General features: G+C 59.5%; 1 protein-coding gene across 1 annotated transcript; it reads left to right on the top strand.

The window, feature by feature from the left end:
• The first annotated feature begins 31,373 nt into the window (after nt 1-31,373).
• On the top strand, nt 31,374-69,658 carry TMPRSS4 (transmembrane serine protease 4). Its single transcript, XM_059710935.1, has 13 exons — nt 31,374-31,556; nt 47,737-47,887; nt 52,613-52,726; nt 55,614-55,766; nt 56,910-57,039; nt 60,209-60,310; nt 61,373-61,413; nt 63,686-63,845; nt 65,196-65,362; nt 66,555-66,653; nt 66,811-66,953; nt 68,697-68,846; nt 69,153-69,658. Exons 1-13 carry the CDS (start codon nt 31,554-31,556, stop codon nt 69,162-69,164), a joined length of 1,425 nt encoding a protein of 474 aa, XP_059566918.1. The 5' UTR covers nt 31,374-31,553; the 3' UTR covers nt 69,165-69,658.
• The last annotated feature ends 757 nt before the right edge of the window (nt 69,659-70,415 follow it).

The following is a 70,415-nucleotide window of genomic DNA, read 5'->3' as shown; positions in this document are numbered from 1 at the left end:
GGGAGAACTGGGGCGGAGGTCCTGTCACGTCAGCTTCGCCCCTGACCGCTGGGGTTGCTGGGACCCCCCCACCAGCGCCTCCGTTTTGACGAAGGTTTGCTGGGCTGTCTGCGTCTTGGGGAGCATGGGGAGCAGGACCCAGCCCGAGTGCCTCAGGGGGCCTGTCCGTGGTCCCCTAGGAGGTGTCCTCAGGCCCAGATGGGACCTGGCCAGGACCTCCACCCTCCTGTGCAGGCGCCCAGAGGGACGACGGGAGGTTTGGTTTGGTGGTACCCGGACCTTCACATGTTCCTTTAACAGCGAGGCACTTACTTCCACGTGTTTAAAAAAAATAGATGCTCAAATCTGACTTTTGTGAACTTTACTGCTCAGGACAAGGTTAAAGGAGGATTTATTTGTGAAAGTGCGTCCCGTTGAAGGAGAATACTAAGTCCTCAGCAATGCAGGGGGCGGGGATGAGGCGAAGGTCGTAAAGCGGTTGGGAAGACAGAGTTCTGGATCAAACACGTGAGTTGCACGGGCCACCCCAGCAGAGACGAAGATGCCTCCTGGGAAGAAACGCCCTAAAGGAACAAAGTGCCACAGTGCTCTTCACGGATGGAAGATGAGCCTGCCGTTCAGAGTGGCCCACCCGCTGTCAATAATCATAACACACTACTTTTGTAATAAAAAAAATTTTAACTTAAAAAGTACTATTTCGGCCGAAACCGGTTTGGCTCAGTGGATAGAGCGTCGGCCTGCAGACCGAAGGGTCCCAGGTTCGATTCCGGTCAAGGGCATGTACCTGGGTTGCGGGCACATCCCCAGTGGGAGATGTGCAGGAGGCAGCTGATCGATGTTTCTCTCTCATCGATGTTTCTAACTCTCTATCTCTCTCCCTTCCTCTCTGTAAAAAAATCAATAAAATATATTTTAAAAAAAATAAAAATAAATAAAAAAATAAAAAGTACTATTTCGCTGAACTTCCCATGGGAGGTCACAAGCCTGAGCTGTAGCAGCCGCAGGGGACAGCATCCCGGACCCCAGGCCCGGCGGGCAGGAGGCCAGCGAGCCCAGGAAGGGGAATGGCTCTGCACAGGGGCCGCCAGGAAAGCTGGTCACAACCGCCAGCCCGGGGCCACCGAGAGTAACTCGGAGGGAAGCCATGATTCTTGCATGCTTGTTCCACCATCTTGATTTTTTTTTTTTTAAATAGCAGGTCCTACCTGCCTTTATTTATTTTTATTTTTTTAAATATATTTTTATTGATTTCAGAGAGGAAGGGAGAGGGAGAGATAGAAACATCAATGATGAGAATCACTGATCAGCTGCCTCCTGCATGCCTTCTTCTGGGATCGAGCGCGCAACTCAGGCATGTGCCCTGACCGGGAATTGAACCTGGGACCCTTCAGTCCAAAGGCAGACGCTCTATCCACTGAGCCAAACCAGCTAAGGCCCTTCTTGATTTTAATCTCTATTTTTTTCTGTGTGCTTTATAATGGTCATATACACCACAGTGCAAGTACAACTATGATTTACAAATGCACTAGAGGCCTGGTGCACAGAATTCATGCACCGGTAGGGTCCCTAGGCCTTCCTTTCCCTGGCTGTTGGCTGCTGGCTGCTAGCGGGGACCTTCCTTCATTTTGTGCTGCCCCCTGGTGGTCAGTGCACATCATAGTGAGTGGTCAAACTCCTGGTCAGTCTTACTCCTGAAGGGACAATTTGCATATTAGCCTTTGATTATATAGGATAAGCACGAGAGAGCACATCCAAATTGTTCACACAGGGGCAGCGGGAGCCAGACGTTCAGCAACTGAGTGTACATCCTCGCTACATGAGCCCTGACTGGAGGCTGAGGGGGCCACGGAGCACAAACCACCCGCACTGGGTGTCCTGGCGAAAGGTGGGCCCAGGCTCCCTGGAAGGAGGCTTTGTAAAGTCTATAGAGTCCTGGGAGGAGGCGGGCGGCCTGCAGAGGGGCCTGCCCTGAGCACCGGCCCTGCCACATGCCAGCAGGGCAGCCTCTGGTGTCTGGTGGGCCGCTCTGAACTTCAGGCTCATCTTCCTGAAGAGCTAATGAGGGACACACCTAGTGGTCTTGCTGTGAGGCTCAGGTGCAGTATGAGGGAAAGGGGATCATAGAGCATCTCCCTCCCCCTGGGCCATGTCCCAGGCACAGATGGCCCCAGAGGCTGGGAGCTCTGACGCCTGCAAGGAGGGGGTGCCACGTGCCAGCCAGGGACCCTGCCCAGGTGAGGCAGGAGCCATGCCACCCAGCCACCTGCCCCCAACCCTCAGTTGTCTCCCAGCTCCTGCCACTGCTGGGGAAGGAGGAAGGGAGGGAGGGAGGGAGAGAAGGAGGGAGGGAGGCACAGAGGGAGGGAAGGAGGGAGGGAGGGAGGGAGGGAGGGAAGGAGGGAGGGAGGGAGGGAAGGAGGGAGGGAGGGAGGGAGGGAGGGAGGGAGGGAGGGGAGGGAGGGAGGGAGGCACAGAGGGAGGGAAGGAGGGAGGGAGGGAGGGAGGGAAGGAGGGAGGGAGGGAGGGAGGGAGGGAAGGAGGGAGGGAGGCACAGAGGGAGGGAAGGAGGGAGGGAGGGAGGGAGGGAGGGAGGGAGGGAGGGAGGGAAGGAGGGAGGGAGGGAGGGAGGGAGGGAGGGAAGGAGGGAAGGAGGGAGGGAGGGAGGGAAGGAGGGAAGGAGGGAGGGAGGGAGGGAGGGAAGGAGGGAGGGAGGGAGGGAAGGAGGGAGGGAGGGAGGGAGGGAGGGAGGAGGCACAGAGGGAGGGAAGGAGGCTTTGCTCTTCTTGGGATCTCTCCTCGGGGGTCTGCCAGGCCTTGGGGTGCAGAGGAGGGAGGAGGCAGCTGGCATGCCCAGGGCTCCTCCTGCCTCACAGCCTCTTGTCCCCAGGATTCCTCCAGACCCCGCCTCGTGCCTCCCGGACACGCACAGGCTGAGCCCCGGCTCATTCCCGCCCACCTACTTCCCCCAAGAGCTTCTCTGGAAGCAGAGCTGGGCTTTGCCTCAGACCACGCTACCATTTCTGATCCCTGCGTTTGGGGAAGCAGGAGAGAAGGGCTCTTCCATGCACCTTAGCGGGGGGTGAGGGGGCAGCAGCTGGCCTACCTCTGCCTGTGCAGGGGCCAGGAGAGGGTCAGGGGAGGTCAAAGCATCGCCTCTCCCGCCGGCTGGTGGCACAGAGGAGGGAAAGCACCTTCCCCTGATGTGCAGACTGCAGTGACACTGCTGCTGTCCGCGGCGGCCTGAGGCGGTGAGCATCTCACAGGAGGCCTGTGGCTGCCCGCCCATCGCCCTGCATCCCGGCCGCGCTGGGCTGTAGACACGCAGTGAGTGAGCTGTGAGGATGAGGCCACGCTGACTCAGCTGGTCCTTCTGGGGTTAACACCGCATCTGACGCAGCGGGTGCCCAGCACTGCTTCTGGGATTAAAGCTGCTGGCGTGAGCGGCCACCTCTCCCCCGCCCTCCCCGGATCAAACACGGGCTTTGGACCACCCATTGGGCTTGCCAGTCAGAGCTGAGTCTCAGAGATGCCCCGCACAGATGGAGTCTCACCCGGTGTGAGGGCTCCCAGCAGCCCTGGAGGGGAAGGTGCGAGCTCCCCCACCACAGTGCAGGCTGTGACACGCCCGGGGCTGCAGACACCACCGCCAGCAAACACCACCAACAGGAGGAAGCGCCCCAGGCCCGGGTTAACCAGCCCTCCCTCCTGGCCCACCACACTCAGGACAAATGCTCCGTGTGGAAACCGCAGTTCTGAGGGTCTGCCTCCATTTCTTTTCCTTTTTTAAAAATATTTTTTATTGATTCAGATAGAGAGAGGGATAGGGAGAGAGAGAAACATCAATGATGAGAGAGAACCATTGATCAGCTGCCTCCTGCACGCCCCTACCAGGGATCAAGCTCGAAAGCCAGGTATGTGCCCTGACCGGGAATCGAACCCTGATCTCCTGGCCCGCCTCCCTGTTCAGGCTGCGGCCCCTGCAGGCCTGAGGTGGGCGCATCTGATTCTGTATCCCAGCCTTCCCGCTCAGAGCTGGTCCCTCCCAGGGCCTGGGCAAACGTTTCTTGAACAATGGAATCCATGAATGTCCCTAGTGCTGGGGACAATGCCAGAGTGATTTTGAAAGGTCAGAGTTCAGTCCTGGAGACTCACCTGCAGTCACACCCCGGCCACCCATCCTGGACACCTTCTCCTCCAGGAAGCAGACCCTGAGAAACGGTACCTGGAGCCTGTGCGCCCCCTCGTGGCTGAACTGGCCACCTGCAGCTTCCCCTGAAAACTGGAGGCAGGGCTCCACCCCAGCAGCCTACTGTCCTGCAGAGCAAGGTGCTTAGGACCTTACCACAGGGAGGCTCGCGTCCTACAGTTTCTGCAATCCCCTGGCCTGGAAGCAGCTATGAGGACTCCTGTCTCCATGCTCACGAAGACCCCACCCAGACCCAGCTCCCCCGATGGCGGGGCGTCCCACAGAAGGAAGGGGAAGTGGGTACAATCCCCAGGGGAAGAACATAAGCAACAGAAAGAGAGGACACAGCGCGGGGGGAGGACACAGCGCGGGGGGAGGGGGAAAGGGGGATGACACGGAGCGGGGGGAGGACACAGAGCGGGGGGGAGGACACAGCGCGGGGGGAGGACACGGAGCGGGGGGAGGACACGGAGCGGGGGGAGGACACGGAGCGGGGGGAGGACACAGCGCGGGGGGAGGACACGGAGCGGGGGGAGGACACAGCGCGGGGGGAGGACACGGAGCGGGGGGAGGACACAGCGCGGGGGGAGGACACAGAGCGGGGGGAGGACACAGAGCGGGGGGAGGACACAGCGCGGGGGGGAGGACACGGAGCGGGGGGAGGACACAGAGCGGGGGGGGACACAGAGCCGGGGGGGGGACACAGAACGGGGGGAGGACGCGGAGCGGGGGGAGGACACGGAGCGGGGGGAGGACACAGCGCGGGGGGAGGACACGGAGCGGGGGGAGGACACAGCGCGGGGGGAGGACACGGAGCGGGGGGAGGACACAGCGCGGGGGGAGGACACAGAGCGGGGGGAGGACACAGAGCGGGGGGAGGACACAGCGCGGGGGGGAGGACACGGAGCGGGGGGAGGACACAGAGCGGGGGGGAGGACACAGCGCGGGGGGGAGGACACGGAGCGGGGGGAGGACACAGAGCGGGGGGGGACACAGAGCCGGGGGGGGACACAGAACGGGGGGAGGACGCGGAGCGGGGGGAGGACACGGAGCGGGGGGAGGACACAGCGCGGGGGGGGGGGGACACAGAGCGGGGGGAGGACACAGCGCGGGGGGGAGGACACGGAGCGGGGGGAGGACACAGCGCGGGGGGAGGACACGGAGCGGGGGGAGGACACAGCGCGGGGGGAGGACACGGAGCGGGGGGAGGACACAGAGCGGGGGGGGACACAGAGCGGGGGGAGGACACAGAGCGGGGGGAGGACACAGAGCGGGGGGAGGACACGGAGTGGGGGGAGGACACAGCGCGGGGGGGAGGACACAGAGCGGGGGGGAGGACACGGAGCGGGGGGAGGACACAGCGCGGGGGGAGGACACAGCGCGGGGGGGAGAACACGGAGCGGGGGGAGGACACGGAGCGGGGGGGGGACACAGAGCGGGGGGAGGACACGGAGCGGGGGGAGGACATAGAGCGGGGGGAGGACACGGAGCGGGGGGAGGACACGGAGCGGGGGGAGGACACAGAGCGGGGGGAGGACACGGAGGGGGGGAGGACACGGAGCGAGGGGGGGAACACAGAGCGGGGGGAGGACACGGAGTGGGGGGGAGGACACGGAGGGGGGGAGGACAGGGAGCGAGGGGGGGGACACAGAGCGGGGGGAGGACACGGAGCGGGGGGAGGACACGGAGCGGGGGGAGGACACAGCGCGGGGGGAGGACACGGAGCGGGGGGAGGACACAGCGCGGGGGGAGGACACAGAGTGGGGGGAGGACACGGAGGGGGGGAGGACACGGAGCGAGGGGGTGAACACAGAGCGGGGGGAGGACACGGAGTGGGGGAGGACACGGAGCGAGGGGGGGGACACAGAGCGGGGGGAGGACACGGAGCGGGGGGAGGACACAGCGCGGGGGGAGGACACAGAGCGGGGGGAGGACACGGAGGGGGGGGAGGACGCGGAGCGGGGGGGGTGGACACAGAGCGGGGGGAGGACACAGAGCAGGGGGCAGGACACGGAGCGGGGGGAGGACACGGAGCGGGGGAGGACACGGAGCGGGGGGGGGACACGGAGCGGGGGGGGGTGGACACGGAGCGGGGGGAGGACACGGAGCGGGGGGAGGACACGGAGCGGGGGAGGACACGGAGCGGGGGGGGGACACGGAGCGGGGGGAGGACACGGAGTGGGGGGGAGGACACGGAGGGGGGGAGGACAGGGAGCGAGGGGGGGGACACAGAGCGGGGGGAGGACACGGAGCGGGGGGAGGACACGGAGCGGGGGGAGGACACGGAGGGGGGGAGGACATGGAGGGGGGGAGGACAGGGAGCGAGGGGGGGGACACAGAGCGGGGGGAGGACACGGAGCGGGGGGAGGACACGGAGCGGGGGGAGGACACGGAGCGGGGGGAGGACACAGCGCGGGGGGAGGACACGGAGCGGGGGGAGGACACAGCGCGGGGGGAGGACACAGAGTGGGGGGAGGACACGGAGGGGGGGAGGACACGGAGCGAGGGGGTGAACACAGAGCGGGGGGAGGACACGGAGTGGGGGAGGACACGGAGCGACGGGGGGGACACAGAGCGGGGGGAGGACACGGAGCGGGGGGAGGACACGGAGCGGGGGGAGGACACAGCGCGGGGGGAGGACACAGAGCGGAGGGAGGACACGGAGGGGGGGGGAGGACGCGGAGCGGGGGGGGTGGACACAGAGCGGGGGGAGGACACAGAGCAGGGGGCAGGACACGGAGCGGGGGGAGGACACGGAGCGGGGGAGGACACAGCGCGGGGGGAGGACACGGAGCGGGGTAGGACACGGAGCGGGGGGAGGACACAGAGCAGGGGGCAGGACACGGAGCGGGGGGAGGACACGGAGCGGGGGAGGACATGGAGCGGGGGGAGGACACGGAGCGGGGGAGGACACGGAGCGGGGGGGGGACACGGAGCGGGGGGGGTGGACACGGAGCGGGGGGAGGACACGGAGCGGGGGGAGGACACGGAGCGGGGGGAGGACACGGAGCGGGGGAGGACACGGAGCGGGGGGGGGACACGGAGCGGGGGGGGTGGACACGGAGCGGGGGGAGGACACGGAGCGGGGGGAGGACAAGGAGCGGGGGAGGACACGGAGCGGGGGGGGGACACGGAGCGGGGGGGGGTGGACACGGAGCGGGGGGAGGACACGGAGCGGGGGGAGGACACAGAGCGGGGGGAGGACACGGAGCGGGGGGAGGACACGGAGCAGGGGGAGGACACGGAGCGGAGGAGGACGCGGAGCGGGGGGAGGACACAGCGCGGGGGGAGGACACAGCGCGGGGGGAGGACACGGAGCGGGGTAGGACACGGAGCGGGGGGAGGACACAGAGCAGGGGGCAGGACACGGAGCGGGGGGAGGACACGGAGCAGGGGAGGACACAGAGCGGGGGGGGGGACACGGAGCGGGGGGAGGACACGGAGCGGGGGGAAGACACAGAGCGGGGGGAGGACACAGAGCGGGGGAGGACACAGAGCGGGGGAGGACACGGAGCGGGGAGAGGACACAGCGCCGGGGGAGGACACAGCGCGGGGGGAGGACACGGAACCGGGGGAGGACACAGAGCAGGGGGCAGGACACGGAGCCGGCCCTGAGAACGTGGACACAGGCAGAGGAGACAGGAGAGACCAGGCAGAGGAGGGGAGCAGGCCAAGGTCGCTGGAAGACAACTCATGGCACACCACTGGCACTTCCCACACGCAGGCCACAGGGACCTGGGCAGAGGTGGCCCCCGCGGCCACAGGTCAGGCCAGAACACGGGGTGGGAGAGTGGATCTCGACGAAGAGGAGGTGGAGAAAGGAGCAGCACAGAAAGGCCACTATTTCCCAGAGCAGCGGGGTGCCGGGCGGACCAGGCTTGCGAGGCTGAGCCGTGGAGGGAAGGAGCGCCACCCACAGCCCAGCCAGAGCAGCAGGAGGGGGATCCAGGGAGACCTGGAGAGGCGGGCGGGGTGGTGCAGGAGGAGCTGCTGACTGACTTCCTTAAGGAGAAGGTAGAATGGGGTTCAGAAGGATTCGAGGGGACAGAGAACAAACCTTCCATTAAAACGGAAGGGGTGGAGAACCGAGATGGCGGCGTGGGTAAACGCGGGCACTCACATCCCCCCACAATGGCAAAAAATTGCACCTAAAATCCAGAACAGGCATCACCCAGAACCACCTGAAAGCTGGCTGAGTGGAAGTCCTACCACTCGAGGAGGAAGGAAGAAAGCGCTCTGAGACTGGTAGGAGGGTGGAGGTGCGGAAGGGCTGCACCGCCTCCCATGTGTGGCATTTTTTAATCAGGAGGGACACTGTGGCTGCAGAGGCTGCCCATGAGGAGCTAGTGGTCCCAGCCCCACACCAGCCCCCTGGCCCAGGGGTCCGGAGCTGGGAAGAGACGCTTCTTGTCAGCTCAACACCATCCAGGCCTTCACCGCCGCACTGTCTGTGTCCACAGGTAGTGCGTGTATGCATGTCAGTTTTTCAGATAATCTCCTCCCACCCCCCTCCCATCCCCCTTCCCTCTGAGATTCCTCAGTCTGTTCCATGTTTCCATGCCTCGGATCCTATTTTATCCATCAGTTTATTTTGTTCATTAGATTCCTGATTTATTTATTTTGATTTTCAGATTTAATTTAGATATGTATTTGTTGCCGTTTTATTGTTCATATTCCCTTCTCCTTCTTCTTCTCTTCTTCCTCCCCTTCTTCCTCCTCTTCTTCCTAACTGCTTTTCTCTTGCTGCTTGGTGTGGGCCTCTTTGGGTTCCTCTTGTTTAGGACTCTCTGCACTCCCTGGACATATGTCTATTTTTTCACCAGGAAGGGGAATTTTTCTGTCATTATTTCTTCAAATGGGTTTTCAATATCTTGCTCTCTTCTCCTTCTGGCTCCACCATAATGTGAATGTTGGTACGCTTGAAGTTGTCCTAGAGGCTCCTTACACTATCTTCATATTTTTGGATTCTTTTTGCTCTTCTGGTTGAGTGTTTTTTACTTCCTCATATTCCAAATCATTGAATTGAGGTCTCAGAATCCTCTACTCTACTGTTGAATCCCTGTAAATTATTTTTTGTTTCCATTAGTGTATGTTTAATTTCTCACTAGTTCTTTTTCATGTCTTTGATGTTCTCACTAAGATCCTTGAAAGTCTCACTAAGCCCCTTACACTCTCATTAAAATTCTTGAGCATCCTTATAACCATTGTTTTGAACTTTGTAGCTTGCTTGTTTCCATTTCTTTAATTTGTGACATGTTTCTTTGTCTCTGCATATTGGCTGCTCCCCTGTGTTTGTTTCTATGTATTAGGTAGAGCTGTTATGTCTCCTGGAATTGGTAGAGTGGCCTTGTGTAATAGGTGTCCTGTAGGCCCAGTGGCTCAGCCTCCCTAGTCACCTGAGCTGGGCACTCTAGGTGCACCCTGTGTGGGCTGTGTGCACAGGCTCATTGTAGTTGAGCCTTGATTGCTGTTGGTGTCACTGGGAGGCACTGACCTCCAGGCCAATCGGCTGTGAGGACCAGCTGTGACTATAGTGGATGAGCTGCTGTGCAGGAGACAACCCTAGGGAGCAGGACTTGCTTCAGTGGGGCTTTGCTGCTCACTGAGTCTGCTCCTTGAGTGTGTCGCTTGTGGATGTGTAGAGTTGTAATCTGCTAGGGTTTGAAGCTGTCCACCAGTTGCACTGGTGCTGGGGCCTTTCAGGAGGTGCAAAGTCAGCCACTGCCTGGGGCCACCTGGCAGGGGCTGCAGGGCGATCTGCAGATGGCTCCTGCTTGGAAGTGCCCAGGTGAGGCCAAGTTGTCTTGGGCCTCTTATTGATAGGTATGGGGCATGCTAATGTCAGCTGCTGCTTGTTTGAGAGATTTTAGCAAAGTCTGCAGCCTGAGCCAGGACAGGGCATTCATATGGAAAAGCTGCTGCAAACAGCTTGGGTGGGGCTGCAAATTGGATGGGGCAGGGTCTCAGGGAATTACCAGGGTAGAGGGAACAGTGTGAGCCAGGCAGATAGAAACTCAGATATGGCTGCCAGTCAGCTCTGTATTGGGGAGATCTCTGCATAGGAACAATGATGCCTGTATGGGAGAAAGCTGCCCCTGAGTTCCTGCTTTGATGCCAGGCAATCGAATTCCTCTCTCTATGTCCCTGGACATGCCCCACCCCCAAGCCTCTGGACGAGGCTCTCCCTGCATTTCTTTGCTGCATCCCCTGGAAAAGCAGCTGACTCCCTGACAGGTGACTCCCTGACACTCTACCTCAACCTGGGCCCACATAACACCTCCTAGAATTGGGCACAGGGAGGGTCTCAGCCTTGCCAGGTAAATCCCTGCAGAGCCAGAGGTACCCCCAGGGCAGCAGAGCCCAGCAAATGCCAGTGACCTCCCCACCCTCTGTAGTAGGAAACGTGAAGTGAGGCACTTGCTGTGTGGAATTTGATTCATGTTCTATCTCCTCACCATGGGCTCTGGGCCTGTTGGAAGGAGGAGGCACCCTGGGCTCTGGGCCTGTTGGAAGGAGGAGGCTGCCCTGCCTGGCAGACCAGCCTGAAGACCCACCTGTGAGGGACCAGGAGGGGCTGGGGCACCACGGGCAGCAGGGCCCTGGGCAATTCCCAGGCTCAGGGACTCTCTAACCACACCCACTCTCTCGCCTCTCCCCCAGGTGGGGGGGTGGTTGCCTGAAGTCCCCACCCAGAGCCCAGACAATTCTTATCTGCCAGCAACCCTGGAGAGTGAGGAGGAGGAGGGACGCTGAGGTCTTCCCCCATCCAGTGAGTGCTCCCCTCCACACTCTGAGGGGGACCCCTCCCACAGCCTCATGCTGACGAAGAGCTGGGACTGAGTAAGACCTGTTGGCTGGGGAAGGCATGAGTCAGGGCTTCCCTACAGCGGCGTGTTGCTGCAGCCAATGCTGCACCTACTGGCTCTCCTGCTGGGGCACTGGGGGCGCCCGAGGGAGCAGCAGGGTGGCTGCCCAGCTCCCAGAGAGATGGCCTGCAGCCTCCTTCCCTCCCAGGTTCAGCACCCAGCCTCCTAGTCATGGTGGGGAGCGCAGCGGCCACCAGCTGGCTGCTGTCCTCCTCTGGGCGGAGCTGGATCTTACACGGTCCCTCTCCTTCTGCCCTCTTTCCCTCTGGCTCCCTGCCAGCTCCAGGTGCCCAGGGATGCCAGCTCCACATTTCCCTTCAGCATCCCTGAGGATAGCACAGGCCCTCCCATTGCCACCCTCCCACTGAGGTGCCCTCACCCTTTGGATTCTGGGCAGATACTCGCGCTGCCCAGCTTCCCCCATGGACCTGAGAGGAGGGGACAGAGAAAGCAGCTCCCGCTGCCCAGCCCTGTCCCACCACAGTGGTCCTGGGTGCAGGTTGGGTCTCCAGTGGGGAGGCCCAGCCGGCAGAGGCCTCCCTTCTGTGGCCTCACTGCCTCCGGCACCTGGTCCAAGCCCTGCCTGCCCAGAGCTGGGAGACCTCGCACCACCTCTCAGGACGGACTCCTAGCCACCCTCAGGGTGGCCGGCAGCTGCAGGTGGGCCTGGGTTCTGGCCATCACTGAGCCTCATCCCCCCTCCCCCCCACCAATATGGGAGGGGGTAGGAGACCAGAATGTGCCCTGGGAGCGGCTGCCAAACCCACACCTGGGCCCCTCCTGTCCGTGAGGCGGGGGCCTGATGCCCACCCCTCGAGGGCACGGGCAGCCGGGCTGGCACGCCCATTCACGCAGCCTCCACAGAGCCCGAGCAGCCTGCTTACTAAGTGGCCTTTCTGTTGCTATCGTGCCCACGGGCTGGTTTTTATACTGAACTATTCCCGGGACTGGTGTGGCGAGTCCCACCCTGGGTTGCCTTCCTGGCATTTCCCAGGAAGGCGTATCAGCGGCTAGGCAGCCGGTGAGCAGTCAGATCAGGGAGTGTGGGTGGGGTGGGGAGTTTCGGGCTCTGCAAGGCCCACACTCGGCCTCCACACTGTGCCCCCCGCCCAGCACAGGCTCCTGTGGAGCCCATTTCCTCCCTCCAGGCCGGATCCCCAGTTCGAGGACTCTGATGTGACAGTGCCACTGACTAAGCCACACCCAGAGCTCTGGGCCGGGGCCTCCCAGCAGGCGCCGCCCCTCCCACTATGACTGACTTCCCGAAACCAGCCCAGGGCTCAGGGCTTCCCGCTGCCGCCTGACTGTGGGTGTGCAAGTAGCAATGCCTGTCATGGCGCCCCAGCGACAGGCCCACGCGCTTCCCCCAGGCTGCCGCCGTCCAGGGTGGTGACCACTCAGCTCCCCTCTGACCTGGGAGGTCCTTGACCACCAGCCACACAACCCACTATCGGGTCCTTCACCAAGAACAGCGGGTCAGACCACACCCAAGCCCAATGCCCAAGCCCCGGTCCAGGTCAGCAGCTTCTCTCCAGATCCTGCATTGAGCGTCTGCCCCTGGTGGTCAGTGTGTGTCATAGTGACCAGTCATTCCCAGTCTTTCTGGGTCAGTTTTTATATTACCCTTTTACTGTATAGAATAGAGGCCTGGTGCACGGGTGGGGGCCAGCTGGTTTGCCCTGAAGGGTGTTCCGGATCAGGGTGGGGGTCCCGCTTGGGTGCCTGGTCAGCCTGGGTGAGGGGCTGAGGGCCATTTTCAGGCTGGCCACACCCCCTTCAGGGTGGGGGTCCCCACTGGGGTGCCTGGCCAGTCTGGGTGAGGGGCTGAGGGCCGTTTTCAGGCTGGTCACATCCCATTTAGGGTGGGGGTCCCCACTGGGGTGCCTGGCCAGTCTGGGTGAGGGGCTGAGGGCCGTTTTCAGGTTGGCCAGCGACTGAAGCTCCCAGACTCTCCTTTTTTTCTTTTTTTAAAAATATATTTTATTGATTTTTTTACAGAGAGGAAGGCAGAGGGATAGAGAGTTAGAAACATCGATGAGAGAGAAACATCAATCAGCTGCCTCCTGCACACTCCCTACTGGGGATGTGCCTGCAACCAAGGTACATGCCCTTGACTGGAATTGAACCTGGGACCCTTCAGTCCGCAGGCCGACGCTCTATCCACTGAGCCAAACCGGTCAGGGCTCTTTTTTTTTATTCTGAGATTTATTTACCTTCTATAATTGAAACATTGTTGCCGTCACTGGTGCTCCCAGCTCTGAGGCTGCAGCTGGCTGAAAGCAGGTATCTGGGGTTTGTTTAGCTTCTATAATTGAAACATTGTTGCTTTGGGGCTCAGAGCCGGGCCATGGCAGGTGGGGAACCTTGGCTTCCTCCATCGCCGGAGCGAGCAAGCCTCCTGCTCGCTTCAGCTGCTTGGCTGCCGGCTGCCAACTTGGTTGGCAGTTAATTTGCATATCGCCCTGATTAGCCAATGGGAAGCATAGCAGAGGTACGGTTAATTACCATGTTTGTCTTTTATTAGATAGGATGTCAAGATCTCTTGATGACTGAATGTTTCTGGCAGCTCCCATCAGTTATGATAGCCTCCGATGTAAGAGCTTTTAGCTTGGGCGGAGGACAATGAAGAGCCCATTCTGAGTTCAAAAGACACAGAAGCAGACGCTGTCATGCTTCCTGCCTTGCACAGGCTTGCTGGGTTCGAGGACCAGTCTGGGAGCTTCTGGTCTGCAGGAGGCCTGCACCCAGGCTCCTGGCTTTGTGCGAGGCTCTCCCAGAGCAGGCGCCGGCACTGCTCACCACTGGAGCCCGCGGGACCTTCCCCCCAGCCCAGCCAGGCCGGCCCGCAGAGGCCCCAGTAAATCTTGGTGGAATCCATAGCCGGTTCCCGACACAGACGGCCTCCTGTCTGCCTGTGGAGGCTCTTCCCCTCTTGGTCCCCACTTTCCACCTACCCCGTCCTGTTCATCCTCACAAGCTCAGTGCATATGCTGCCTCCACTGGGGAGCTGCCCAATCTCCCGCCCTGCAGGCTCTTTCCCCAGCATTGCCAGTGTGTCAGTGCATGTCAGGGCCATGTCAGGGCCATGTCAGTGCATGTCAGTGCATGTCAGGGCCATGTCAGGGCCATGTCAGTGCATGTCAGGGCCATGTCGGGGCCATGTCAGGGCCATGTTAGTGCATGTCAGGGCCATGTCGGGGCCATGTCGGGGCCATGTCAGGGCCATGTCTGGGCCATGTCTGGGCCATGTCTGGGCCATGTCTGGGCCATGTCAGTGCATGTCAGGATGCCAGGGCCATGTCTGGGCCAGGTCATGCTCCACCTTATTAGAGAGCGTCAGAGGTCCAGAAGGCACGGTGTCCATCTGTGTGTCAGCGCCCTGCACACTGTCGGTGCTGCATCACTGTCTGATACACGAGACTCTCACACAGCTGGGGATGGGGTCACAGGGCAGTCTGGCCCAGAGGCTTTCAAGTTCGAGAACTTTGGTTCTGGGCTGGGGGCAGGGAGAGGATGGGGCCAAGGTTATCCTGTGAGAGCCCTCCAGGGCCGTGTCTGCTCAAGGGCCCTCACAAAGCGCCGCGCTCTGATGGCCTTTCAGGCCGGAGGTGAGGTCTGTTTGGAGGAAAGCGGGGACCGGGTGAGGGAGTGGGCCTCCGCCACGTGGCGGCGCTGTGGCTGCCTCCCGCAGCTCCACTGTGGCCGGGCCTCCAGGAGCCAAGCAGCCTCCGTGGCCATGCACTCAGGAGAGCCGGAGGCACCAGCATCATCAATAAGTGATGGTCTGTGGGATCTGGCAAGGCCTGGATCGACCATCTAAAAGCCTTCCCTCTTCCAACAGGGTCAACCCAGTGAACTCATTTGCTAATGGCCCATCAACTCCATCCTCCACATGGAACCCTGAGTCATCCCCAGCTCCTCCCGCCAGTGCTCTGGATTCCGTGTCAGCAATGTCTAAGCCAGCGGCCCGGTGTCCTGTACCAACCACGCGCCATGGGTCCACCCGCCAAGCACCGGCTGGGTGGGGTCTGCCACTTACCTCAGTTTCCTCATCTGTAAAATGGGAACATGAAGACTTAGTTTGCACCCAGCCTGTGTGGCTCAGTGGCTGAGCCAGGGTCATGGTTGCATTCCCAGGCAGGACACAGGCCCGGGTTGCAAGCTCGCAATCCCCGGTGCGGGGCGTGCAGGAGGCCGCTGATCCATGCATGATTCCCTCTCATCATTGATGCTTTTTTGTTTGTTTGTTAATCCTCACCTGAGGGGATTTTTCCACTGATTTTTAGAGAGAGGGGGAGGTAGAGAGAGAGACAGAGGGAGAGAAACGCCAATGTGGGAGAAACACATCAATTGTTTGCCTTCGCACATGCCCAACCAGGGCTGGGGATGAAGCCTGCAACTGGGGTGCATGCCCTTGACGGGACTCGAGCCCAGAACCCTCCAGTCCACAGGCCGATGCTTTTTCTATTGAGCCAAAACTTTAAAAAAAAAAGACTTAGTTTGCAAGCTTATTGGGACAAACCTAGATCTCTTGTGTACACGCATACCCTGCCCCTCTCTGGTGTGTCCTGCCTCCTGCACTTCCCCTGCAGACCACGCCTTCCTCCAGGCCTGGGCCCTCCTGCACTGCAGGCACTGCTCCCCGCTCCCCCGACTCTGCGCTCAGAGTTCTTTCTCGGGCAGGAACTGTGTGTTCAGCTAAATTTACAGCCACATTTGGACACCTTCTGTGGGCCAGGCACTGCTCTGGGGCTGCAGGCATAGGTAGATGGGACCTCGTGGGAGCCCAGCACGGGGTCTATAAGTACTTAGGACAGTTTTATTGGGGTGAGGGGTGCACGATGCCCTGTGCAGATGACGTTTTGTTAGTTGTACACTAGAAATCTGTATGATTTTGTGAACCAATGTCACCCCAATAAATTCAATTAAAAAGTAAATTTTTATTTTATTTTTTTTAAAAATATATTTTATTGATTTTTCACAGAGAGGAAGGGAGAGAGATAGAGAGTTAGAAACATCGATGAGAGAGAAACATCGATCAGCTGCCTCCTGCACATCTCCCACTGGGGATGTGCCCGCAACCCAGGTACATGCCCTTGACCGGAATCGAACCTGGGACCTTTCAGTCCGCAAGCCGACGCTCTATCCACTGAGCCAAACCGGTTTCGGCAAAAAATAAATTTTTAAAAAGGAAATATTAGCCCTAGCTGGTTTGGCTCAGTGGATAGAGCATTAGCCTGCGGACTGAAGGGTCCAGGGTTTGATTCTGGCCAAGACCACATGCCTGGGTTGTGGGCTTGGTCCCAGTAGGGGGCGTGCAGGAGGCAGCCATTCAATGATTCCCTTTCATCATTGATGTTTCTCTCTCTCCCTTCCTCTCTGAAATCAATAAAAAAAATTTTAAATATTATACACACAAAAAAGTACTGTTTTAGCTCAACGGTCACTAAGCTGAGATTGAAACTGAACCCCTGTTCTTTCCAATCCACCTCCTCTCCATGGCCCCTCACCCGCCCGCCTGTGCTCCCCGCCCACCTCAGCCAGGAAGGCAGCAGGACGTCCCAGAATGAAGAGGCTGCCCAGAGACCGCGACAGAAACGATGAACAGGCAACGCTTCTGACTCAAACATCAGAGCACCTCGCCCAGTGGCTCTGTGCGGAGCACCCTGGCCTGGTGCGGGAGCGCGAGGGGCCTCCCTCACGGCACCTCCCTTGGCGGGTGCCCGAGAGGAACGGGCCCTCCCTCACGAAGCTTCCTCACCCAGGAGCCCAAAACCCAGCCCCCGGTCTCAGGAGAAGCAAGCCCAGAGCCCTGGCCTCCACCCGCCTCCTCAGCTGCACTGGGCCTGCCTGCACTTGAAGATCAAGGCCAAGATCCAACATGACCCCTCGACCCCAAACTGAGACCCCCTGCGGCCGGGAGATGGACTGAGGTTCTCTCAGAGGCCTGCAAGGCAAAGGCTGTCCTTTGGCGACCGCGTCACCTCCTCCCTCCTCCCAGGCAGGACTGCACCGCAGCGCGGACGGAGGAGCATGCTCCGTGTCGCTGAATAAAAGCCAGAGCCAGGGCTAGACCGGCGAATGTGCTGCAGTAAAGAGAACCGAGGTCCAGCACCCACCCGTCTGCGTGGGCACTGCGGCCAGGACTTCGCCGCTCTGAGCGGAGCTGTGCAGGAGGGCAGGACGAGGGCGGTGGGGGTGGTGGTTCTGAAGGAAATGCGGGGAACCGCCGAGAAGCATGAGACTCAGCTTGGCCACTGCACCCATCGTCTCCTGGGGCCCCGGGAGCAGAGTACCAAGACCTGGGCGGCAAAGACCCCGGAGCTCTATTGTCACGCAGCCCGGAGGCCAGCGTGAAAGGCAGGCGTGGGCAGGCCTGGCTCCCCCAGGGGAGGAGGGAGCTCAGGGGCTCCTTGGCTGGTGGCAGCAGCGCTACAGCCTCTGCCTCTGACTCCACCAGGTCCTCCCTCTTCACATCTTCTCTGCGCGTGTGCCTCTGTGTCTCTTCTCACCAGTCACGTTGGATGGAGAGCCCACGGCCCCAGTGTGACCCCCTTTCCAAAGAAGGTGCCATGCTGAAGAGTCAGGTGGACGTGAATCACTGGGGGACATGTCCAACCAGTACAGGCATCGCCGAGCCGGCAGCAGGATGGGCTGCCACGCTGTCGCTAGAAGGCAGCCTGCAGGAGCTGCACCGGCCTGGGGCTGCTCAGTTCCAGGGGGCACCCTAGGAACTGCGACCTGGGCAAGTCCCTCAGCTTCTCTGAGCCTCGGTTTCCTGATTGACTCCACAGGGTTGTTCTGAAGGTCAAATGAGAAGAAGTGCTTTGTTCCTGTCAAGCTCTGTGCACAGGTGCCTGTGGTTTCTTCGCCGACCAGGGCCCTTTCCCCTCGGCAATGCCACATGAGCGCCGACACCTCGCTGAGCTTCCTGGTGCTGCGGTTGCTGCAGGCTGGCCCGCTGCCCCTGAGACCAGCTCATGCTCCTGACATCTGGTCTCCTGGATGCACTGGGGCTGCCCCGATCTCAGCAGAAAGCACTTGCCAAGCTCCCTCCGCAGAGGGTCAAAGCCGGGTCACGTAGTGCTTCCGGGTTCCCAGACGGCGCTGGCAGGACTGGGTGTGTCTTGTTAAAGCCCTGCCTGGCTCACCCTCTCCTCTGGTTCCGGCTCCGGCTTGTACCTGGGGCTTTGCGTTCTCCTCTTCAGGAATCAGTGTGCAATCCCATCCCTGGAGAGGCGCACAAGCAGAGAGCCCGGAAGCTGCCCGGGCAGCCAGGTGCAGAGCAAGGTCAGCGCACAGCCCGCAGAGCTCAGGGCGGTTCTGAGAGCCCAGAGCCGCTATAGCCGCAGGACAGCCCAGCCCTCACCAGAGCAGCAGGTGGGGTATTGCAGGACCTTCTAAGTCAGCCGTGGGCAAACTACGGCCTGCGGGCTGGATCCGGCCGTTTGAAATGAATAAAACTATTGAAAAAAAGACCGTACCCTTGTATGTAATGATGTTTACTTTGAATTTATATTAGTTCACACAAACACTCCATCCATGCTTTTGTTCCGGCCCTCCGGTCCAGTTTAAGAACCCATTGTGGCCTCGAGTCAAAAAGTTTGCCCACCCCTGGTCTAAGTTCTCACAGGCCCAGATCTGAAAGAACTGGTCCCACCCATGGTGCTCTGCACAGTGGGCCAAGCACTCCCTCCCCGCATCCTCCCGACTGGATGGAGCAGATGGTGCCACCACTTAAACCCACATGTGACTGAGACCAAAAAGGGTAAGGGTCCTGCCTTCACCTGCACAACTGGCAATAGATGGGGCTAGAACCTGAATTTAAAAAAATAATAATAAGAAAACACTGAAGAGAGTTCCAGTCAAAACAGCAAAGTAGGTAGATGCTGTGCTCACCTCCTCCCATGACCACATCAAAATCACAAACTACAGAACCGGCAACACTGAGAATCACCTGAAACCTAGCTGATCAGAAGTCCCACAACTAAGGATACAAAGAAGGAGCCACGCTGAGACTGGTAGGAGGAGCAGAGATGTAGAACAGGCTGGTCCCACACCCACGTGAGGCAGATAAGATGCAGGAGAGCTGTCTCAGCTGGGGAGGTCCCTCCTGAGGAGAAGAGGGTCCCAGCCCCACACCGAGCTCCCCAGCCTGGAGTGCCAGTAACTTCTGGCTGTGAAAGCCAGCGGGGATTGTGGCTGGTGAGATGGAGACTGCTGGAGTCCCGGGCAGTTCCTCTTAAAGGGACCACGATGGACTACTTGCTCACAGACTCACTCTGAGCTCCAGTGCTGGGCAGCAATTTGGAAATGCCAGGGATGTACGGGGAAAAACTGGCTTCAAGGTGAGGGCTAAAGGGGCAACTTTCTTGCAGACAGAGTGTTGGCAGAAGTCGTTCCCTTCCGGAGTCTTCCCCACACCCAGCTGGCATGCACAGGCGGGCACCATATCTGAGTCTCCATCAACCTGGCTGACGCCATTCACCCCACCCTGATGAGTCCCTGAGATCCCCCACCCCAACCAACTTAAGCGCCTGGCCCAAACCTCTCCCAGCAGTTCTTCCACACAAACAGCCTGTCTCAGCTCACACTGTGGACTTTCCTGAAGTCTCTCAAATTTCACAAACCCCAAACAAGCAGCATCCAAACTCAGCATGCTCCCTGCCTCTTGCTAAGTGGCCCAAAGCCTGGCCCTATTGACAGTGGCCCCCATTCACAGCTTGGCCTGCCCCAGCTGCCTCCAAGTCCAACACAAGTGGCAACCATCTGCATATCACTCTGCAGCTCCTTCCAGGTGGCTGTGGGCTGGGCACAGGCAGTGGCTGACCTGGACCTGCACCAGAGCCCCTCCCAAGAGACTCCAGAACCTCCTATCTCTTCCCCCCATCCCTTCCACATACTGGTGGTTGTCTTGCCTACACCAGAACACCACCCAATTAGCACCACAAGTGGCACACCCAACACGTGGATGAAGGGTGCACCAGAGCCCTGCTAAGGCAAACCCACCCCACGGAGTCAGTCCCTGCAAAACAGCGTGTCCCCTCTGCACATAGCCAGTCCTCACAGCCAGTCAGCCTGAGGGCCAGTCCCTACCACTGACATGCCAACAGCAATCAAGGCTCAGCGACAACAGGAGAACACACAGCCCACACAGGAGACACCCGGGAATGCCCAGCTCAGGAGAACAGGAAGAACACACCACTGGGCCCCACAGGACACCCGCTACTTAGAGTCACTCTGCCAAGACTAGGAGTCAAAGCAGATATACCTAATGCATAGAAACAAACACAGGGAGGCAGGAGACAAGGACGCATGTCCCAAATGAAAGAACAGGTCAAAACTCGAGGAAAAGAACAAAACAAATGGAGACAAGCAATCTACCCGATGCAGAGTTCAGAACACTGGTTATAAGGATGTGCAATGAACTGAGAAGAAGAATAGACTATCTCAGTGAGAACTTCAACAAAGAAACAGAAAACAGAAAAATTGAGATTTAAAAGAAAACAGCCCTGGCCAGTGTCTCAGTGGTTAGAGCATTGGCCTGCACACCAAAGAGTCTCAGGTTGGATTTCCAGTCAAGGGCATGTTACCTGGGTTGCAGGTTCAATCCTGGGATCCAGTCCAGGCATGTGCAGGAGGCAAACAATTGACGTGTCTCTCTCACATTGATGTTCTCTCTCTCTCTCTCTCTCTCTCTCTCTCTCTCTCTCTCTCTCTCTCTCATTCTCTCTCTCCCCCCATCCCTCCCACTCTCTCTAAAAATCAATGGAAAAAATATTCTTGAGTGAGGATTAACAGCAACAAAACACACACACACACACACACACACACACACACACACACACACACAAAACAAAACATAAAGAACCAATCAGAAATGAAGAATACAATACTGGAAATGGAAATGAAGAATACATTAGAAGGAATTAACAGCCAATTGGATGAAGCAGAGGATCAAATCAACAATTTGAAAGACAAGGTTGTAGAAAACACCCAATCATCATGCAGAAAGAAAAAGAACCCAGAAAAATGAGGACAGTTTAAGGGACCTCTGAGAGATCATCAAGTGTCACACTTGCATCATAGGGGTACCAGAAGGAGAAGAAAGAGAGCAAGGAGTTAAAAACGTATTTAAATGAATGACTGAAAACTTCTCTTACTGGGCAAAGAAAATAGACATACAAGCCCAGGAGAGAGTAGTCCTTCCTTCCCCCTGCTTCCAGCACCAGCTTCCCTCTGGCACCCGGGACCCCGGGCTTTCCTCACAGCCCTGGCTTCATCTGGAAGGTCATCTAGAAGGACGTCCAGAAGGACATCCGGTCTAGTTAGCATATTACGCTTTTATTATTATAGACTAGAGGCCCAGTGCACGAATTCATGCATGGGTGGGGTCCAGCTGGCCACCCTGATGTGGGGAGGGGCCACGGGCAGTTGGCAGCTGGCCCCACCCCCAATCAGGGTGTTGGGGGCCAATCAGGGGCTGGGCCGACATGGGGGGTGGCCGATTGGAGCCTGGATCAGGCTGGTTGGCTGGTGCAGTGTGTGTCGTTCCAGTCTTTCTGGTCATTCAGCTAACCTGGTTGTTGGGCTTTTATATATATAGATTAGTGACACTGAGCATCTTTTCATATGTCTACCGGCTATTTGTACATCCTCTTTGGAAAAACATCTATTTAGGTCTGTGATGGCAAACCATTGACACGCGTGTCAGAGGTGACATGCGAACTCATTTTTTTGGTTGATTTTTCTTTGTTAAATTGCACTTAAATATATAAAATAAATATTAAAAATATAAATCTTTGTTTTACTATGGTTGCAAATATCAAAAAATTTCTATATGTGACATGGCACCAGAATTAAGTTAGGGTTTTTCAAAAGGCTGACACGCCGAGCTCAAAAGTTTAGCCATCACTGATTTAGGTCTTTTGCCCATTTTTAAATTGGTTTGGTTTCTTTGGAGTTGAGGTCTCTGAGTTCTTCATAAATTTTGGATAGTAACCCCTTACCAGATGTATCATGGGTGAATAGTTTTGCTGGTGCTTTCCTTTGCTGTGCAAAACATATTTCATTTGATGTATTCCTGTTTGTTTATTTTTCTTTTGTTTCCCTTGCTCGAGGAGCTATATTGGATAAAATATTGCTACAAGAAATGTCCAAGATTTTACTGCTTATGTTTTCTTCTAGGAATTTCATGGTTTTGAGTCTTACATTTAAGTTTTTAATTTTTTTTTGTTTATCTATAATCTGAACTATCAGAAAGGGAAACTAAGAAAACAATCCCATTCACAATTGCATACAAAAAACCACCACCAACACCCACACACCTAGGGATAAATGTAATCAAGGAGGTAAAGGACCTGAACTCAGAAATTATGATGCTGAAGAAAGAAATTGAAGAAGATACAAATAAGTGGAAGCATATACTGTGCTCACGGATAGGAAGAATTAAAATGTCCATACTGCCCCAAGCAATCTATAGATTCAACACAATTCCTATCAAAACGCCAATGGCATATTCCACAGAATTAGAACTATTAACCCAAAAATTTGTGTGGAGCCACAAAAGACTCCCAAATAGCCACAGCAATCTTGAGAAAGAAGAACAAAATTGGAGATACCACACTACCTGATATCAAACTATCCTCCTAGGCCAGTGGCCAGCAAACTCATTAGTCAACAGAGCCAAATATCAACAGAACTTCTTCAAAATAGACTCGCCCAGACCGAAAACCAACTTCTGCACATGGGCCACGAAGTTTCAATCACACTGTACGTGCACGCCTGCACGTGGTATTTTGTGGAAGAACCACACTCAAGGGGCCAAAGAGCCTCATGTGGCTTGTGAGCTGCAGTTTGCCAACCACTGTCCTAGGCTATCGTAATCCAAACAGCCTGGTACTGGCACAAAAACAGACACATACCTCAGTGGAAGAAAACAGAGAGCCACCAAGTAAACTCACGCCTTATGGTCAATGAATATCTGACAAAGAAAGGAAGACTATACAGTGGGTTCAGATAGTCTGTTCAGTAAATGGTGTTGGTAAAATTGGACAGAGGCGTGCAAACCTATGAAACTAAACCCCCTTTTTACATTATATATAAGAACTACAGGCCCAATGCACGTGCAAAAGTATGCCTTCCTTCCCCCGGCTGTCGGCACTGGCTTCCCTCCGGCCCCCAGGGCCTGGGCTTCCCTCTGGCCGCCGGCAGGCAATCTATTTCTGGACATTTGTTTTGCATCCTGCTGCTGTGCTGAATGCATTTCTCTAGAACAATAGTTCTCACGCTCGAAGGTGCATGCAGATCATCCAGAGATCTTATAATTCAGATTCTGACTCAGTAGGTATGGGAGGGGCACCTGAGAGTCTGCATCTAACAACTCCCAGGTGATGCCAATGCGGCCCCCAGGGCCCCTGTCCTGATGGGGAGTGCAGGCCGGGGGCAGACCAGCTCTCCAAGGCACGAATCATTTCCGCCAATCACAGTGTCTAACCACAGGGCCTGATAACACATAGAAACTATTGTTAGATGGATGGATGGGTGGACGGGTGGGCACATGGGAATGGATAGGTGGATGGCTGCTGACATTAAAATCAAATGTATAATCAGAAACAACTGGCAATTAATATACTGCCCTATAAATTACGTATTTGGGTAAAAATGTCCTCGGGGGGAATGAAGGAAAGGAGAAGGAAGAAAAGAAGGAAGGGGGAGAGAGGGCACTGGAAGATGGAAAAGCATCTCTGACCCCAAAGAGTGTTCTTGTCACCTCTCCTAGACGTCTTTCTAGTTCAGTCGGGGGCGTGGCTGTGTCCCACCCCTGCAGCAGACTGTGCAGGGCCTGCGTGTGGCCTGTGTCTTTTACTTCCTAACCCCCAGCGCCTGGCCCAGAGCTGGCTCCGGCAGGGGCTCCATAAGTACACACTTTGGGAAAGGAACCAGGTGACAGCTCCATTCATGGAGTCTCTTTTAGGTGCCAGACACTTCACAGAGATTATGGAATTTGTTGCTGTTAATCCTCACCCGAGGATATTTTCCCATTGATTTTTAGGGAAAGTGGAAGGGAGCGGGAGAGACAGAGAGAAACATCGATGTGAGAGAAACACATCAATTGGTTACCCCCTGCACGTGCCCTGACCAGGGCCCCAGGTCAGAGAGAAGCGAAGCCTGCAACTGAGGTACGTGCCCTTGACCGGAATCAAACCTGGGACCCTTCGGTCCGCAGGCCGACACTCTATCCACTGAGCCACACCGGCTTGGGAGAGACTATGGAATTGAACCCTCACAGCAGCCGCATGAGGCCAGTGCTCCTGTGATCCCCATTTTACCGGTGAGGAACGTGCGGCTCCAGAGAATGAAAGAAAAGGCCCCCAGTCACAGACAATTGTCCGTGGCGGGGGTGGGGGGTGGGGGGTGGGGGGGGGCATCAGAACATGGGACTCTGGGCTACCACAGCCCTGGCTCCTACCAGGAGGGACGGCCAGGCCTCGTGAGGCCTGCAGCTTCACATTTTGAGGCCCTTTAAAGAAGAAAGCGTGCCCCAGAATATGCTGAGAGTTTGCAAAAACGTATGTGAGCGTATCACGGGGCCTTTCCGGCCTTGGGGGCCCGCAAGGGAGGGGCGCTGTGGCTGGGCTTTGTTAGCCACGTGGCGAAGCCCCCCCTGAGCTGGGCCCCCCAGGCTGGGAACAAGAGCAGAGGAAGAGGAGGAGGAAAATTGGAGAACGAGGAAGAGATAAAACAGGAGGGACTCTAAAGAGACGCTGGGAAAGAGCACTCAGGCAGGGCTCCGGGCGGGGAGGAAGGGGCTGGGGCTGAGGCTGGATGGGGTCCGCATTCGCACCTGGCCCCTGAGGGTGGGCCTCCGGGCTCTCCGGGCCCCTGGCATCTACCTGTAGGCCTGGCAGGCTCCTCCTCCAACATCACAGTGGCCCTGCCCACGTCCTGCCCACGTCCTGCCCACGTCCTGCCCAGGCCTCTTCTCAGGCCCCCAGACCCCTGGGAGCCGGGCCAGAGCTGAGCCAGGAGGGCTGAGTAATCGCCTTCCACCGGCCGCGCCCTGCGTGCTCCTGCCCAGGCAGCGGCCTCTTTCCCGCTTCCTCACCTGAGTGCCAAGCAATAGCTGCACCTTGTGGCCAGATGCTCAGCCTGGCACACGGAGGGGCCTCGGCGGGCAAGGCTGCACCAGGGGGGCCTGGCCCCTCGCTGCCCGTGCCAGGGTCGCCCTCAGAGAGGTGCAGCCTGGCCCCTGTTCTGAGATGGCAGGCACCTGGCTCTGCCCCAGACTCCCCATCCTGAGGGCGCCTCGGACCAGCCTCAGACCTCGGCTGCTCAGAGACAAGGCCATGCCACCCACACTGAGCAACCTCTCCCCAGACCGGGGGCCTTTCAGACTCTCGTGTTCTGTTCGGCCTCTCACGTGGCTCCTCTTGTGTGGCTGCTCTCGCGTGGCTGGGAGTGTCGGAGAACCAGGTGCAAACCTCAGGCGTGCCCCACTGTGTGATGTGGGCCAGTCACCCCCTGAGCCACGAGCACGATCTCCCCAGCTGTCAATGGGACCAAATCCTCCTCGGAGGGTGGCTGTGAGAACTGGAGATGGCGCATAGACGCATTTTCAGTGGCAGGGCCACCACCCAGGTCTGACCTGGGCTCACCTCCAGGGCAGGCCCCGGCTGAGAAGTGGAGGAAGCTCTGGCCCTGAGCCTGGCACTGGGTCACTGTCGTGTGTGACCCTGGCTTTGCCTCTAGGATGCGGTGTCCCCCCCACCAGAGGTCCGAGCACAGCTGCCCAAGTCTCCTTCTCTCCATGGCTCTGGGGTCCCACACCCCGTCCCAGCCCTCAGGCCTCACCATACAGCAGGATACAATCAGAAGAAACCCTGTGAGGAGGGGAGACCCGGGTCCGAGCCATGGCACTCACGGTGATGTGAAATGGTAAGTACCTGAGGCAGGAAAGACGCACTCGGAGGGATACTGCGGGCACATGGGGGACACTGAGGGCACAGGGGGGATACTGCGGGCACAGGGGGGATACTGCGGGCACACAGGGGATACTGCGGGCACACGGGGGATACTGAGGACACACAGGGGATACTGCGGGCACAGGGGGGATACTGAGGGCACACAGGAGATACTGAGGGCACACGGGGGATACTGAGGGCACACGGGGGATACTGAGGGCACAGGGGGGATACTGCGGGCACACAGGAGATACTGAGGGCACACGGGGGATACTGCGGGCACACGGGGGATACTGAGGGCACAGGGGGGATACTGCGGGCACACAGGGGATACTGCGGGCACATGGGGGATACTGAGGGCACACGGGGGATACTGCGGGCACACGGGGGATACTGAGGGCACATGGGGGATACTGAGGGCACACGGGGGATACTGCGGGCACACGGGGGATACTGAGGGCACAGGGGGGATACTGTGGACACACGGGGGATACTGCCGGCACACGGGGGATACTGCGGGCACACGGGGGATACTGAGGACACACGGGGGATACTGCGGGCACACGGGGGATACTGAGGGCACACGGGGGATACTGAGGGCACATGGGGGATACTGAGGGCACACGGGGGATACTGAGGGCACACGGGGGATACTGAGGGCACATGGGGGATACTGAGGGCACACGGGGGATACTGAGGGCACACAGGGGATACTGCGGGCACACGGGGGATACTGCGGGCACACGGGGGATACTGAGGGCACACGGGGGATACTGAGGGCACACGGGGGATACTGTGGGCACACTGGGGAAACTGAGGGCACACGGGGGATACTGAGGGCACACAGGGGATACTGCGGGCACACGGGGGATACTGAGGGCACAGGGGGGATACTGTGGACACACGGGGGATACTGCGGGCACACGGGGGATACTGAGGGCACACGGGGGATACTGAGGGCACATGGGGGATACTGCGGGCACACGGGGGATACTGAGGGCACACGGGGGATACTGCGGGCACACGGGGGATACTGAGGGCACACGGGGGATACTGAGGGGACAGAGCGGATACTGTGGACACACGGGGAATACTGCGGGCACACGGGGGATACTGAGGGGACACGGGGGATACTGAGGGCACACGGGGGATACTGAGGGCACACGGGGGATACTGAGGGCACACGGGGGATACTGAGGGCACACGGGGGATACTGAGGGCACATGGGGGATACTGAGGGCACACGGGGGATACTGAGGACACACGGGGAATACTGCGGGCACACGGGGGATACTGCGGGCACACGGGGGATACTGAGGGCACATGGGGGATACTGAGGGCACAGGGGGGATACTGTGGACACACGGGGGATACTGCCGGCACACGGGGGATACTGCGGGCACACGGGGGATACTGAGGACACACGGGGGATACTGCGGGCACACGGGGGATACTGCGGGTACACGGGGGATACTGAGGGCACATGGGGGATACTGAGGGCACAGAGGGGATACTGTGGGCACACAGGGGATACTGAGGGCACACAGGGGCTACTGAGGGCACACGGGGGACACTGAGGGCACACAGGGGATACTGTGGGCACACAGGGGATACTGAGGGCACAGAGGGGATACTGTGGGCACACAGGGGATACTGCGGGCACATGGGAGACACTGCGGGCACACGGGGGATACTGTGGGCACACAGGGGATACTGCGGGCACATGGGGGACACTGAGGGCACAGAGGGGATACTGCGGACACACGGGGGACACTGCGGGCACATTGTGGATACTGCGGGCACAGGGGGGATACTGCGGGCACACGGGGGACACTGCGGGCACACGGGGGATACTGAGGGCACACGGGGGATACTGCGGGCACACGGGGGATACTGAGGGCACACGGGGGATACTGAGGGCACACGGGGGATACTGAGGGCACAGGGGGGATACTGTGGACACACGGGGGATACTGTGAGCACACGGGGGATACTGAGGGCACATGGGGGATACTGCGGGCACACGGGGGATACTGAGGGCACACGGGGGATACTGCCGGCACACGGGGGATACTGCGGGCACACGGGGGATACTGAGGGCACACGGGGGATACTGCGGGCACACGGGGGATACTGAGGGCACACGGGGGATACTGCGGGCACACGGGGGATACTGAGGGCACATGGGGGATACTGCGGGCACACAGGGGATACTGAGGGCACACGGGGGATACTGCGGGCACACGGGGGATACTGCGGGCACACGGGGGATACTGAGGGCACATGGGGGATACTGAGGGCACAGGGGGGATACTGTGGACACACGGGGGATACTGCCGGCACACGGGGGATACTGCGGGCACACGGGGGATACTGAGGACACACGGGGGATACTGCGGGCACACGGGGGATACTGCGGGCACACGGGGGATACTGAGGGCACATGGGGGATACTGAGGGCACACGGGGGATACTGCGGGCACACGGGGGACACTGCAGGCACACGGGGGATACTGAGGGCACAGGGGGGATACTGAGGGCACAGAGGGGATACTGTGGGCACACAGGGGATACTGAGGGCACACAGGGGCTACTGAGGGCACACGGGGGACACTGAGGGCACACAGGGGATACTGTGGGCACACAGGGGATACTGAGGGCACAGAGGGGATACTGTGGGCACACAGGGGATACTGCGGGCACATGGGAGACACTGCGGGCACACGGGGGATACTGTGGGCACACAGGGGATACTGCCGGCACACGGGGGATACTGCGGGCACACGGGGGATACTGAGGGCACACGGGGGATACTGAGGGCACAGAGGGGATACTGAGGGCACACGGGGGATACTGCCGGCACACGGGGGATACTGCGGGCACACGGGGGATACTGAGGGCACACGGGGGATACTGCGGGCACACGGGGGATACTGAGGGCACACGGGGGATACTGCGGGCACACGGGGGATACTGAGGGCACATGGGGGATACTGCGGGCACACAGGGGATACTGAGGGCACACGGGGGATACTGCGGGCACACGGGGGATACTGCGGGCACACGGGGGATACTGAGGGCACATGGGGGATACTGAGGGCACAGGGGGGATACTGTGGACACACGGGGGATACTGCCGGCACACGGGGGATACTGAGGACACACGGGGGATACTGCGGGCACACGGGGGATACTGCGGGCACACGGGGGATACTGAGGGCACAGGGGGATACTGAGGGCACACGGGGGATACTGCGGGCACACGGGGGATACTGAGGGCACACGGGGGATACTGCGGGCACACGGGGGATACTGAGGGCACACAGGGGATGCTGTGGGCATACAGGGGATACTGCGGGCACACAGGGGATACTGAGGGCACACAGGGGCTACTGCGGGCACACAGGGGATACTGAGGGCACAGGGGGGATACTGAGGGCACAGAGGGGATACTGTGGGCACACAGGGGATACTGAGGGCACACAGGGGCTACTGAGGGCACACGGGGGACACTGAGGGCACACAGGGGATACTGTGGGCACACAGGGGATACTGAGGGCACAGAGGGGATACTGTGGGCACACAGGGGATACTGCGGGCACATGGGAGACACTGCGGGCACACGGGGGATACTGTGGGCACACAGGGGATACTGCGGGCACATGGGGGACACTGAGGGCACAGAGGGGATACTGCGGACACACGGGGGACACTGCGGGCACATTGTGGATACTGCAGGCACAGGGGGGATACTGCGGGCACACGGGGGACACTGCGGGCACACAGGAGGGATACTGAGAGCACACGGGGGATACTGCGGGCACACGGGGGATACTGAGGGCACACGGGGGATACTGCGGGCATACAGGGGATACTGAGGGCACAGAGGGGATACTGTGGGCACACAGGGGATACTGCGGGCACACAGGGGATACTGAGGGCACACAGGGGATGCTGTGGGCATACAGGGGATACTGCGGGCACACAGGGGATACTGAGGGCACACAGGGGCTACTGCGGGCACACAGGGGATACTGAGGGCACACAGGGGATGCTGTGGGCATACAGGGGATACTGAGGGCACAGAGGGGATACTGTGGGCACACAGGGGATACTGCGGGCACATGGGAGACACTGCGGGCACACGGGGGATACTGCGGGCACACGGGGGATACTGCGGGCACACGGGGGATACTGAGGGCACAGGGGGGACACTGAGGGCACAGAGGGGATACTGCGGGCACACGGGGGACACTGCGGGCACACGGGGGATACTGAGGGCACACGGGGGAGACTGAGGGCACACGGAGGATACTAAGGGGACATGGGGGATACTGAGGGCACACGGGGGATAATTTGGGCACACGGGGGATACTTAGGGGACAGAGGGGATACTGTGGACACACGGGGAATACTGTGGGCACAGGGGGTATACTGCGGACACACGGGGGATACTGCGGGCACACGGGGGATACTGAGGGCACACGGGGGATACTGAGGGGACATGGGGGATACTGCGGGGACATGGGGGATACTGCAGCCACACGGGGATACTGCGGGCACACGGGGGATACTGAGGGGACATGGGGGATACTGCGGGGACATGGGGGATACTGCAGCCACACGGGGATACTGCGGGCACACGGGGGATACTGAGGGGACATGGGGGATACTGCGGGGACATGGGGGATACTGCAGCCACACGGGGATACTGCGGGCACACGGGGGATACTGAGGGGACATGGGGGATACTGCGGGGACATGGGGGATACTGCAGCCACACGGGGATACTGCGGGCACACGGGGGATACTGAGGGGACAGAGGGGATAGTGCGGACACACAGGGAATACTGCGGGCACACGGGGGACACTGCGGGCACACGGGGGATACTGCGGGCACACGGGGGATACTGCGGGCAGACGGGGGATATTGGCGGGCCCGTGGCAGGAGAGCCCTGTGCAGAAAGCACGCACCAGGCTGTGTTTCTATCCTAAGAGAGGCCAGCAATCCGTCCCACGGACCATAAATGGTGTCATCCCAATCCCCAAACTCCTCCCACTTACCCCAGCCCTGAGCAGAAGCACCCACGGGAGTGAGAGCTCACACACCAGGAGAGGGGTCCTCTCCCACCGGCAGCCCACGCCTGTGGGTTGGTGGAAGTCATTTGGGCGGGAAGACTTTGCAACAGGAGGTGTGTCCCCAGCTCTGAGGCCCAGGGCCCAGGAACAGCTCCAGGTGCTGCTCCAGCCCCTCAGATGGGTGTCAGGTTACAGACGTACAATCATTCCAGTTTGGCAACTCCACCTGCAGGGCTGTCTCCCGCCCGCCCACACCCCACCTCAGTCCTTGCAGGTACAGCAGCGCCGGGAGGGGCAGCTCGCTGAGCGGGAGGGATGCGGGGCACCTAGGCCTCCTCCTGCCAAAGCTTCCGGGGCTCTGACCTGCTGACCAGCGGGACCCGCCAGGAGGCCCTGCTCCCGACGCCGGCTGCTGACCTCAGCTCCAGGCCTCACAGAAAGCAAGATCTCAGAGCCAGCATGGTGAGTGTGGGGGCCCTGCTCTGAAGACGGGGTGGGGGTGGGGCTCCTATAAAGAGCCCTTCAGGCAGCCTAAGAGGTCATCCGCGGAGAATTCCCTAACACCCTCCAGGTTAAAAAGAGGTCACACCTGGTCCGGCTGGTGTGGCTCAGTGGTTGAGCATCGACCTATGAACCTGGAGGTCACGGTTCAGTTCCTGGTCAGGGCACAGGCCTGGGTTGCGGGCTCAAACCCCAGTGTGGGGTGTGCAGGAGGCAGCGATCAATTGATTCTCTGTCATCATTGGTTTCTATCTCTCTCTCCCTCTCCCTTCCCTCTGACATCAATTTAAATATATATATTTTTAAAGAGATCACACTGGTTTGCCCCCACCCTCCAGCCCTCGCCTCTCTCAGCACCCGCGGCCCGTCGCCCTCCCTCCCAGCAGCCCTGCACCGAGGAAGCTGAGACACGGCAGCCAAAGCTGCCTTCCTGACCACCCGGTCCTGAGTCCTGAGCCCGCCTGCTCCCTTGCTGGGGTCTCCTGGCCACCTGGCAGAGGCTGGCACTTTCCCGAGAGCCAGGGGCTGCTCTGATACCTCATGGCCTCTGCCACCTCCCCGGAGAGAGGACTCCTTTTCCTTTTAAAGAAACCGGTGGCGCTGCCTCGGAGCCCCAAGGCTTCTGTGGCGGCTCCTCTCCCTCTCCCTCTGCCTGCCCTCTCTCCTCCTCCTCCCAATACTGGAGCTGCTCCGCTGCCCGAAGCAGAGAGAACAGACCCCAGACAGCGGCCACTGGAGAGAGTAAATGTGGGTCTGAGGGGCCAGAGAACCTGCCCTCTCCGATCGCGGCCAAGACGCTGCAGGTGCCCAGCAACCAGCATGGCAGCGAGCGGTGAGCGGGCAGGGAAGGGGCAGGCAGGGCAGCGGAAGCTTCCTGTCCAGCGGAGAGGTGACTGATGGCCCTCAAGGCACTCGGCCGGCCCCGCCCTGGGCTCCTCTGGGAAGTCTTGCCCCGCTTCTGCCCAGCACTAGGGTGGGGAGGCTCAGGGAGGGGAGGGCCTGGCCCCGCCACTCTGAATCCAGCCGTGTCCCGCCAGCTCCCAGCCTGTGCGCAGAGCAGCCTGGGGCCTCCGGCTCTGGGGGCGGTGGGGGGGTGGGGGGGTTGCAGAGGAATCAGCACCAGCACCGACCTGAGCTGCCCCAGGGAACCAGGTGCCTGGGGGAGCCTGGGGGAGCCTGGGGGAGCCTGGGGGGCGGCGGGAGGGGTAGTTTCTAGGCCAATGACAACAGCACTAGCTGTGAGTTAAGAGGGCGCGTGCAGCTCCCTGTGCCGCTGAGACTGGACTCTTCCGGACTCTGTCCTCTCTCTGTGAAAGGGCAGTGCTGTCCGCACCGCCCAGGCGCACGCGGGTTCATGGAGGCGGCGGGCGGCTAAGGATGCATGTGAGCAGCTCTGCAAACCTGAGGCCTGTGCAAATGTGAGGGGTTGCTCCAGGAAGTGAACGGCAGGTCCGCGGCCTGGCCACCCTGACCGCTACTCAGGGAAGGGGCTGGGCTTTGCTGGACAAGGGCGGGCGGGAGGGCGGGGAGGCTCCCTATGGTGGAGGCCGGGCCGAAGGCCAGGCAGCGGGGTGGCCAGGATCCCGGCTGAGACAGGAGCCTCTGGCCCCGAGCGAGTTTAAAACCACCTGCGCCTAATTACCCCCATTCTCCTCTAATGAGGCCAGGCCGCGTAGCTCCCAGGCCAGGAAAGGCGGGACAGCTCATGCCCAGGCCCAGCCCTCCCTCCCCCACAGCCCCGCCCAGGACAGAGTCAGTCCTGAGAGTCCCCTGTGGTTGCTGTTTCCTAACAATGTTCTCCCTTGAGCCCCTTACCTGGGTGTGCCCAGCGGCAACAGAGGTGGGGAAGGCTGGCAGAGGGCGGGCACCGTCTCTGTCCCCAAGGGATCGTGTCCCTGCAGGGACTGGGCAGCTCCCAGGGGGCCTCACCGTGAGCCCCCAGAGCAGAGTGCGGCGTGCCGGCCACTCCCACCCTCTGGCTGCCCTCCCGTCCCTGCCTTACCAGCTGCCACAGGCCCAGGGCTCTGGGAAGGACATTCACAACCAGAGCCATCCAGAGACGCGCACGACTCTGAGACCTCGGGGTCCTCGGTGCACAGGTGAGGCCACTCAGCAGGAGCAGTCGGGGCCGGGACTCCGAGCTCTGGGACCCCAGCACCAAGGGCCTGCCTTCCATTCGCCCTCCTTCTCCTCCAAGATGTGTCACCATGAGTCCTGAGCTTGAAACCAGAACTTGAAATAGACACTAAAAACCAGAGGCCGCACTCCCTCACCTGGAAGCTGATGGGTGTTATGATGAAGTGGACACGGGCGGAGCCTGACAGGCAGCGCCTGCCCGCCAGGAGACGGCACCCCTCGCTCACCTACAAAAGGTCACCAACGAGGAGACCCTCACGGACAAAGACAAGCACGATTGACCTGGACCATCGAGAAGACAGAGGCGAAGTCTCACGCCCAGGGCTGCTCAGGGAACAGAACAGCACGAGCTCCTTAATGTAGAACACGGATTTGAAGAGAGAATTGTCAGTAAGTCAGGCCTGAAGCGAGTCCCTCTGAGGGAGGCCGCTGCACTGGGGCTGCCAGCAGGGCCTCCACATCGCAGCCCCCGCGGAAAGGGCCTGGGAGGCCCCAATCTCTTTCTGCCTCAGACCCCTTTGCCACTGGCATTTAAGTAGAACCAACATGTGGAAAACGGAGAAGACACCAGAGCTGCAGTGTTCACAAGCACCTTGATCCCCCAAATCCCGCCGCCTCCCTCCCTCTGCAGCAGCCTCTGGGGCCCCACCCCACCCCATCCACCCCAGGCGCTATGGAGCCTTATCTGGCCTTGCCTTTGTCTGTGGAACTCTCCTTCGCCATCCAGCTTCTACCCACACACCTCCTGTTGCTTAAAATAATCTTCCCACCCGACCAGCATGGCTCAGTGGTTGGTTGAGTGTCGACCTATGAACCAGGAGGTAACGGCTCGATGCCCGGTCAGGGCACAGGCCTGGGTTTCGGGCTCGATCCCCAGTGTGGGGCGTGCAAGAGGCAGCCAGTCAGTGATTCTCTCTCATCATAGATGTTTCTCTCTCTCCCTCTCCCTTCCTCTCTGAAATCAATAAAAATATTTTTAAAGTAATAATAATAATCCTCTCTGTGCCCGGGGGGAGCAGGCCTGTGTCCCTTCCTCACTGCTCCCAGCATCCTCTCTGCCTCCTCATGGAACCGGCCCTCCCCTGAGCAAACGCAGGTCTTTGCTCTCTGGACTGCATCCTCCACCCTGGGCCACGCTCCCAGGACCTCCGGTCCGCGGCTTCCCTCCGGAAGCCAGGCCCTTGGCCGGTGGACCACACCACAGCTGCCATCACTCACCGCCATCGCACCCAGGCGAGGCCCAGGCTCTTCCCCATTCATACTTAATGCGTTTTCAGTATCTACTGTGTCAGGCACTTGCTAGGTCCTGTATTAATAGTGTTATTAATTGTTAATAAAATAATAGAATTATAGACTTTGCCACTTTTGTTTACTGCTGTATATTCAGCCCCCAGAACAGTGCCTGGCTGAAAGAATAAAGTATTATTATTAGAATAACGTATTATTATTATTATTATTTTAATCATCACCCGAGGATGTTATTTTAATTGATTTTTTGAGAGAGAGAGGAGAGACACAGAGAGAGAAACATCAATCGGTTGCCTCCCGTACGCACCCAACCAGGGATCAAATCCGAAACTGGGTATGTATCCTGACCGGGAATCAAACCGCAACCTTTTGGTGTATGGGACGACGCACCAACCCACTGGGCCACCGGGCCAGGACACGCACCACCTTGTTTATCTTTGTTGTGATCACCAGCGTATACTGTGTTCTTACTGCGCGCCCGGCAGCGTGCTGGGCCCTCTGTGAGCGCACTGGTGTCACTGAGCGCAGGCCTTCTAGAATCTCCCTTTCCCTCTTTCTCATGACACTGGGGCTCCAGGTGGTTAAGTTGCCTGAGGCCTAGGCTTCACCCACTTTCAGTAAAATCCCGCCTCCCTGGCAAAGGGCAGCCCCAGGAGGACACCTTCACGGAGCCAGGAAAGTGGTAGGAGCTGCGGAGAGCAGAGCGGGGAGGCCCCAGGCCACCTGCCCGACACGCTGCTTCGGGTCCACACTCGGCTCCGAGGGGAGATGGGCCACGCAGACTGTGGGAACCATGCCAGGTCCCCGGACAGCCAAAGCCGGTGGGAGCACAGAGGCCGTGTTATCGACACACCAGGATGGCCACAGGCCACGCTGGGCATGTGCCTAAACGATGTCCAAGGACTCTGAGCCTGGGAATCCTCATCAGGCCAAGATACCATGAGCGGGTGCAAGGCCACACGGCACACTGTGCCCTTCAGTAGCCAGTATGATTGATGTCACTGTTGGCACCCAGCCTTCGGCGTCTAAATGGTGTAAAAGTAGGTTACTGACCAGCTAGTTGGCTGGAGTGAGAAGTCTGCTGGAGAGAGCAGCTGGGATGGGGGAGAAGAAGTCTGCTGGACAGAGCAGCTGGAATGGGGGAGAAGAAGTCTGCTGGAGAGAGCAGCTGGGATGGAGGGAGAAGTCTGCTGGACAGAGCAGCTGGGATGGAGGGAGAAGAAGTCTGCTGGAGAGAGCAGCTGGGATGGGGGGAGAAGAAGTCTGCTGGAGAGAGCAGCTGGGATGGGGGAGAAGAAGTCTGCTGGACAGAGCAGCTGGGATGGAGGGAGAAGAAGTCTGCTGGAGAGAGCAGCTGGGATGGAGGGAGAAGTCTGCTGAACAGAGCAGCTGGGATGGAGGGAGAAGAAGTCTGCTGGACAGAGCAGCTGGGATGGAGGGAGAAGAAGTCTGCTGGAGAGAGCAGCTGGGATGGAGGGAGAAGTCTGCTGGACAGAGCAGCTGGGATGGAGGGAGAAGAAGTCTGCTGGACAGAGCAGCTGGGATGGAGGGAGAAGAAGTCTGCTGGAGAGAGCAGCTGGGATGGGGGGGAGAAGAAGTCTGCTGGACAGAGCAGCTGGGATGGGGGAGAAGAAGTCTGCTGGAGAGAGCAACTGGGATGGAGTGAGAAGTCTGCTGGACAGAGCAGCTGGGATGGGGGAGAAGAAGTCTGCTGCAGAGAGCAGCTGGGATGGAGGGAGAAGAAGTCTGCTGGAGAGAGCAGCTGGAATGGGGGAGAAGAAGTCTGCTGGAGAGAGCAGCTGGGATGGAGGGAGAAGAAGTCTGCTGGACAGAGCAGCTGGAATGGAGGGAGAAGAAGTCTGCTGGAGAGAGCAACTGGGATGGAGGGAGAAGAAGTCTGCTGGAGAGAGCAGCTGGGATGGAGGGAGAAGAAGTCCGCTGGAGAGGGCAGCTGGGATGGAGGGAGAAGAAGTCTGCTGGACAGAGCAGCTGGGATGGAGGGAGAAGAAGTCTGCTGGAGAGGGCAGCTGGGATGGAGGGAGAAGAAGTCTGCTGGAGAGGGCAGCTGGGATGGAGGGAGAAGAAGTCTGCTGGACAGAGCAGCTGGGATGGAGGGAGAAGAAGTCTGCTGGAGAGAGCAGCTGGGATGGAGGGAGAAGAAGTCTGCTGGACAGAGCAGCTGGGATGGGGGGGAGAAGAAGTCTGCTGGAGAGAGCAGCTGGGATGGAGGGAGAAGAAGTCTGCTGGACAGAGCAGCTGGGATGGGGGGAGAAGAAGTCTGCTGGACAGAGCAGCTGGGATGGAGGGAGAAGAAGTCTGCTGGAGAGAGCAGCTGGGATGGAGGGAGAAGTCTGCTGGAGAGAGCAGCTGGGATGCGGGGGAGAAGAAGTCTGCTGGACAGAGCAGCTGGGATGGAGGGAGAAGAAGTCTGCTGGAGAGAGCAGCTGGGATGGGGGGAGAAGAAGTCTGCTGGAGAGAGCAGCTGGGATGGAGGGAGAAGTCTGCTGGAGAGAGCAGCTGGGATGGAGGGAGAAGAAGTCTGCTGGAGAGAGCAGCTGGGATGCGGGGGAGAAGAAGTCTGCTGGACAGAGCAGCTGGGATGGAGGGAGAAGTCTGCTGGAGAGAGCAGCTGGGATGGAGGGAGAAGAAGTCTGCTGGAGAGAGCAGCTGGGATGGGGGGAGAAGAAGTCTGCTGGAGAGAGCAGCTGGGCAGAAGAGACAGAGAAGATGCTGAGCCGGAGCTCAGGTGCGGCTACAACGTGAGTTGGTGAGTCTAGGAGGCAGCATGCGGCTGCTCCGCTGAAGCTGTGGGTACAGGGACAGATGCTGCTTCATGGGGACGATCTATGCTCACCAGCCCGTGTCCGCTGCCTGCCTGCCTGCCTGCATGGACTTGGCTGTGAGGACTGTTCTGTCTGATGGCCACTGGCTTCTGCAATGAGGACTCATCCTTATACACCCACAGCCTCTCATGGCTTCTCCGTCTGAGACCCGGCATCCTAGACGGTCCAGCCCCAGGCAGAGGGGCTCGGGCCCATCACCTGCTGTCCAGTGAGCAGAGGAGAGAGGAGGAACTTGGGCCAAGTTCCCAACAGCCAGCTCAGTGGGCAGGGTTCGAGGAGGACCAGCCCTGGCGTGGTCGGATGGGGAGATTTAGAAGAAAACACGGACTCAGAGCAAGACAGAGCCACTTGGAGCACCAGAGCTCACGTGGGGCTCCTGCTCCGTGCTCTACACAGACCTTCACCCGAGATGCAGCTGACAAGCTCCCCCTCCCCCGCGGGCACCCGGGGAGCAGCCAGAACAAGGAGCACCTCAGCCGCCCTGCAGTCAGCCCGCGGCCCCGACGCTGTGGCTCTGCTCCCTGAGCCCCCGGCGGACTGCAGCCGAGGGAACCACCTTCCACCGACGAAACCCCTCTACAGGGCGCACCCCGGCAGCATCCCGGCCAATCCTCACCGCATCTTTGAAGTGGACCATTTTACAGATGAGGAGGCTGAGACGGAAAACAAAGTCACTCGCCCGGGAGCCCGTGGCTGGCAAGGGGCACAGTGGGTCCAGGTCAGTGCCCCGACTCAGCGCAGGCGCCGCTGAGACCCTCAAACCCAAAGACCAAGAGAGGGAACGACCGAGCAGGGGCTCCTGTGGCTGCAAAGGACCTGCGACCAGCAGGGGCCCCAGCGGGGCCTCCCCTCCCCGCGCGGTCGCCCCCCTCCCAGAGGCAGACGCAGGCCAGGAGGGCACGGCTCGCCCGAGGTGGCTCTGTACCCAAGTCCCTCTTCCTCCCCACTCTCCGCCCCCTCCCTGCCCCCGCAGCCCCCCACTCTCCACCTCCTTAGCGTTCAAATCAGAGGGCTTCAGAGGCCGTCCACACGCATGGGATTCCTTCGTGAGCATCGACGCCTCGTGGATGGCAGTTCAGGTCAACGGCCACGTGAGAGCTGCTGAGCGTTCAGGCCCCTCGCCCTTCCTCACCCTTCCTACAACGAGGCTGAGTCCCTGTGTCTGGGTCCTGGCTCCTGGCGGCCCTCTGAGTCCCCCTCGGCCACGCCCAGGCATTGCCCTCGGCTCCGCAAAAGTGGGGCCCCTCCTTCCCCTCAGACCCCCTGACCTGCCGCCCTGGGACGGAAGGAAAGACCGCTGAGCGGAGCGGAATTGTTGGAGCTCAGAAAGGACAGGAGGGCTGCGTGCCGGCCCGAGGGCAGGACCCGGGAGGGCCTGGAGCCAAGGGCCTTCCTCCGGTCGGTCCCCTGGGCGACAGGCACTGGCCTCACCCTGCCCCTCCGCTGTCTTGACATGCAACTTGGTGACAGAGCACACAGTGGCTCCGTGCCTCAGTTCCTCCATTGGTGTCGGAGGGGCAGTTACCCCTTCCGCCTCTCCCCTGGCCTTCCCCGGAGGTAAGAGCAAGGCTGGCACACAGAGGCCGCGTCTGAGCCGAGGGCAGCTGGCAGTGGGTCATAGCGGGTGCCTGACCCCGTCTGAGATGGGAAGCGGGCGATCAAACACTGCTGGGCATCCCAGCCTGGCTCACCTCAGGAAACCCTGCCCGCCCTCCTGTGCCCCCCTCACCTTACCTGTCATTGCTTGAGGCGCCCAGGAGAGAGGGTTTTGCTACCGCCTGGCAAAGGGATCCAATTGCTTTACCCAAGAGGCAGGGGGCGAGGGCAGGGCCTCTGGCCGTGGGGCTAGGGTAGGATGCAGGGTCAGGGGTCAGAGTGCAGTGTGAGGCCCTCAGGACAGCCCCCCAAACACCTGAGCCCGAGGCGGCCAGTGGCCAAGCTCTGCTCTGAGCTGCCTGTGAGCGGCCTCTGCTCGCCCAGAACTTCCCCTACTCCCCCTCCCCTGGCTCCCCCCACTGTGTCCCTGCCTCAGCAACCTGGCTGCGGCCTGCAGGGCCCAGAGGACCTGTTTATTCCATCACCTAGCAACGCAGCATCCTGGCCCTGGGTTCTCCCGGGAGATGTGGGGAGCCTGAATCTACCCCAGCACCAGGGCCAGAAGCCCTTCTAGGTGCCCCTGCGCTCTGCCTTCTCCTACACCCCGGCCATCCCCGCTCTGCCCCTGCCAACTCCATCCAGAAAACGAATGCAGAGCGGCACTACAGCGAGGGCGAGGGAACACGGCCGGCAGGCTGCTTGGCCAGAACAGCAGGCAGCGGAGCTGGCTCTCGGCTCCTGTGGCCTCTGCGAGCCTCTTCGTCTCCTCGTGTGCCATGGGCCATCATTCCCCTGGTGGAGGACACCCCTCCACTGTGGGTTCTGAACTCTTTTATCCGAGAGAGAGTTCCCAACGACGCTGACCCTGCGGGACCTTGAGGTTAGAGAGGCTGAGGGCTGCGCCCAAGGCCGCCCAGCAGGTCAGAAGACAAGGCAAGATAAAAAAAAAAAAAAAAGCCCACTCCCCAGGCTGGGTCTTCGTGGCTCCTCTGCAGACACGTAATCCTCACCCCCCTTTTAAAGTAACTCCCCACCCCCAGCCCAGCCCAGCCCGCGTGTCTGGACCCAGCATCTCTGAGCTGGAAGGGGAGACAGCGGAGTTTCTCTGGGACCTGACACCCCGGAGGCCGAGGGTAGCTGGTAAGAGAAGCGGGGAGCAAGGTGCACCTCCACCAAAGAGAGGAGAGACGGGCCGGTCTCCGTGAAGACCCCGCTGGGTGCCACACACTCAGTAGGCGCTTTCCCAGGCGCCAGGACAGGGCCGGCCTCTCGCCCCTGTTCAAGGATGACGCCCCAGAGCCCCAACCCAGCAGAGTGGGGGCGCCCTCCGCTGAGGAAGGGCTGGAGAAGCCGGTGGAATCTCCACGTGTTGGTGGCACACTAACTGCATGCAACCAGGCTGCACCGCGGGGCAGTGAGGAAGCTAAAGGCCCAGCACCAGCCAGTGACACCCACGCAGGGTCCTGAAAGGGTGGGGAGATGCAGACAGCAGCCCACGGGTCCAAGAGCCTGGCCAAGGGGCTGGACCCATCCCTCCTCGCGTGGAGGCCACAGGAGCCCCTCACCGGCAGGAGCCGCGGTGTCCTCTCCGGGAACCAGGGCTCACTCCTCGGGCTGTTCTGAGGCTCGACTGCGATGGCGCTGATGGGAGACACTGCACAGCGTGCAGCCACCCCGGCAGCCGTGGCTAACTGTTCTGCCTCCGCATCTGGGTCCTGGGTGAATGTCCTGCCGCCACCAGTAACCGACCGAGGAGCCGGCCGGGTGACCCCCTGACCGACCGGCAGCCGGCAGGTGTTTCCAGGCATCCTGACCCCTGCCAGGTCCCCTCCCAGCCTCCTGCCCAGCTCCCCCCGCCCGGCCCTCCTGGGCTCTGGGATCTGAGCTTTCTTCCCAGACAAGCCCCCGTGGAACCCAGGTTGGCGGGATCTGTGTGCCAGGCCCTGCAGCACTGAATCAGCCCCAGCCCGCAGCCCAGCACAGAGCACAAGGCCAGCCTGCCCATGCTGTGTGGCCAGGGGCTGGGCCAAGCTGGGGATAAACAGAGACGCCTCCAGCAAAGCAGAAGGTGGCACCGTTGGCCTCTGGTGGGCTCTCAGTCCAGCAACTCCAGGGCCAGACATGTCCCGTCTGGCCTGTTTCCTCTGGGGGTGTCCCCCGGGACCCTTTCGGCTCCGCGTCCTGTGATCAGGGCAGGGCCTCACCGAGTGCAGCAGCCTGGACAGATCCCTGCGTCCTACCTGCTCCCACCTCACTCAGCCCGTCCGCTCCTTCCCCAGCTCAGGACTGACTCTGGGCTGAGGCCATGCGATGTGATGGGTCCCCATCTCCTGCTCAGGAAAGCCCCTGACACTGTGGACCCCCAACTGCATGCAGAGGCCTAACGTGCATCCACCTTTCCCTGCCCATCATCCCCAAAACCCATGACCTTCAGCAACCCCTCTTCCCAGCAGCCCATCACCTCTGACCTCTGTGCCCGGGAAGTTTGCCAGAGAGGCTTCCAGAAAGGCCAGCAGCAGCAGCCGAGGCAGAGCGGGGGCAGAGCCGGAGACAGAGGGGGGCAGAGCTGGAGTTGGCTCCTTGGGCCCCTCCGCGTGGCCAGGCAGGTGCTTTGCGTGTCTCTGACCCTCAGACACTGGGCGCCGAGGGCTCAGAATCCTGGCTCCTTCCCGTTGGTCCCTGCAGAGCCTCCTGTCACTCACCCGGTGGCTGATGGTTTTAGGAAGGAATCAGCCTCCACATCCCGCCACCCAAGGCAAAAGCTAGGGCTCAGCAATCCCTACTCTGAGCGTGGCACCCTTCTGCCGAGGCAGGTGGGCAGGTCTCCGCTTTAATGATTCGAAGGTCTTTTCTTAAATATATGTTTTCATTGATTTTAGAGAGGACGGGAGAGAGAGAGAGAGAGAGAGATATCAATGCTGAGAGAGAACATTGATCGTCTGCCTCCTGCACACACCCCCCCCCCACACACACACACACACTGGGGATCAAGCCCGCAACCCGGCCATGTGCCCCAATCGGAATGGAACCGTGACCTCCTGGTTCATAGGTCAACGTCAACCACTGAGCCACGCCGCTGGGCAACTCGGCAGGTCTTGACTGCACGTCTTTGACAGGCGGGGGGCCGTGCCAAAGTCAGCAGCATCCCCGGTCCATGGCCCCATCTCTTGCTTCTGTATGAAAAAGGGCCTGCGTCCTGTGTGATATGTGGGGACTTACTAGCACTCTCTCCTCTGACACTGCTCTGCTGACGCCATCTGTTCTTTGGTGGCCCAGGCTCCATCTGTTCTGACTGCAGCTTAATAACCTTTTGGTTGAATATGACGCAGTCAGCGTTCTCAAGGCCGGCCCGGGACTGCGTCCTTCCACACGGATTTATTAAATACCAGCTGTGTGCCCGGGCTTGCAGGGACCCCGGGACGCCGTCAGTACCCCGAGAACAAGGTCCCTCTCTCTCGCCTACGGTCTTCATTTAGTTTATTCGTTTCTCTTTCTGTCTTGCTTTCAAAAGGGCGAGACCCTTGTCCGCACGACCTCTGTTCAGTGCGGAGCACCTGAAACATGAGTCACGGGCTGAGGTCCCTGCAGGTCCAAGACGAGCAACTCAAGGTCCAGAAAATGCGGAGTGTGAGCGTCTTCGTTCCCTGTGTCTCAGCTTCTAGCACATTCCAGGCCCATCAAAGCCATACGGTCAATATTTGTTGAATTAATAATAAACAAAAGGGACTTGCCCTACCTACTCCCACTAAGGCCGGCTTGCATGTGCAGACTCAGTGGAAAGGAATGCATTGCCTGGGGAAGGGCCACTAAATGGGTGTCCATGCCACCCCTCCAGCCCGCCCCTCCTGTCCTGCCTCTCAGCCAGTACCCTCTCGCCTGCTCACTGAACCCCAAGAGCCTCCAATCCACGGGCGAGGCCTATGCCTTCATCTACCCAACCTCCACCTCCCTCCTCTGTCCCCAGCCATGTGGGCCTCTAGCTTTTCTGCTGTATCTGCTGTGGCCTGCTGCCTACCTGCCTGCCTGGCTACTTCATGTCATTCAAGCCTCAGCCAGAAGCCCGCCCTAACCCCCTGGCCCCTCCCCTCAGCCTCCCACTCTAACTACCCATCCAGCCACTGTCTCCTCACTGGCTTTACTCTCAGCACAACACCCATCACTCTCTGACTGTTTCTGCTGTATCTGTGGTCCTCCTCCCTGCTTCTCCCATCCACCCCCGTCCCCGCCTCGCCTGAGGGGAGGGTACGACCCCACCTGCTTGTCTGGGCCCTTCTCCACTCCGCTGCAGTTACTTCTCATTTGTCTTTGACCCATAGCTCCTAGACCAGCTCCTGATATAACAGAGACACTCAGTAAGTGTTGGTTTGGTTTAGTAATTATTTCGTGCTACACATACTGGTTATCAGACAATTAGGATCAATCCTATTCACCCTTAAATTTGACTCAGACAAAGGACTTTGTCATGTGCCATTTGTGTGTCGATCACCGTCGTCATTATTGTCACCTGACTCTGTAGCCACAGCAAGGCAGAGCGGCCGGTTCACTCGCATCTTTATTGTGGAAACTGACCCTGTCCAGGCCCTGGTGATGGTGGAGAGAAATGCCTGGAAATGGACCACAGTGCAGAGGCCTGAGCTCAGCTCCATCCAGCAGGCATTTCTTGGGTCTTTGCTAAGAACAAGCCAATGCAAAACCCTGAGGGCATAAAGGCAATAAGAAACAGGAATCCCAGCCCTAGCTGGTGTGGCTCAGTGGATAGAATGTTGGCCCATGGACTGAAGGGTCCCGGGTTCGATTCTGGTCAAGGACACGTACCTCAGTTGCAGGTTCCCGGGCCCTGGTCGGAGTGCATGCAGGAGGCAACCAATCAATGTTTCTCTCACATCGATGTTTCTCTGTCTCTCCTTCCATTTCTCTAAAAATCAATGGGAAAATATCCTCGGGTGAAGATTAACGAGAGAGAGAGAGAGAGAGAGAGAGAGAGAGAAAGAGAGAGAGAGAGAGAAGCCAGCGCCAGCAGAGGGTGAGTGATGAACTCCTGCACCAACGGGCACAGGGTGGCAGGGCACAGGCGGGGCCTCTGTGTCCAGCCAGCACTCCCACCAGGCGTCTCAGCTCATCCTCGCTGGGCGCTCGGAAGTCGGGTGTCTCCCCGCGTTACAGAGGGCAATGCTGACGCTCAGGGCGGTGAAGCGCCCTCCCGAAGGCTCACAGTTCAGGGAGGCAGCGCCTGGGTGACAATGCGACCTGGCTGTCTGCTATGATCCGGGCCGCCCGGGGCCTGGTGTCACCAGAGGGCAAGCCAGGCATTCCCTCCAGCAGACTACAGTTTTTAAAGGAAGCTCTTTCGCTGCTGGCGTGGCTCAGTGGTTAAGCGTCGACCTATGAACTAGGAGGTCAGGGTTTGATTCCTGGTCAGGGACATGCCCGGGTTGTGGGCTCAGTCCCCAGTGGGGGCCGTGCAGTAGGCAGCCGATCCATGATTCTCTCTCATGGTTGATGTTTCTGTCTCTCTCTCCCTCCCGCTTCCTCTCTGAAATCAATAAAAACATATTTATAAAGAAAGGAAGCTCCTTCTTCCAGTGACTATCTGCTGTGTTCAGCCATGGGAGCAGGCAGCACCCAGGGACTCCCCATCTCTGATCTGGGGCACTCATAGGGGCAAGGAGACACACTCTCCCTCCCAGATGGGACGGGAACATTCCCTGCCAGCAGCGTCTAGGGTCCCGCGGTCCCCCCCCCCCCCACCGCTGGCGCAGCCAGACCCTCAACACAGCACCGGGCAGGTCCCCGACTGGAGACCTCGCATTTGGAGCTGCTGTCCCCATCCTGTGCGGTCCCCGACCTGGAGAGGGGAGAGACAACAGAGGCTCTGGAAGGCACAAGAGCCAGGGCAGGTTTCAGGGAGTGTGCACACTGGCAGCGCCCTCTCCCCTGCCCTTCGCCTGGCAGAAAGCATAGCATGTGCCTTGTGCATGGCTCTTTCCGTGTGTGCCGTGTGGCTGTATGTGCCGAGCCCGCACAGGAAGCCATGTGACTAAGTGCAACGCAGAGCCTTGCATGCATCTGTGCACGTGTGTCGATGGGGCCCTAGGACTGCACCCTGAGGTGCTGTGGGAGTTCCGTGTTCTTGTTTGTCTGCTTGTTTTATTAGGAGTAACATCCATGCAGTAAAGTATTCAAACCTGGTGATACCACTCAATGAGTGTTTACCTATACCCACCCCATGCAGCCGGCACTTCGATTAAGACCTGTAAGTTTCCAACATTACAAACGGCTCCTCCAGGCTCCTTGCAGCCCCTCCCCACCCCCCAGGGGTGAGCACTGTCCTGATCTCTATCACTGCGCATCACTTTGCCTTTCCCACGGATCTGAGTGAAGTCAGACAGAGAATGCTCTTCTGTGTCTAGTTTCTTTCCTTCGTTGTGTCTGAGATTCGTGCAGGCGTCATTGCACTTAGCATTAGTGCTTGTCCACTTGGACTTGTTCCGTTAGGTGAACAGGCCATAATGATCGATCTCCTCCCCCAGGGATTGATGTGTGGGTTTTTCCAGTGTTTAGCTATTGTGAGTTAACCTACCACAGCATTCGTGCGCTGGCTTTGCGCTAGGTATATGCTCCTGTTTCTCTTGCTATAGCTGCCAGGTCATGGCACCATAGTCATCACAGGGTTAGCTTTGGCAGGTGCAGCCACACTACTCTCCAAAGTGTTTGTACTCCCACCAACCATGTCTGAGAATTCCAGTTGCTCCACATCCTCATCGACTTGGTATTGCCAGGATTTTTGTTTTTTTAATCCTCACCCCAGGATATTTTCCCATTGATTTTTAGGGAGAGTGGAAGAGAGAGGGAAAGACCGAAAGAAACATCGATGTGAGAGAAACACATTAATCGGTTGCCTCCTGAACGCACCCCAACCAGGCCAGGGCCGGGGAGGAGCCTGCAACTGAGCTACCTGTCCTTGACTGGAATTGATCCTGGGACCCTTTAATCCACAGGCCAGTGCCCTGTCCACTGAGCCACACCGGCCAGGGCTGTCAGGCTTTTAATTTTAGCCATCCTAGTGTCGGTGTAGAGATATTTCCTTGTGGTTTGAATTGCATGTTGAGCATCTTTGGGACTTACTGGCCATGGGGTGCCCCTGGAGGACTGTTCAAGTGTTGGCAGAATCACATCTGTGAGAACGGACAGATGACGGACGCAGCAGACAGTAGAGCAGAATCAGCTCAAGAAACTCGGCAGCACACACAACAAGGCAGCAACCAGCCATCTCTACTCTGGCAACTACTCACCCCGATAAGGAAACGGGTTGCACCAGTGCCGGGAGCCGGTCCATCCTTGCTGTTTCAAGGGACCTGGCATATATGGCATACGGTTCTTAATATGTTTGCTCACCTTCTTGGCGCTGTGTTTTAACCAAGGTCACCTCTCCGAGAAAGGTTGAATCCCCAGGTAGGGATTTTCCCCTGAAGTTAGGGAGGGAATAAAACCCCTCAACTAAGTGCCAGGCGGGTAATTAATCCCTTTAACTACGAACAATCATGCTTAAACTACATAATCTTTTCTCCCTGGAATGGAGATAAGAAACGCCCTAACCTTTGTAATAGAGATTGATAGGATTGAATCAACTGGTATAAATACAGTTGTAACAAGACAGAAACACACAGAACTCAGAACACAGAACTAAGGACACAGGGCTTGGAAGACAGGACCAAGAGAGACAGAGCCTAGGCACAGAACCTACACAGAACGTTCTCTAGAGACAGAAGAACTTCGCTGGAGAGAGCTTGCCGGAGGATCATGGACAGGGACTGGCCTCGGAGCCTGGAGGCGGAGCCTGGCGAGAGAGCATGGCAGGGATCCTGGACTGAACCTGACTGCAGAGGTTGGCAAGAGAGCCTGACTAGAACCTGGTGACTGAACCTGACTGGAGTACCTGGACAGAACCTGGCTGGAGATCCTAGGCAGAACCCCTCTGGAGATCGAGACCAGAACTTGGCTGGAGATCCTGGCTAGAGATCCTGGCTAGGCTGCTGATCAACTGAACCCTGTCTCCGTGTCCTTCCTTCTTCGCCGACTCCTTCCACACCTTTGGGGACCCCTGGACCCGCTGGGGTTGGACCCCGGCACACCAGGTCGCATGGGTGAAAACTAAATTTCACTTTCTGAACCAAGTAGTAGGATGTCACGGAGACCCTCGGCTTCGCTTCCGCAGGGAGAAGGGAACACGGGCGAGAACCCAGCGCCTCCCCGGGCCTGTCAGCCCCAGCATGAGAGGTTTGTCCCTCAGTTCACTGCGTGCTGTCCTTCAATTTCAGGATCCCGACAGTGATCGGCCCCTGAATGGTGATTGGCCCCTGAATGGTGATCGGCCCCTGAGCAGTGATCGGCCCCTGAACAGTGATCAGCCCCTGAACAGTGATCGGCCGCTGAACAGTGATCCGCCGCTGAACAGTGACCGGCCCCTCGGTAAGCTCGGGTCTGGCTTTCCTTTGTCTCCCTCGGCGTCTGTGTTTCAATCCGGCCCCGGGTAGGTGCGAACCTCTCTCGCGTGGCCCTCACTACCTCCATCCAGGGCTAAATGCTGTGGGAAACTCCCTACCCCCTCCATCCATGGTGCAGCAAACACGTACGAAACAACGGGGAGAGCCAGGATTCATTCCAGAAGGGGAAGGCCTGGCGTCTGGGGGAAGGACCAGCAAACCTGAAGCCCCGAGAGCAGGGATTCCTCCTCTCCTTCCTTCGGTGACTCGTTCTCTCACTCCTCCAACGCCAGCGCCTGCCATGTGCGGGCTCTGGGCTGGACCCCGGGGCCACAGCGGCAATCAGGCAGCCGAGGCCCTGTCCTGGGGAGTCCACATTCTGGCCAGGCTGCCAGGGGACACGCCGGCTGCACGCACTTCCACAGGAGAAAACTGGGTGAGCAGACAGTGTTCCCAAATTTAAGGGGCATTTCTTCTCCCAGTCCATTTTCTTGCCTTTTTAAATATATTTTTAATGATTTTAGAGAAGAAGGGAAAGAGGGAGGTAGAAACACCAATGAGAGAAAATCATTGACTGGCTGCCTCCTGCACACCCCCAACTGGGGATCAAGCCAGAAACCTGGGCATGTGCCCTGACTGGGAATCAAGCTGTGACCTGGCTCATAGGTCGACGCTCAACCACTGAGCCATGCTGGCCAGGCTCCCCTTCCACTTTCTTAAACCACCAATACCCGCTCCCGATCGCCCACTGGATCAGCAAAGCGAGTGAGCAGAGCAACTCCGTGGCCAATAAGGAAAGGACCAACCTCACTCACTCTGCAGCGTTTTTATTTCGGGTCACAAGTTACTCACGGTGACAAAGGACGTCACCTTCCACAAGTTGTACGTACGCCTTGGGATTCCGTGTACGGACAGGCCATGGTGCCCCTCAAGCCCCTCGGCTGGCCAAGGTCTCCCCACCGAGTGAGCCTGAGACCGGCCGACCGAACAAGCCCACTCTGCAACAGTGCCCGCAGGGAGGGGGGCACAGGAGGGCGCCAGTGCCCAGCCATCAGGGACCTGTCCTGAGGCAGGCAGACTGGGACAGGAGCCCCACAGGAGTAAACTGTCAGAAACAGAAGGAAGAGCCTGGCTGGTTTGGCTCAGTGGATAGAGCGTCAGCCTGCAGATGAAGGGTCCCAGGTTTGATTCTGGTCAAGGGCACACGCCTGGGTTGAGGGCTCAATCCCCAGTAGGGTGCATGCAGGAGGCAGCCGATCAATGATTCTCTCTCATCATTGATGTTTCTATCTCTCTCTCCCACTCCCTTCCTCTCTGAAATCAATCTATATATATAAAAGCCTAAGCAACCAGAATGACTGGAACAACCAGAACAACCAGTCGACTGGTCACTATGATGTGCACTGACCACCAGGGGGCAGATGCTCAAGGCAGGAGCTGGCCCCTGGTGGTCAGTGTGCTCCCATGGTGGGGGCGGGGGGGGGGGGGTACTGCTCAGCCAGAAGATGGGCTCATGGCTGGCAAGTGCAGCTGCGGCAGTGGGAGCCTCTCCTGACTCCACAGCAGCACTATGGAGCAGTGCGGCGGCAGCAAGTGCAGGGGGCTGGGATGAGTGCGAATGGTGCTATGCCCAGCCCCAGCTCTGGCTCCTCCCTGGCTGCCTGCCGCTTGGTGCATTGCTACATCCCTCGGGGGATGTCCGACTGCCAGTGTAGGCACGATCCCCGCAGGCCAGGCTGGGATTGGGCCTAAACCAGCAGTTGGACATTCCCAGAGGGGTCCTGGATTGTGAGAGGGCGCAGGCTGGGCTGAGGGACACTCCCCCCCCCCCCCACACACACACACAGTGCATGAATTTCATACACCAGGCCTCTAGTAATACATATAACATGTATTTTAAAGTTTATAGTCTTAAAGAAAAAAGAAAGGAGACAGAGGAAGCACTGGCAGTCTCTGGTGGAGGGAAGAGCCGGAGCAAAGACCCCAAGCTGCACAAGGGCCAGCCTGCCTGGAGGGCCGGGCTGGCCGCAGCCCACAGTGGGAGCCCACTCGGTGGGAGAGGCGGGCTGGACGGCACTGGCTCCGGGAGCCCGAGCAGAGCTGGTCCAGCTGCGGGAGACACGGGAGCCCCTGGAGGTTCTCAAGCAGGGGAGGGCAGATGAACGCTCTCCGGCAGCTGGGCAGGGCAGCTGGAGGCAGCACAGTGCAGGCAGGGAGGCCATCCACAGCTCAGTGGGCTCGTGAACTGAGACCAACAGGAGACAACACACCAAGGAAGCCGCCCTCTGTGATGCTTCTCTCCCTGCGAGCGGCTGAGAGGCCTCGGCCCCGGACTCGGGAGCTCAGCAAGGGGCTCCCAATAGGCCGCTCGTCTCTGAGGAAATGAGCCCGCGCGTCCCGGAAGCAGGTGCTGGATCAATAACCATCATGAATGAGTGAACGCACTGTCGCCGTGTCCACGGCCACAGGAAGGAGGAACAGGGTGGCTGGCGCTGTAAAGCGCCCTCAGCTGACATTGAACCCACTCTGTGCCGGGTCCTGGCAACAGCGGGCGGTGCCAGCCTCGCCCTCCACCAGAGCCTGTGCCTGAGTTAAACTCTCCCTGGAGGAGACGGGTTCCCTGAGCTGCCCCTTCAGCAGAGCCCAGGGTCCCAGCCCTCGCGGGGCAGCGGGCTCCGGAGGCTGCCATTCTCTGCTCCTGAAGAGCTGAGGAAAGAGTCAGACACCATGCGATCCACAGCGGGATGAGATGAGGCCCCAAGGAAGACGGGGACGCGCTTCAGAGCAGCAATATGTGCTGAGCGCCTCCTGCAGGCCAGGCCGGGTCTAGACGCCAGGGTCCGAGCAGCCAGCACAACAGACAAACCCCTCTTCATGGAGCCGTCCTGCCGGGCAGGGGCGGAGGGTACAGAAATACACCACACAGGTCCAATACAGACACGCAGAGGGGCTGGTGCTTTGGGGGGAAACAGGGAGGGAGGGTGGGAAATAATAGAAGATTGCCCTTTCAAAAAATATTTTCATTGATTTCAGAGAGGAAGGGAGAGGGAGAGAGAGATAGAAGCATCAATGATGAGAGAGAATCATGGATCGGCTGCCTCCTGCACGCCCCACGCTGGGGATGGGGCCCACAACCCAGGCAGAAGATTGCCTTTGAAATGGGGGCTTCCGGAAGGCCTCACGGAGGGGGTGATGGACAGTTTGAAAGGACGAGGGAGCAGCCACGTGGCAGTGAAGAGGAAGAGCTGACCACTGCCTCGCAGAGCCCTGCGCAGCTCCGGCCTCGGTTCCCCCTGGAAACTTCTCGCGTGGCCTTCCCTGCTGGCTACCTGCAAGGGAGGGACACGGGGGAACCCCGTCTGCTATTCCCAAGAGTTAGCTTTCAAAGCCTCGCCCGCGGGCCCTCCCCGCAGATACAGCGTGAGATGGACAGTATAGCTCTTGCTCCCCCTCCTTTAAGCACCAACAGGTTCCCACCTGGTCTCCTGGGCCCCCGATTCTTGTTCCAACTCATCTCCTCGCCGAGGAAGGATGCGTCTCCTTAAATATTCATGCGTCTCTGAGGCTCAGCTTCCTGTGGCTCCTCGCTGCGTCGGGCTAAACTCCAAACCCCGGATGTGGTCTTCAAGGCTCTCCACCAACGGACTCTGCCCAGTCCCGCCTCCACCACACGCTCCCCCCCTCCCCACACCCCGGGCCCCCAGGAGCTCACGTCCCCACCCCCAGCTCCGACAGCTGGTCCAGCGCCTGCCTCTCCCGTCTCCGCCCACAGAGGCGCACTGAAGCGCTTTGCCGGTGTCCCGGGCGGGACTGACAGTGGTACCTCTGTCTGCCTCTCCCCCAAACTGGCATCTCCTTAAAGACAAACGCTGTTCCTGAGACAGAGAGGCATTCACTAGAGCGTATTTTTGTTTAGTTGTTGTTTTTTCAAAATATATTTTTATTGATTTCAGAGAGGAAGGGAGAGGGAGAGAGAGAAACATCAAGGATGAGAGAGAATCATTGATCGGCTGCCTCCTGCATGTGCCCTGACCGGAATCGAACCGTGACCTCCTGGTTCATCGGTCGACGCTCAACCCCTGAGCCACGCCTCATAGAGGCACACACTGACAGAGGCCCAGCCCTGCTGGAGCTTCTAGTTAAATCAAAAGATAAGTCAGGAGCCCTACTGGTGTGGCTCAGTGGATAGAGCATCAGCCTGGGGACCAAAGGGTCCGGGTTAGAGTCTGATCAAGGGCAGGTACCTCAATTGCAGGTTCCTCCCCAGCCCGGGTCCTGGTCGGGGCACGTGTAGGAGGCAACCAATCGAGTGTTTCCCTCACATCGATGTTTCCCTCTGTCTTTCCCTCTCTCTTCCACTCTCTCTAAAATCAATGGGAAAATGTCCTCGGGGGAGAATTAACCAAAAGGGCAAGTCAGGAAAGAGGATGAATGATAGCAAAATGCATGGCGGTGCCTCTCAGGGCAGAGGCAGGGCAGGCTGGGGGGCACATCCTAGAGCGCCCCCGTTAAGGCAGGGGGGCGCCACGGTCAGGGGCTCCCCTGAGGCCTGCGAATGGAGAAGCTGGGTACCTGCACGGAGCTGGTGCTGAGGAAGCTGAGCTGTTCTGAGGGAGTAGCCACCCCCAATGCTAACCACAGCGCCCCCCAGGCCGGGCCGGGAGACGAGAGGCCTCCCAGCGCTGACGCAGGCTCTTCCCCCGCTTCACAGACAGGACCCGCCTGCGCAAACCCCGCACGCCCCTGGAGACCTTGAGGAAAGTGGGGGTCCCCATCCTCGCAGCACTGCTGAGCCTGGTGATCATTGTCATCGTGGCTGTGATCAGTAAGTGGAACCCCTCACCCTCATTACGGCCCCACCCCCACCTTCACCCCTCATTACGGCCCCCACTCCCACCTTCATCCCCACAGTAAGTGGCAGCCCCCTCTCACCCCTCCCCTGTCCCCACCTCCGAGTGACACCCTGGCCTTCCTTCTTTCCACCCGAGTCACAGGCGGGTCCTGCTAATGGGTTGTAGCCACAGGCACCGCCCTGCTTGAAGGGGCCTCCTGTGAGAGAGGAGGACAGCCCGGCCCGCGTGGCTCGGTGGTTGAGCATCGACCTACGAACCAGGAGGTCATGGTTCGCTTCCTGGTCAGGGCACATCCCCGGGTTGTGGACTCGATCCCCAGTGTGGGGCGTGCAGGAGGCAGCCGATCGATGCTTCTCTCTCAGCATTGATGTTTCTCTCTCTCTCCCTCTGCCTCTCTTAAATGAATATTTTTTTACAAAAGACAGAGAGGGAGGACATGAACTCAGCCCATCTGTCCAGGCGGCTTCTCCACCGATGATCCTCTGCAGGGAGGGCACACGTGCACACGTTACCCACACAGGTGTCCACATGGCAGGCATACCGCCTGCCTGCCCCGCCCCATCTGCAGACGAGTGGCGAGCAGCCCTGTGGCTGGAAGAGCAGAGCATCTGCTGTGAGGGGAGATGAGAGAGGAGGCATCGGGACCTGGGGCAGAGAGCACCCTCCGCCTTTAGCACCATCTTCATCGTCTGCGTGTGGCCAGTGCCTGGACCTGTGTGGCAGGCCACTCTAGACCGAAGAGAAAAGTGAATGAGCAGGGATTGCCGAGCCCCTCCCTCTCCACACCCATATTCCATGGTGAGGCCTCGCCTTCCTCTCCCACCTCAGCTGTCACACGGAGTAAAGCGCTGCCCGGGAGACGGGGCGGGGCTCCTGTGCGGCCTGGAGAAAGTGCCTCAGCCTCGCTGAGCTGAGCCGCGGTCCTCCCGTCGATGAAGGTCCTGCCTCCGCAGGGGGACATCGGAGAGTGGAGGAGACAGCGTGTAAAGTGCCCGATAAACACCAGGCTGTGCACACGCGGGGCCACCGAACAGCGTGCAGGGGAGGAACCAAGGTCACACGCCTGCTCACGGGCCGGACGGCCCTCAGGGACCGGCACTTGGCACCACCTCGCCGAGGACACTCAGAGGTCGTCTGGTCAAATCCTCGTTCTGTCGTGAGCACCAGGGCTCAGAAGGCACGGCCGTGGGGACACTGAGCCAGCCCCAGGCCCCCGAGCAGGCCCATTGCTGCCTGTGGCCGTGGAAGTGGAGCCGCACAGCACAGACGCCAGCTGCTCTAAGAGCCCCGCAGGGGCCGGAGGTGCAGACCGCGCTCCCTCGGCCGGTGCATCTGCCAAAGCGTGGTGGTCTCAGGGGCAGCGGCTGGCCACCCTCAGCCCAAGCTGTGCAGACGAAGTTACCGGAGCTCTCCTCCTCCGAGCAAGTGCCCGCCGCGGTGCCAGCAAAGATCCAGTTCCCCGGGAGCCAGGCAGGGCCAGCGCCCAGAGCAGGTGACCTGAGCTTCCAGCCTGGGTCAGGTGCCCTTGGTCTTTTGGCTTCTGGGGTCTCACCTGGTGGCACCGTGTCCTGGCTTTGCCCAGGAGGGCAGAGTACCATGCACCAAACTCTGAATGTCTAGGACATACCCAACCTTCTCCCTCGCCTCACCCGGAGCAGGAGCCGCAGAGCCAGCGGGCGACATCCCGCCCCTCGGGGAGGCGTGAAGGGGCAGCAAAGAGCTTGGGAGCCGGGCAGACCCTCCCTGAGATCCTGACTCTACCCCTCAAGTGCTGTGGGGCGTCGGGAAGTAAACCCTCACTCTCTAACCTCATTCTCTGATTGGCACCTGCCTCCTGAGGTCGGGCCAGGGCTGCGGAGGACCCAGGAAGCCCTGTGCAGTGAGAAGCAGGGGTGCGTCAGGCTTATCACCGCTGCTCAGGGCCAGCGGGTTCCCACTGGGCTGCAGAAGAGCGCCGGCCCGGAGGCGCTCGGCCTGCAGGGAGGTCAGGAAAGCGGTGAGGGGCGTGCTCCCTGAGGAGGTAAAGCGGCAGCTCATCCCGTCGCCCGGCAGCAGCGGAGCCACAGACCGGGAGGCAGCAGGCGGAGGGCAAAACCAACTCGAAACATCAACCTCTCCGGGGTCTTGCAGCCCCAGCTGAGAGCGCCTCCTCCTAGAGCCGCACTTGACGTGGCCACACTCACACAGCCACCAGATGTTCTCACGCCCCGGGAGGGTGCACCACCCTCTGTGCAGATGGGGACACTGAGCCCCAGAGCGTACGCGAGTGCCTGAAGTCGCACAGCAGGGCCACGCCAGCTCTTGGGCCTCCAGGCTCCAGGCCCAGCGTGGCTCCTTTTTTTGTTTAATTCTCACCCAAGGACATTTTCCATTGATTTTCAGGGAGAATGGAAGGGAGAGGGAAAGACAGAGAGAAACATCGATGTGAGAGAATCACATTGATTGGTTGCCTCCTGCACATGCCCCAACCAGGGCCCTGGCTGGGGAGGAGCCCACAACCGGGCATGTGCCCTTGATCAGAACCAAACCCGAGACCCTTCAGTCCGCAGGCTGACGCTCTATCCACTGAGCCACACCGGCTAGGGCACGTGTCTCCTCCTTGCTCACAGGCCTGTGCCAGCCGTGGGGGTGAGAGGCGAGGGGGCTCTGTCTACATTTCGAGCGCGCGCACGCACACACACACACACACACACAGCATCTCGCTGAACTCCCCAGCCATCTGCAGGCCTGGCCCAGGCTTTATCTCGCCCGCTTTACAGAGAGGACTTGTGGCAGCCCTGGGACCGGGTCTGCCTGCTCCACGCCCAGTGCGTGTCCAGGAAGCTCAGCCCTCTCTGCCCCCCTGCCCTCGCCTTCCAGTCAAGGTCGTCCTGGACAAGTACTACTTCCTCTGTGGGCCGCCCCTACGCTTCATCCCCAGGCAGCAGGTGTGCGACGGCCAGCAGGACTGCGCCTCGGGAGACGACGAGCGATTCTGCGTGGAGAACTTTCCTGAGGGGCCCCCAGTGCCAGGTGAGCCCGGGGCTGAGGGCTAGAGCAGGGCTCAGAGGGACGTCGGCACGGGCTCCACTGGTGGCTCCACCTGCCACCTGTCAGCTTGCATCCCTGCTGTAAGGTTCTTGACAGCAGGACCACATCTTGCTCACGAGACCCCCGCGCTTAGTATACATCGAACACTCAGCGAACATGTGGACCAATGTGAGCCAAAGGAAACAGAACTACCGAGCTGCCCACTTCCGCTGTGCCATGTGGCACGGAGGTGGGGGTTGGATCAGGAGACCTGCGGGAGTGCTCTCCTCTCTGCTACTTCCAGAGGATAGGAACGCTGTGAGGCCACTCACCCTCCTGTCCGTTAGACACGTGTTTTGTAGCGAACTGCGTGACAAGACGGAGCCAGGCCCTCAAAGGGACATGAGAAACCCATGCTCTTTCTCACCCTGAGCTCTGGAGAGGATGTAGCCCAGGATATGGGTGACTCAGGCTTTTTTGTTTTTTAATGTTTTTATTGATCTCAGAGAGGAAGGGAGAGGGAGAGAGAGAAACATCAAGGATGAGAGAGAATCATGGATCGGCTGCCTCCTGCATGCTCCCTACTGGGGATTGAGCTCGCAACCAGGGCATGTGCCCTGACCAGAAATTGAACCTTGACCCCTTGGTTCATAGTTCAACGCTCAACCCCAGAGCCAGGCCGAAGGGTGGTGATGGGGCTTTTGAGGAGCGGGCTGAGTGACAGCCTGTGTATTTGGTTTTTTATAAATCAGAAGTCAAATGCCTATGGGCACCCCCATTCCACTGCCTCAGTCCTCGCTCACGCTCCCCTCGGACCTTGAGGTCCCTCGTTGAGGAGTTCCCCAGGCTGGGCAGGCTGTGTGAGCCGTGGGTAGGGCCATGTAATACATCATCAAAGCTGGTACCTCGAAAGCAGAAGGAGGAGCTATTAATAATGATGCCAGGCAGCAGGCAAAGTGGAGGCGGGCCCAGGACATCTGGTCTCCCCAGCTACGGTCAACACAGGCTCAGCCAAGCAAAGCCAGATGGGAAGCCACCCTGGAGGCTGGAGGGCTGGTGTTCTGTGATGCCCCGGGGCAGGATAGGGTGGGGGATGGAGGGGAGGGGTGGTGGGCCCTCACAGCTGACCCAGCTTCCCGCCTGCAGTCCGCCTCTCCGGCGACAGGTCCACCCTCCAGCTGCTGGACCCGGCCACGGGGACCTGGGCCTCTGCCTGCTTTGACGGCTTCACAGGAGCCCTGGCCCAGACCGCCTGTGGGCTGATGGGCTTTCACAGGTACCCAGCCCAGCCTCCGAGGCGGCCACCTCCCCCGGGACCTCCCCCCTTCGCTGTGGTCCTCCCTCTTCCCCTCTGCTTCCCGCTGTCTTCCTTCTCGCCTCCTTTCCTGAAAGCCCAGGTGTGGGGCAGACAGACGGCTTCCTCCCAGCACGCACAAGCCTCGGTTCAGGCTCCAAAGCCCCGGCTCGCTCAGGAGCCGCCGGGAAGAGCAGTGCCAGCCTTGTGGGGTGCATGTGAGGTGCCAGGGAGAGTCGTGCCCACACGCCCCAATTCCTTGGCAGCCTCCCCTGTCCTTCACTCCCAGCCTCACCCCTTATCCTGCAGCCCGTCCCCCCAAAATGCAGTCCTCTGGTCAAATTTGGTTTGAACAAACTCGATTTCCCTGGGGTTCCATCAGCAATCCCTCTCTCAGCGAATCCAAAAGCAGTCCCAGGTGATGCGTGGTGAAGAAGGATTTAATTATAAGGGTGACAAGCAATATATATTTATATTCATCTGATCTTGGCAAAAGCCAAAAAAGTATTACTATATCTATTTTAAATTTATTTTTAATTGATTTTAGAGGGGAAGGGAGAGGGAGAGAGAGAGAGAAACATCAATGATGAGAAAGAATCATTGATTGGCTGCCTCCTGCACGCCCCCTACTAGGGATCGAGCCTGCAACCTGGGCACGTGTCCCGACCAGGAATCGAACCACGACTTCCTGGTTTATAGGTTTGTGTGTGTTTTTAATATCACTTGTTTTATTTATTTATTTTTTATACATTTTTATTGATTTCAGAGAGGAAGGGAGAGGGAGAGATAGAAACATCAATGATGAGAGAGAATCATTGATTAGCTGTCTCCTGCATGCCCCCTACTGGGGATCGAGCCTGCAACCTGGACTTGTGCCCTGACTGGAATCAAACTTGGGACCCTTCAGTCCGCAGGCTGACGCTCTATCCACTGAGCCAAACCGGCTAGGGCTGGTTTATAGGTTGATGCTTAACCACTGAGCCATGCTGGCCGGCCTATTATATCCACAGTGGGGCCTTGACTTACGAGTGTCCCAACTAACGAGTTTTTTGAGATACCAGCTGTCTCTCGGCCGATTTTTTGCATTGAGTTGATAGAGTAATTTGAGTTAACGAGCTCCTTAATGAGCTCGGTCTCGGAACGAATTAAACTCGTAAGTCAAGGCCCCACTGTATTTTAGAAATAGGTTTGGAGGAAGTAAGTGACTTCCCGGGTAGTAGCTGGGAGGGAGGGAGCGGCCGGGATCTGTGCCCAGGCCCCGAGTTCCTGGGCTTAGGAGTTCTAGCAGGCTGGCTGTTTTCCCTACCCCTACGTGCCATCTGTAACAGGAGGGAGAGTGGGCCTCTCCGAGGGCCCAGCCGAAGGGACGGGAGGTCCAGGCACTCAGCACGGAGTGGGATGGCCTCTCCCTGACAGGCCCCAACTTTGTGATTCTAAGAAACGGCACCCAGAGACAGGCAGGAATGATGGCTGCCAGGCCCACCACCCACCAACCACAGAACTCGCCCTCCGTCCCTCGAGCAGCCTCAAGGCTCCTTTCCAATGGGCGCTCCAGGCAGCCTTTCCTAACCCTTCAGACCTGCCTGCCCCGCTCTCGGGGTGCCAGGCTTCTGCTGGTCTCGGCCCCCAGGGAGGCGACTCCCAGCGCCTCTGGAGAGGGAAGCTCACCACCGTCATTTCTGTCATTTTGAGGAGGCTGGGAAGGCGGGCCCCGCCCTGCGCTTCTCCCTGCTCCCCACAGCCCGGCCCCTGCAGGCTCGGCTTGGCTGGGGAAACAGAACGTCCTGAAATGCCCTCAGGTGGCAGGCTCCTGGAGTGTCTCCCTCCGCCTGCTCTTGAGCTCGACAGAACCAGAGCCGGTCCCCGTGATCGTCAGGATGCGACCCGTGACTTACCTTTCCTGGGACTGTCCGTTGCCACCCTTGGTCCTGCTTCTGGGTCTCAGACTCCTCTAGGTTTCTTCTTCCGCCCGGACAGGAGGCCCTGCTCGTGCCAGGACACAAAGCCCTCCTGGTTAGAAGTGAGAGGGACTCTAGAGACCATCTGCCCCTCCCCCGCCCCCCATCATCTTGCAGAGGAGAAAGGAGGCTTAGGAGACTTGGGAAGGGCGGGCCTGCCCAGGTTGTACTCCAAGCCGGTGCCAGTGCCAGGACAGGCACCTCAGTCCCTCTCGAGGGCTGTAACACAAAGCCCTGTTGACTCCAGTCCTCCTGGAGGCGGCATCAGAGCCCAGAGCCAGGTTCCGGTTGGGACTGTGAGGATGTGCCGGTCAGCCAGGGCCAGGGGTTGGTCTGATCCCTGCAGGCAGAGCTGGTGCTGGCCTGACTGGGGGGGAAGGATGCCAGGAGTAAAGAAACAACGGGAAAGTCCTGGCCGGTGTGGCTCAGTGGATAGAGTGTCGGCCTGCGGACTAAAAGGTCCCGGGTTCAATTCCTGGTCAAGGCACATGCCCAGGTTGTGGGCTCAATCCCCAGTAGGGGGCATGCAGGAGGCAGCCAATCAATGATTCTCTCTCATCATTGATATTTCTCTTTCTTCCTCTCCCTTCCTCTCTGAAATCAATAAAAATCTATTTTAAAAAAGAAAAGAAAGAAATGAAGGGAAAGATGAGAGTCACCCGGGAAGCCATCCTGGAGGAGGAGGACTCAAGCCCAGGGTCTGAAAGAAGAAACGTGGGTTTGCAGAGAGAAAGGAGAGCGGTCCAGGAGAGCGGTACTGCCTGGACTCCTGTGAAGGCCGGCCGTGCTCTGTCCTATGCCCGAGGGGCTGGAATGCACCTCCACCACCCACCGCAGGCGAGGTGCCTTAGGGACCCAGATCCACATCCTGTCCCCGCGAGGGGGGCAGCTACCCTGGGTCCTGCTGGGCCCTTTGGGACAGGGACAGAGCTGAGAGTCAGGAAGGGTGTCCCTAACATTTCTCCTAAGCTCTGGTCAGGACTGTCCCCTGCCCGGGAAGGCGAGGCCACGACAGCATTGCACCTGGATGGGGTCCTGGGAGGCCAGGGACTCGCTCGGGACACCCGCGCTGACCAAGGCCACCTGCCCCCTGCGGCGCCCACGACGTAGTCCCGGCCACCTTCTCTCCTGAGGGGGGCTGTTCCCACCCTCTGGTTCTCGCTCACATCTCTCTCTCCCGCCGACATGAGCAGCAAACCCACCTTCCAAGCCGTGAAGATCGGTCCAGACCAAGAGCTGGACGTGGTTGTCATCACAGCGGCCAGCCAGGAGCTTCAGGTGCAGCACCCCCGCGGGTGAGTGAGGGGCCAGCCCCAACCCTGACGCTCACACCGGGGTGCATCCCGGCAGCACCAGCCCACCCCGGGCAGACACAGCGAGGGGGTGCGCGCCCACGACAGGAAGACGGCAGATAGCGAGGATGGGAGAGCCACAGTTCTAAGACTGTCCATGTTGACTCTCTTTTTATTTTATTTTTTTAAATATGTTTTTATTGATTTCGGAGAGGAAGGGATAGGGAGAGAGAGAGAAACATCAATGACGAGAGAGAACCATTGATCGGCTGCCTCCTGCACGGCCCCCGCCCCACGTGAGGATCAAGCCCACAACCCAGGCATGTGCCCTGACCAGGAATCAAACGTGACCTCCGGGCTCAGAGGTCGACACTCAACCACTGAGCCTCACCGGTCGGGCTTGACTCTTTAAATCAATGGACAGCTGGACAGAGGTGTGTCCACACCTTCGTGGCCTCCCCCTCAGCCGACGAGTCAAACCGTCTCTCTTCCCATTGCCGATGCTTCCTCCTATTCCCCAGGCCACGGGCCTTCCCCTCACGCACAGGCCAGCGCAGGCCGCCCGCACCCCAGCCCCCGGCAGACCTCGCAGCGGCCGGTCCCCACGCCTCCCCCGGAGCCAGAGCCACGTCTGCCAGCCTCCAGGGCAGCAGGCGGCTCCGGGAGGACGCTGGCTGCTTAGCCTGCGGGCTCGCTGCCCGGCTATCTATCTATCGAGGAGCGAGTCTTGCAAAGGGCAGGCTGGGAGCGGGGTGGTCATTGCTGGATTCCCTCGCAACCCCGTCCTTGGGCGAGGCTGCCGCGCAGCAGGTGCGGTTCCGCTCTGCTTCCTCCTCGGGGCGGCCGAGAGCCGCGTGGGCTCTGCCTGGGGCCCAGCCTGTCCTGGACGCTTGTCACTGGGGCGGTCGAGTCCAATCAGGTTAACTCGAACGGAACCAAGTGGCAGTGCAGCAGCCGGGGCAGAGTCCAGCTCCCCGGGCTGGGAGGGGCTTGAGCCAGTGTGTCCAGGAGACCAGGGCCGGCCTCCCAGCAGAGCAGGCGCAGACAGCAGGCGTGTCTCCGCAGGCCCTGCCTCTCGGGCTCCCTGGTCTCCCTGCGCTGCCTGGGTGAGTACCCCTCAGGGGGCGGGCGGGGGGGTGGCAGGCCACCGCGGGCACGGAGGGCCTGGTGCTCGTCCTAAACCTCTCAGACTCCGAGTCTCCTCTGGTCTGTCCCGGCTCCTCTCTGGGCCTGTGCTCCTGCGAGCGGTGGGCATGGAGACGCCCCTCCGTCCGCACGCCTGTCCTTCCCACTCAGTGCACTGAAGGCACCCCGGCTTCGGTCCCTCACCCTCCCTGGGGAGCCAGAGGTCTCGCTGCTGAGAGCCTGACCGTGGCAATGAAAGCCTGGCCACGGCCACCTCCGGGGATGGTGGCCAGGAAGCGGCGCCCAGAGGGCAGGGACCGCTCTGTCTGTCTGTCTGTCCATCGCTCTCTGCTCAGCTCCCCGAGGCACAGCAGGCACCGGTGTACATGGGCTCAGATGATTTGGGAAAATGGGGAGGAGCTAGCGGCGCACAGGCAGGGCCTGCCTGGAACAGACCAGGAGGACTGACAGCTCAGGGACTTCCAAGCGCTGGATGGGCTCCGGGGAAACTTTGCCTGGGACCGCGGGCGGCTGCGGGGGAGCTAAACCCTGCCCGGCAAACGGAGGGGCGCGGGGCATTGCCAGGAGCTGGTGCAGGCACACAGCGCTGTTCGCTGTTGGTGTTTGGAAGTCCCCGGCCAGCCGGCCCAGGAGGGCGGCCTGTCTGTGAGAGCCACGTGGGGGGAGCCGCGTGGGGGAGCCGCGTGGGGAGAGCCACGTGGGGGGGGGAGCCGCGTGGGGGAGCCGCGTGGGGGGAGCCGCGTGGGGGGAGCCGCGTGGGGGAGCCGCGTGGGGGAGCCGCGTGGGGGGAGCCGCGTGGGGGAGCCGCGTGGGGGAGCCGCGTGGGGGGAGCCGCGTGGGGGAGCCGCGTGGGGGGAGCCGCGTGGGGGAGCCGCGTGGGGAGGGACCGCGTGGGGGAGCCGCGTGGGGGAGCCACATGGGGGGGGGAGCCGCGTGGGGGAGCCGCGTGGGGGAGCCGTGTGGGGGAGCCGCGTGGGGGAGCCGCGTGGGGGGAGCCGCGTGGGGGGAGCCGCGTGGGGGAGCCGCGTGGGGAGGGACCGCGTGGGGGAGCCGCGTGGGGGAGCCACATGGGGGGGGGGGGAGCCGCGTGGGGGAGCCGCGTGGGGGAGCCGTGTGGGGGAGCCGCGTGGGGGGAGCCGCGTGGGGGGAGCCGCGTGGGGGAGCCGCGTGGGGAGGGACCGCGTGGGGGAGCCGCATACAGTTCGAGGACTGAAGAGGCTGAGAACAGGGCAGCGGGGTGGCAGGTTCTTTTTTTTTCTTTATTGATTAAGACAGCGGTTCTCAACCTGTGGGTCGCGACCCCTTTGGGGGTCAAACGACCCTTTCACAGGGGTCGCCTAAGACCATGGGAAAACACATATATAATTATATATTGTTTTGTGATGAATCACTATGCTTTAATTATTTTCAATTTGTAACAATGAAATTGGGGGTCACCACAACATGAGGAGCTGTATTAAAGGGTCGCGGCATTAGGAAGGTTGGGAACCACTGGATTTAGATATTACAAATATGTCCTTATCCCCCAATGTCCCCTCATCCCCCCAATCCTGCCCTCACCCTCACCCCTGTTGTCCACATCCATCGCTTATGCTCATATGCATGCATACGAGTCCTTGGGTTGACCGCTCCCCGTCACCCCCACCCTCCCCTGCCTTCCCTCGGAGTTTTGAGCACTATGCTAAGTGAAATAAGCCAGTCAGAGAAAGATAAATATCTCACGCTCTCACTCATTTGTGGATTATAATGAACAACATAAACCGATGAACAAAAACAGGTCCAGAGACAGAGAAGCATCAATCAGATGCTCAAACCTCAGAGGGACAGCAGGTTTCTGCGAGTCGCGTGCGAGGTTCCCTAGAAAAGCCAGGAGGTGGGATGAGAGAGGGAGACCTGCTCAGAGAGCAGGGACTTGGAGGAGGTGAGCTTAGGGTGGGAAGAGCCCGTTTTTGAAACTTTCTTCCCACTTCTGGCTCCCAGATCAGCGGCTGGGGCATGGGGTCCCACATCCCTGTTCGGTGTGAAGGTCATAAACTGCCCGCACAGGGGACACCCGTGTGCACGGTAATGCCAAGCGCACCCAGCGCTGACAAAGAAGGCGAGGGGCTTGGGGAGCCCTATCTGGGGCCCCCATGGCGCCCCAGGAGCCTAGGAGCGGGCCCGGCCCTCTCCACGGCGCCGGCCCGTCCCAGCCTCCCTGAGCCCGGTCCCTGCTCTCCCTCCCGAGCCCAGCCTGCGGGGACAGCCCGAAGGCCCCGCGCGTGGTGGGCGGGCAGCAGGCCTCCGTGGAGTCCTGGCCGTGGCAGGTCAGCATCCAGTACCACCAGCAGCACGTCTGCGGCGGGAGCATCCTGGACCCGCACTGGGTCCTCACGGCGGCCCACTGCTTCCGGTAAGCCAGCGCCCGCAGGCCTGTGGGAGCCAGAGCCTCGAGGGCCTGAGGCCCGGGCCCCTTCCTCTGCCCTTAAACACTATGTCCTAGGGCAGCGGTTCTCAACCTGTGGGTCGCGACCTCTTTGGGGGTTCAACGACCCTTTCACAGGGGTCGCCTAAGACCACCGGAAAGCACATATATAATTACATATTGTTTTGTGATGAATCACTATGCTTTAATTATTTTCAATTTGTAACAGTGAAAATTGGGGGTCACTACATCATGAGGAACTGTATTAAAGGGTCGCGGCATTAGGAAGGTTGAGAACCACTGTCCTAGGGTGTGGCCACCCCGTGAGATGCCGGACACAAGGTCCTTTGTTAAATGCGGTCTGAGCAGAAGGTGGGAAGCATCAGAAACCCATGTCCTCAGCCGCCCTGTCATGCACCCCATGAAGGCTCCTCCCACCTGCCCGGAGCGAGCACCTCTCCCTCTTCCCTGTTCCAGGAAGGGGTCCTGGGGTCCGGAGCCCTGCCGCTCCCTCGCTGTGTTCAGAAACTTAACAACAAGCCAACAAGCATAGATTTCCTCCCAGGCCAGCCCGGGCCTGCCCGCCCCTCAGGGGGAGGCCCACCCCCAGGCCTTTATTTCATTCATTCATTCATTCATTCATTCATTCATTCTGCATCTGAGGAGTTCCTACAAGGTACCAGACCATCTACTGTGTCCGTGGACATTGGCCCCATTACTGCCTTAGAGGAATCACAGTCTAGGCCGTGATTCTTTATATATACTCCTGACTCAGAGAGGGAGGAAGAGAAAGAGAGAGAAGCATCAATGATTAGACAGAATCATGGAGCGGCTGCCTCCTGCACACCCCACACTGGGGATCGAGCCCGCAACCTGGGCATGTGCAGTCCGACGCTCTATCCACTGAGCAAACCAGCTAGGGCTAGGCCAATTTCTTAACCTTTTTTGAGAATCTGACAAAAGGTGTAAACCTCCCCTGGGAAACCATCCCTAAGCGGTGTCTGGTGTCAGAGGAAGAGAGCCGCGCACATAAGTAACTGCCCACACGCGGGTGCCATGAGCGACTGTGACGAGCAGCAGGGGACGGCCCCGCGCTCCGGCCTGGAGGCAGCCCTCCCCAGCCCGCCAGCTGGAAGTTTGCTTGGGCCGGTTTCCCTGGGAAAAGGATCCCATCCCCTTTTAGACTTGGCCTGTGGTCGGAGATTCCTCAGACCGGCCCCTCTCCAGCACCCCTGCCAGCACCATCCTTACCCGCTGAGGCAGGCACCTGGAGCTCCCACCCCCAGGGCCCTGGGGCCCGGCCATGGGCAAAGCCCCGCCTGCTTGGCTCTGCCCCAGGAAGCATCTCGATGTGCCCGGCTGGAAGGTGAGGGTCGGCTCAGACAGGCTGGGCAGCTTCCCAGCCCTGCCCGTGGCCAAGATCTTCGTCGCCGAGCAGAACGCCACGTCCCCCAAAGAAAAGGACATCGCTCTGGTGAGGCTGCGGGACCCGCTCACGCTCTCAGGTGAGCGATGCCCCCGGGCACAGCCCTCAGCTCAGGCCCACTCCCGCTCTGCCGCCCCTCACTAAGTGGCCTTGAGCTCGTCACTTCTCGAAGGCCCCAGCTGCCCATCTGTTCCCAGCAAATCCGCCAGCCTAGCGTCCTGGGTGTCAGGAGGCTCAGGTCGGCCAGTGGACACCCCACTATCCCACACCAGCGCTCCAGGTGCGGCACCCTAAGTGAGGGCCACAGGTCCCTCCAGTCGTGGAGGTCACAGTCCATCCTCCACCCCCAGCCGATGCCAAGCGCCTCCCACTATCCCTGCCAAGGGGTCTGTGTGCCCATTGCTCTCCTGCAGGGCAGGGACCCACGGCTAGCGAGGCTGCCATCGAACCTGGTGCAGTTCTGTTGTACGACTCATGCCTATAGAGGATGGTGTTTCATTTGTTCTAATATATTTTTATTGATTTCAGAGAGGGAGGAAGAAGGAGAGAGAGAGTGATAGAAACATCAATGATGACAGAGAATCATTGATCAGCTGCCTCCTGCACGCCCCACACTGGGGATTGAGCCTGCAACCCAGGCATGTGCCCTGCCCGGGAATCGAACCCTGACCTCCTGGTACATAGGTCAACACTCAACCACTGAGCCACGCCAGCCGGGCTCTCGGGCAGTATTTAAATCAGCATTTCCAGCTGTTGGTTCCACAGGACATGGGTCCCTTAGGACAGTGGTCAGCAAACTCATTCGTCAACAGAGCCAAATATCAACAGTATGACGATTGAAATTTCTTTTGAGAGCCAAATTTTTTAAACTTAAACTATATAGGTAGGTACATTGTTATTAACTTAATTAGGGTGCTCCTAAGGCTTAGGAAGAGCCACACTCAAGGGGCCAAAGAGCCGCATGTGGCTCGCGAGCCGCAGTTTGCCGGCCACGACCTTAGGAAAAAGAAGGGTTCCTTCTCAACTAAGTTTGGGAAACATTTTTATAACTTTAGCTCTTTTTGGAGCACTTTAGTATACTAAAGATGGAGACATTTAAAGATTTTTTTAAAATAATTTGTTTTATTGTGTTTAACCCACACTTTCTAAACTTATTTGACTATAGAACCCTTTTTCTCCTCCCACTTCTATTAACATCGCGTGGACTGTGTGCTATGGAGGCTTAACGCCAGTCCTGCACATGGGGTCCCCTTCCTCTCTGCTCCCCGCAGGCCTCGTCAGGCCCATCTGCCTGCCCTTCTCGGATGAGGAGCTCCCTCCGGCCACCCCGGTGTGGGTCATCGGGTGGGGCTTCACAGAACAGGGTGCAGGTGAGTCCCGGGCTCAGGGCAGCAGGGCCGAGGGGGCAGTGTTCAGAGCGGGTGGGAAGGAGGGCCATCCATCAGGGTGCCGGTGACCGCAAGCATCCCCTGAGCTGGGGCCAAGGCCAGGACAAGGACAAGGAAGTGGGGGTGCCTCCGCCTCCAGGGAAGATGTCTGACCAGCTGCTGCAGGCGTCAGTCCAGGTCATCGACAGGGCACGGTGCAACGCCGAGGACGCGTACCAGGGGGAGGTCACCGCGGAGATGCTGTGCGCGGGCGTCCTGCAGGGCGGCGTGGACACCTGCCAGGTGAGCCTCCACGGAGCGGAGGGAATCCCGTGGGTAGGAACCGGGCCCTGGAGAGACAAGGAAGCCAGGAGCTCAGTGCCCAAGGAGGCCTCGCACAGGAAGGCCCCCACGTGTGCGCACGGGAGGAGGGAGAGAATCAGGGAGAGAGGTGACGGCCGGAGAATGGCACAGGGATGGATGGACAGGTGGATGGAGACGAGCAGAAGGATGTTAAGCGGATCCGTATTTCACACCCTCCCACCCACCCCACGTCCCATCGGCTATGGAGTAAGAGCCCCTGAGGGCAGGAATTCCGCCCGGTTTCTCTGTCCTCAGCTACTGCACTGCCCTCGAGAGCCCCCTCGTGCTGGTGGGCCCGGCGCTGTGTCCCTCCCTGGCCATGTCTCACTTCCCTCCCCCAGAGGCTCTTCTGAGACCCTCTCATTAAAATCCCTCACCCTGACCTGGCCTGTGTGGCTCAGTGGATAGAGCATTGGTTTGTGGACCAAAGGGTCCCGGGTTTGAGTCCAGTCAAGAGCACATACCTCGTTTGCAGGCCCCACCCTGGCCCAGCCCCTGGTCAGGGCTCATGCAGGAGGCAACCAATCAATGTCTCTCCCACATCAGTGTTTCTCTCTGTCTTTCCCTCTCTCTCCCACTCTCCCTAAAAATCAATGGAAATATATCCTCGGGTGAGGATTAAAAAATAATAATAAATAAATACATAAATAAATAGATAAAACCGCCATCCGCACCGCTCAGTTCTCGCACTCGAGAGGTGCCGCTCAGTCACCTCTTAACCAGGCCAGGGCTGGGCGCTGCGTCAGGGTCTTCCCTCGGGAGGTGCACAGTGAGGGTGAGGGGTGTGCACAGCCGCTTGGCCACCAAGTTACTGGGTTTTGAAGGAAGAGACCTCAAGGGTTATAGGAACTGAAAAGGTAGACACCCAAGTAGGTGCACTTTTTATTCTCTGACATTTTTGTCTGTCTGTGTGCTTACCCCTCTCTCCCTCTCCCTCCCTCTCCCTCTCTTTCTCTCTCCCTCTCTCTTTCTCTCTCCTTCTCCCTCCCTCTCTCTCCCTCTCCCTCCCTCTCCCTCTCTCCTTCTCTTTCTCTCTCCCTCCCTCTCCCTCTCTCTCTCCTCTCCATTTGATTCTAAGCTACCCAAAGGCAGGGATCTTTGCTCTTTTCATGGGTTGAATCCAATTGCCTAGAACAGTGGTCGGCAAACTGCGGCTCACGAGCCACATGCGGCTCTTTGGCCCCTTTGAGTGTGGCTCTTCCACAAAATACCGACTTCTGTGCATGGGCCACGAAGTTTCAGTTGCACTGTATGTGTGCGCCCGCACGTGGTATTTTGTGAAAGAGCCACACTCAAGAGGCCAAAGAGCCACATGTGGCTCGCGAGCCGCAGTTTGCCAACCACTGGCCGAGAACAGGCTAATCACCACACTGTGGTTCAGTACCTTGAGAAATGCTATATGAAAGGAAGATAACCGCTTCCTGCTGCAGGGCCCTTGGCGCCTCCCCCGCTGGGGTGAGGTGTGGGTCTCCACAGGAGGGCCCGGGCACACCCACAACCCACTTGACCTCCAACTGAACCTTTTTGCCCCCAAAGAGAAGGACACTCTAGGCTCAGGGACAGTGCGAGCAGAGAGGGCAGGGCACAGCCAGCACCGGCGGGCGGGCACAGGGGGCACAGGGACACCCACCCTCCACCCTGCCCGCCTGCCTACCCAGCAGCCCCTGCTCTGCCCTCTCCCAGGGAGACAGCGGAGGACCCCTGATGCATCACTCCAGCCAGTGGCACATCGTGGGCATCGTGAGCTGGGGCCACGGCTGCGGGGGCCCGAGCACCCCGGGAGTGTACACCAAGGTCGCGGCCTATCTCAGCTGGATCCACAGTGTCCGCCAGGTGAGCCCTCCCTCCTCTGCTCTCAGGCTTCACCCAGACGCGCGGAGGCAGCGCCCACACCCCAGCGTTGTCCCCACCAGGGAGCAGCCTGGGCTTCCCACCACGAGGGCTGAGCGTCCTTAGCTCGGAGGCTGTGCAAGTTAGAGTGTGGGCTGCGCCCAGCGGCCTCACCAGAGAGCAGCTTCCCGTGGGAGGGGGCGGCGTCAGGGGCGACGAGCTTCGGGAAAGGGAGTTAGTTTTGCACACAGCACTGCTGTGTCCGCTTTCAAATCCGCTGACTCGCTCTCTGTGGGTCTCTTATTCTAGTCTGAGCCCTGATGCCGCGGCCCCTCTGCCGGCCTGGGGACCCCGGACACCAGGCACAGGGCAAGCGCCCCTCGGCACGCCCCTCTGCCCACAGGCTCAGCTTGTCCTGGTGCAGCTAAGGGCCTCCATCCCTGTAAGCGACCTGTGGCCCACAAGAGCTCAAGAGGAGGGCAGCAGCCTGCTCAGCAGCCCTGCTCCGCCACCCCTGTTGCTCCCCGCACCCCCAGGAGAGACCCCACCCCCAGGCGGTCTCAGGCATTGCCAAGCCGGGAAGGAGCATCCCCACTCCGCAGGCTCTCTGGGGAGAGCCCAGGTCACTGCGAGCTGGAGTGGAGGGAGGAGAGGGTCTGAGCGAGCCTCGCCCTCTCCACGTCTCCCGGGCAGAAACCAGCTGTGGTGGAAAGTGCAGTCCCGCTGGGCGCAGCTGCTGTGCCCGCTGCTGCTGTCACTGCTCCCACGTGGCTGCTTTTATTAAACAGGAATGTGAGGTCTGACATGTCTGACTGGGCTGCTTCATCAGCACTGAGTGGGCTATTGAGCCACAATCTTTATTTTTTTATTTAATTTTATTTTCTTTATCTTTATTGTTGAAAGTATTACATATGTCCCCCTCCCCCCCATCAACCCCCTCCAGTCCACCCCCCCAGGCCCTCACCTCCCTATTGTCTGTGTCCATGGGCCATGCATACATGCACACAGGGTCTTAGGTTGATTGTCTCCCACCCACCCAGCCTCCCCCGCCTTCCCTCCGAGATTCCGCACTCTGTTCCCTGCTCCATGTCTCTGGATCCACTCCGTCCATCGGTTTATTTTGTTCCTTAGATTCCACATGTGAGTGAGATCAGTGACACTTGTCTTTCTCTGACTGGCTTATGTCACTCAGCATGACACTCTCCAGGCCCCCCCATGCTGCCTCACAGGGTAAGAGACCCTTCTCTTTTACTGCTGCACAGTGTTCCATGGCGTAAATGTACCCCAACGTTTTATCCACTCGTCTGCTGATGGGCCCTTGGGCTGTGTCCAGGTCTTAGCTATTGTGAATTGTGCTGCTGTGACACAGGGGTGCATACATGCTTTCTGAGTGGCGCTTCGGGTCTCGGGGTATATTCCTGCGAGTGGGGTCCCTGAGTCAAACGGCAGTTCCACACTGTTTTCCACAGCGGCTCACCAGCCTGCATCCCCACCAGCAGTGCGCTAGGCTGAACAGTCTGTATTCTTTGGCCTGGGTAGGGACAGGCCTGCGCAGACAGTGGGTCCTCGGAG

Source organism: Myotis daubentonii, chromosome 9 (assembly GCF_963259705.1).
Source record: "Myotis daubentonii chromosome 9, mMyoDau2.1, whole genome shotgun sequence".
In the NCBI taxonomy this organism is placed as follows: Eukaryota; Metazoa; Chordata; class Mammalia; order Chiroptera; family Vespertilionidae; genus Myotis; species Myotis daubentonii.
The sequence above is the reverse complement of the archived record's forward strand: the minus strand, read 5'-3'. Positions and strand labels throughout refer to the sequence as shown.

Bases quoted from the DNA above. Each gene is read 5' to 3' on its own strand.
- TMPRSS4 (XM_059710935.1), top strand. The intron at 65,363-66,554 runs GTGAGCGATGCC...TGCTCCCCGCAG, and splicing joins GGACCCGCTCACGCTCTCAG to GCCTCGTCAGGCCCATCTGC. The intron at 66,654-66,810 runs GTGAGTCCCGGG...CTCCGCCTCCAG, and splicing joins CTTCACAGAACAGGGTGCAG to GGAAGATGTCTGACCAGCTG.